Below are 72089 nucleotides of genomic sequence, written 5' to 3' on the forward strand. Positions count from 1 at the left end.
GAGCTTGCTGTCATTCTGGTATCTGATGTCGATCCAAGTGTACCATGCATGATCACGATGTTGTCTATGTTAACAGGATGAGTTAACAACTTAAATATATTGACATGATTGAGTAAGCATAATGATTTACTGATATATTTGGATTGATATATCAACCTGTTGCCAAAATATATTAGTCCAAGTATCAAAATTTTGTTGTCGTGTTGAGACAGTTGTGTCAGCTCATTGTGATCGGTAACTGGTTGACATGAAAGTTGTCATGATCATGCATGTTTACAAAAAAAATCTCGTCATGACAATGGCAGCTTAATATTTCCATAAAAGGTAATTCAAGATTTGAGTATGACTGCAATTTCTGCTGTAGAAATAGAAGCTTTTTCCGGTAGCTGACTGGAACAGCAACCTAGTCTCCATCTTTTAAACTGTCTGTGTATATGAACATATGGCTTTGGGGGGGGGGGGGGAGGTGGGCTGTTTTCATTCAATTAATGTTTATAATATTTTACATCCTAAATTAACATAAGTCCTTGAAAACTTGTTTTATAAATTTGGTATGCAGGTTTTTATCTTTAGGCCAAGTTCAGTGCCAAATTTTGGGGTAAACAATATTTTGCTAGCTTTTTTGCATTACTGCTTGTGAACAGTCAGGAGATAATTTAATTTTCAAAGTTAACAAGGTAAATTTTGTCATAATCTCTTCACAGATAGGCATCTTCTTTGGAAATTGTTTTTTTACTGTACTAACATATCTTTCTCAAAAGCCAAAGTCATTCGTAAGTTAAATGTTATTATTAAGCCATGTAGTTTGTGACTTTATTAAACTTATTTTGCTAAAAATTTATCTTGGCATACATTATTACATGTTTTGCTCAAAGGTCGATATTACAGCATGCTCTGACTTTTCCATGTGTACTCTGTGACATTGAAAGATTTTAAGAAACAGTTACCAAGGCACAGATTATTAGAAGATGGTGTATTGGATACCACATTTGGGTGCTCCAATGTCAAGGTCACAATAACCATATATATATATATATATATATATATATATATATATATATATATATATATATATATATATATATACCTATTTCATATTGAATCTAGGTTACTTTACAGTATATAAGATATAATTGTGCTCATATATGTCATCACCGTGTGTATGGCATACCACATGCAAAGAAATTAAGTACATTTCCATACATATGCTGTCCAGAGAGGTTAAGTACATTACATATGCTGTCCAAAGAGGTTAAATACGTTACATATGCTGTCCAAAGAGGTTAAGTACATTACATATGCTGTCCAAAGAGGTTAAATATGTTACATATGCTGTCCAGAGTTCAAGATTTGAGTATGGCTGCAAAGTATGCTGTCCAGAGAGGTTAAATACATTACATATGCTGTCCAAAGAGGTTAAATACGCTACATATGCTGCCCAAAGAGGTTAAATACGTTACATATGCTGTCCAAAGAGGTTAAATATGCTACATATGCTGCCCAAAGAGGTTAAATACATTACATATGCTGTCCAAAGAGGTTAAGTACGTTACATATGCTGTCCAAAGAGGTTAAATATGTTACATATGCTGTCCAAAGAGGTTAAGTACATTACTGTACATATGTCCAAAGAGGTTAAATATGTTACATATGCTGTCCAAAAAGGTTAAATGTTACATATGCTGTCCAAAGTAGTTAAGTACGTTACCATACATATGCTGTCCAAAGAGGTTAAATACTTTGCATATGCTGTCCAGAGAGGTTAAATACTTTACATATGCTGTCCAAAGAGGTTAAATACGTTACATATGCTCTCTGTCCAGAGCAAACTTGGATCAGTAACATAGTGTTAATTATGTCTGTCTTATATATGTCCAGCTGAGCGTTGCATTTATTTTCCAAAGTTGGACATTTGTGTTCCATGAACACATTATTGGTCATCTTTTTCTTTCTTGCTTATTTTCATCTGCATTTATATCATGACAACTCTATCATGTACACAGGTGAGGATGTTGACAGAGTTATGCCCCTTTTACAAGCAATATCGTAAGGGTATTTATATGTAAGAAGATAAGCTTCACATACATTTAATGCAGTCCTTTGCATTGAGGTGTTTCAAGCTTGAACTCACAATGGCACAACAGATGCAATTGATAGATATCTTTGTTTTTTCTTGCTTGTCACCTTTTATACTTGGACAGCTGTGCAGTGACCGAAATCTGTTTATGATAGTTAATATGAAGACACTATGATAGAGCTGGGACTTGGCTTTTGACCAATTTTAGGAGAGGTCTTTCGACTTGTTATGCCATGAAATGGCATGCATTGAAGAACTCAGTATTTCTTAGTATCAGGCTCTGTGTGTGTGTGTGTGTGAGAGAGAGAGAGAGATAGAGAGAGAGAATTAGATGTCATGATTTGCAAATCTATTTTTTCTATTGTCGGTGTGAAAGCTATTTCTTGTCACTTCATAATCAAACTTTCCTATAACTTCCTCAATCTACCACAAAGCTTTATGACTCCATATTTTCTAATTTCTGGATCTTTTTTTAAAAAAAAACAATGGGAATTCATGTCTAATTCCGTGCGCTGGAGAGGGGAGGAGTACATGGCAGAACAGTGCTATATATATTTAGAGATGCATTGTCCTCATAACTGTAGATATAAACTAAAATCACTTTTATTAGAGACCCTTTGTCAATTTGGATGCAAGTATTGGGTTTATACAGAATCTTCATGTCTGGGGACTAATACGTTTTTCGGATAACTGATAATCTTTATTAACAAGGAATGGATAAACAAGGTGCCACTGTAAATCAGTGGGTTGAGAGGTATGTGGGCGGGGGTAAGGGAGGCAAAATTTGTTTACACCTCTAAAATTAGCTATTTAGCATTTATTTATACACACATTCTACTAATGTATACTAAAGATAGACACTTTAGTGATCTAGCTAAAAATAATGAGTTCTTTACTACATTCTAATATGTGGCGTGGGGTGCTATGATAGTTGTCTCCCTTGTTCTATTTTACTGCTGTTAGTGTATATAAAGATAAGAATGGGTTACAGTTCGTTGACAAAATTTATTGTACAAGCCTGAGTAAGAAAATGAGAATCAAGCACGGTCGACCATAGAAAGAGAGAAGTGAAGCTTATAGACACCGATCTAAACCAACAACGAACAACGATTGCGTTACAAATAATGATTTACATCTTGAAAAAGAATATAAATATACACAAAAAGATATGACAGTAGGCTAGAAATAAAACTGTAATTAAATAAAAGCAGGACTGTGAGGTTGTTTGAACGTTTCTTGATGTTGATTATGCAATGGAATATAGCTTTGACCAAATTTGCTATATCAAATCGTTTTCTTTTGTTAATTATCTGCAGATTTTTTTTTTAAATTGATGACATTGTAAATTATGACGTCACTTTTTGAAATTTTTCGATATTTATTGATTCCAATTTTATATTGCAAATTTCAGGTTCGAAATAGTTTTGTATTTTCTATCTACACATAAATGCCAGTCATAAAACAACTCAAGTGTAGATGATGACGTCATAATCAAAGTTTTAGATGTTGACATTCCGTATTTGAAGTTTCAGATGTCAACTTCGAGAAATGTATAAAGTTCTGCACATAATAAATCCAGTATTATGAGTAAGTGGCATTGTAAATGATGACGTCACATGATTCCTTGCGCAGGTGACGAAGTTTATTCTCTGTCGATAAACTTGCTGATCTCTCCAGTATAAGCTGGCATAACATTCTTGGAATTTGCCTGAAGAGAAAGACAAGAAACAAAATATTCGAGATTATTTCCTAAAAAATTTAAGAAAATTGACCTCCGAATAACTTCAAATAATACTGTCCACAAATGCCCTCTAAAGCATCTTGGCAGATAGGAGAAACAACATGAAGAAACATGGAAGACTTGTTCACATTTTATAAGCGTCCTTATTTTGCCGGCAAAATACATTCTCGCTACTCGTTAAACTTAACGCCATTTGTAGCAAATGCAAGAAAGATGTGACGCCAAATGTTCCCTTGAACACTTGCGACAAATCACTCGTTGTCAAGCAGTTTCTTTATTTCCCCTTCGTACTTCGGTGTCAGGTGTTTGCCATTAGCCTGTGGAGGAGAAGAATATAGAAAACCGCGGTTATTAAGCAGTTTTGATTTCACTTAAGTTTTCTCCTTTTTGACCTCTTTCGCATTTTTCATTGATTCCTTCAGAACAATGCCGTCTAAATTGTGTTTTTTATGTTGGATTGCTTCAACTGAGAAGAGTTTCACGGTCGAAACTGTTAAATCAACATAATAAATGTCTTGTGTGTAAGTAAGCTGCCAGCACAGTTTTGGAACATGGACCACGCAAGTGCGTACATGTACAATCAAACTTGTGTACAACGATCACTCGTGCCACTATGTAGAACGTGTAGAAGTGACCTTGGTGAAGAAACAGGCGGTCTTTATATACAGGTTAGATGTGTCGAAAATTGGTTTTTAAATACAGATGGATCTTGTACAGTGATTGAAAAGTGCATGATTTTTCTTCTCACTGAAGCTATCAATAGTTACTTTTATAGCGTTTCTATCAGTTGTTAAAAAAATAATATTGTGTACGATTTGTTTAAAAAATTACGAGCTCCGTGCAGAAACGAAATCCACGCAGACCATCTACGTGCAATCTGTAACTACATTTCTTTTCTACAAGGGTACGAAGTATGCATAATTTGTACATTTTAATGGATGTAAAATGATGCGTAAGTTAACATCTTTTTAATGGTGGTGCGTTGTAATGTTGAGATATAGACAAAGTCTTCAACTATACTTTAACTACACTTTTACACAAACTCCCTTTCTTTTTAAAATGTTAAAAATTGCAAAATAAAAGATATGTTATACCATAATCGTGACCCATGCGATCCGTTTCGCTGGTAAAGGTGAGATAAAACTGACAAAAACAACAAATAAAACAGTTTGTAATTAATGAATCAATTAATGTTGTTAAAATTTTGGGCGAGACTACAGAACATGACAATGTATAATGCAAGACCACTCTCAACTTTATATAACCTCTTTCTTTATAGTTATGTTTCTGATGCAATCTAAGCGTGGCAGTTAATGAGACTACACTCGCCTATATATGGCCTCCATCACTGTTAGGCATGTTGGTTAACTTTACACAACTTTATGATTATTGAATTAATTAGCATGTTATAGTGGGGTTGTGCATAGGGGAGCGCAAGCCAACAGGCCGTGAGTGTTATTGAAAACCACTCTAACCTTCATATGACCTTTATCGTTAGGCAATTAGATTAACATCGTATAACTTTATAATTATGAATTAACGCGCGCGTGCGTGCGTGTACACGCGCAAGCCTACAGACCGCGACAGTTATGAGACAAATCTCAGCTTCATAAGACCACTCCATAAAGCTAGGTAACTTTTAAAAAAACAAACTTGTATAACCTTTTAATTATTCTATTAATTACAATGTTAAATAAATTTTTGTGCACGTACACAGGCCGTGACATTAAAGAAGAGACCACTTTCACCTTCATTATGTCCTGTCCCTCATTTTTAGGTAATTTAGTTAACTGCCTATAATAACGCTGGTTTTTAAATAAAATATATTTTTATTTTTCTTCAAAAAATATATAATGATTTTTCAGTACTTCGCAGTTTACTTTTCTTGTTGATACGTCCAAGTCATTTCCTACAAAATAGTAACTATCTCTATTGAAGCAATCACAACTATAGCCTTTTTCAAAGGCCCCTGCATTTTAGTTTAACCGGTCAAAAATCTACAATTGTACATGGAACACACATCACACGAATGCAGGTCAGACTAGATTACAAAACAGGAATTTAGGAATAGACGGAACTAAGTATCTTATTTACTCGTGAAGAAAAATGTAAACCTATTTGAGAACAGCGTAGACTCCGCTCTTCCATTGCATCGTGCAACTGCAGATCAGGATCACAGCTGATCCTTTGATTTTATAAGTGGAACAGTGTAGGCCCTGATCTGACTGCACATTATGTGTCGAAGCTGTTTTCAATTGAATGAGGATTATATATGAGCACACACGGTATGGTGTTTGTCAGATGGTGAAAAGGAGAAAACACGAAAGAAAAAAAAACATGCATAACATACACAAAATGGTCTACAATATACATTAAATTAATGGATAAATCATACAGAAACTACATCCTTTAGTTGTTTGTTGTTTATTAGTAGATAGGTTTAGACAGTTCTAAAACAATAAACTGGTTAAAACCGGTTTAAAGATGTATACATGGCTCTCTTTATAACATTTGTGAACTTAAAACGCATAAAAAGAATTCCAGTAATTTGAATACCAGCATCATTAATGTATTTACTATTCTGTAAGACATATTTTTCAAAAAAACAAAACATACTCGAAACTGGATGCAATTCTAATCTATTTATTGTGCACTGAATTAAACTGGGACAATAATAATAATAATAATATAAAGCCTGACAGAAATACAAAAAACATCGTGGAACTTTTTTGTTGTGTTTCGATTTCACACAAACTCCAACAAAAGCATTATAACAGAAATATAAACCTACATTCCTTCAATGTTAAACGTGTAAAGCAAGAGCTAACATGTGACATTTATTTAATTTATTTTGTGTGTAGTATAAAGTGGCAAATTTTAGATACTGAAATGGGTCATAATTTATATGTGCAATCATTTAGGCGGAACCAAGCAAGATTTTTAAATCTAGATTTCTCGTTCTTCAAGACAATGCTTAAACCGTCTCTGCCGTAGAAGTCTGTTACTAACACTGTAATTTCTATTAAAATACGAATGTGACCTTACCAGTCATTTATTGATTTTTGTCAGCATGTGTTGTAGAGTTTCTACTTTAAAACTTACATCAATTGATAACAGGATGATATAAATGCATTGTAAGGTTGTCATGCAACAACAGTGTGTAAAGACAGTTGTTTAATTAATTTTTCATGATATTTTACCACACACAAAAAATGAAATAAATACCACTGTTTGTTTTTGCGTATACATTTTACACTGCAGAAATGTACATTTCTGTTTGTGTTATAACAAATAACAGAACATGAAAATCACAAATAATGCATTCTGTTCGAGTTTTGCACTGCCTTGGAACAAAATCAAAACTTCTGGAACATTTACTGATTTTCCATTATGCGTTATGTATTAGACTGCTTCCTATCTATTCAATGTGCACAAAATAGATTAGAGTGTGGTCCAGCACTCTCGAGTGTTGGTTTGGATATATACAAGTTGGTTGTGATGTAGAAATTTACAATTGTTCAAGAAATAACCTCATACGGGTGCGGGAATGTCAAGCCAGATCTTAATATCGCTTGTTTTGATAACTCGAAAATTCCTGAAGTGTAAAATGGAAAAGAGTTCTAACTCTGTCCATATCTATCTACCATTTTTGTAATAGACTCAATGTTATGCAGAACTTATACTAAAACAGACTATCGAATCTATGAACCTAATGGATAATTCTACGGGAGGAACTTTCTCTCATTTGAATAACTGGCTCTACATTATCGGGACCATTGCATCTATGAAGGGAAGGTCGGACATTTCACTCATCAACTGACCATTGCATCTATGAAGGGAAGGTCGGACAGATCACTCATCAATTGACCATGCATCATGACATTCCTAGAGTGTTACCATGTGATTCGACACTATTTTACCAAAAACAATCTTGATTTTTTATAACTTTTTGAATTTTTTCATATGGTATAAAATGCATCGCAGTGAAAATCACTTTTATAAAATTCTTCATTCACTCACAGAGGGCACCAAACTCATTCGACTGTAATGTTATACTGGAAAAAAAAATCAAGCCTTTATATACAATATTCCGCCCCTAAAAATGCAGACCTTTGACTTATTTGTGAACAAAATCCTGCTAGCATGACATTTTTGTTTTAGAAGTTCTAATTAGGTGGTTTAACAAGACTGACTTTGAGAAATTCCTTAATGATGGAAGTTGAGAGTTTTGGGGCACTCTAAAGGGTAAGACCCGAGTAAACTAAGTGATTTGCCTTATGGCAGTCGAGAGAACCCGTATAGCAAAACTATGTCATCCTTTTACAAGCATGAGGCAATGGTTTGCTCCTTAATAGAATTTCATTAAAAGATAAAAACTAGGTTTAAAATCATTCAAATCATCAATTCATTTTTAAAAGTTGTTTAAATTTCTTATGTTGAGACTTCTTGGCAAATTTTCAATTTGTGATTCCTAAATTTGCAGAAGCATGTAACGTAATTGAAAATTAATTATACATGCAATAAAAAAAACTATTAAAGTGAAGGATTTTATTGAAAATATTTTATTTCATGAAGTTAGTGGAGATATAAAAGTTGTGCCTTCCAAATACGTTAGAGATACTTGCTCGATAACTCTGAACTAATGATTAGCAAACAGTGCAAAAGGAAATCTCATTAAAATTCATGTCATCATTTTGCAACATTAAAGCTATTTGATCTCGGCACCATACAACTTTTGAGCTTGAATTTTAGAAGGAAATTTTGCCATCGTCAATCAAAAAAGACTTTAATTTTGAAAAGCCATTTTTAATTGAATATGATTTTAAGCTTTAATATCTCAGTTCCAACAGACCAAAAACCTCTTGGGTGTTTGCTTCATTCTCATCCAATCAAAATGAATTTACAAAGGTAGTCTCTACCATTAAATGAATTCAAAATTTTCATGCTAAACTCAAGTTCAGTAGGTAGATGATCGCCAGGTCTTATAGTCAGTGAAAATTTACAAACGTTATGGATGCGACAAATATAATTCTGCGCGGCCTCTCTTGAGCGGTATGTATGCAAGTGTTATTTTTAAAAGTTAGATCGTGTTATTCCAGCAAGCAACCAAAGAGGGTATGTATACTTTACCACAAATCCTAGACTGTGTAGGCAGTTTATGACGTTGAGGAAAGGACCCTTTCTGACCTCCCACAAATCTCCGGTCTGGAAGAGGAATTCTTTCGCTACTCCGTAAGATTCGCAACCTTTATTAAAGTTCTCAACGTTTGTCATGGCCACGAAAGGTGATGCCACCTTCTTCTGGAAGGTAACAGGAGACTTGCCATCAGCCTTCAGAAGCTTGTTGATCAATCTGAAAACAGGCAGATGCTATTATTAAACAGATTACATAATACCCGACCCAACGTTTTCTCTGGACTTTATATCGTATTTATGAACCACTTGACAATACACTGCACGGCCATCTGACCAAAAAGAAGAAAGTATTTTGATAACATATTTTTTCAATTGTTTAATAAATCAGTTTCTGCACTTTCCGTACCACAACATCAACGGTAAATAATTTCACAAGAAGCAACTCATTTTAGCAAGATATATATACATATATATATATATATATATATATATATATATATATATATATATATATATATATATATATATATATAGAATACATATCATATGGCGAAGGACAATCATTTCAAGTGCACTGGATCCAGCAAGGGATCACGTGTGTCAGTGATTAATTAAGATAAACGCAATAAACTGACAACGAACAGTGCGAAACAAGTATCTAGCTAGCCTGAGCGCTTTCGACTCTTTAATGAGCCTCTTTCAAAGGCAAATACAAAACATAGACAAGACAAACAAAGAAAAGAGAAAAACGGTTATGTTTGCTAAACGTTACATTGCTGTTTCTACAGGAATTCAACCTTTCAACTTTATTATGTTTCAACTAATTTATTTCAGCTTGTTGCTGATACTGGAAAATATTTGTATTGACCTAGAAATTGATGAGCCATAACGATATTCGTTATTTTATGTAAATTTATCTAAGCGCAAATTATACACCGGATATTTCGTTGTTATAATAGTCATAGGCTATTTAGCAAATTTAGAGAATTATTTAAAAGAAAATGTGTCGGCTGCAAAAGATAGTTTTATTTGTGCATGGTGCACCGTCACTTAATTGTCTACTTGCTTCACTGATATAGTCCTTCCTATTCATAATGACCACAGCGGAACCCTTATCTGCAGGCTTAATTACGAAGTCTGTTCTTCCAAAACTAGACTATGATCCAACACTGGAATATGCAAAATCCATCACTAATATTATTGACCAGGCTTACCAAATCGGGCACTTAGACCAGAAAACGAGAAACTACTTAAGCCCAGAAAACCCAAGGGCAGGTAGATTTTATATTTTACCTAAAATCCACAAACAAGGAAACCCGTGCATAACCTATAATCTCCGGTAACGGGCATCCCACAGAAAGGTTATCAGAATATTTGGATCATTTTATGAGACCACATGTCCACAAATTACCATCCTATCTTCAGGACGCGACAGATTACCTCATAAAAAGCAAAGCAAGCGAACCATTACTGCCAGATACATTGCTTGTTTCCTTAGACGTCACATCTTTGTATACTAACATACCGCACAATGAAGGGATACAGGCGTGTAGAGAAGCATTGGAAACTAGAACTATAGATAATCCACCCACACACTTTCTAGTCCAACTCCTGCAGCTTATCCTAAAACTCAGTAACTTTGAATTTAATGAAGAAAACTACCTCAAAATTAACGGAACCGCAATGTTAACGGAACCGCAATGGGTACAAAAATGGCCCTTTCGCATGCTAATATTTTTATGGGAAAACTGGAGCGTCAACTTTTAGCATCGGTTGAAGTTACACCATACCAGTGGGTACGCTTTATCGATGATATAAAAATGAAGTGGCAACATGGGAGAGAAAGTTTGGATGATTTCATATCAAAGGCAAACAACTTCCATCCCTCAATAAAATTCACGGCAGAAGTCTCCAACTCAAACCACGTCTTCCTGGATACAACAACCAGACTGGTAGAAAACAAACTCCATACAGACATCTACTCTAAACCAACCGACAAACATCAGTATCTCCTCCCAAGGAGCTGTCATCCAAACACTGCATTAGGAACATCACATATAGCCACGCACTGAGGATACGCAGAATTTGCTCCGACGACGATGAAACATTCCTAAAAAGGTCTGAAGAGCTATCTAAACATTTAATTTACCGAGGCTACGACAAAGACCTGATTACGGAGGTAACCCAAAGGGAAAAACAAACAAAGCGCGATGACCTACTAAAATATGGAAAAAAAGAAAAGGCTGATAGAAAACCATTTATCCTGACCTACCATCCAGACAACCCCAAAGTATGTCAAATCATCGGGAAACACTGGCCCATCGTGGAATCGTCGGACGCACTAAAGTTAATCCTCCCTAACAAGCCTGTAGTCGCCAACCGGAGACCAAAAAACCTCAAGGACATCCTAGTCAGGGCGAAGCTAACGCCAATCACTAATCAAGACCACCCTAGTCAATCTCGCCCCTGTGGCGATAAAAGGTGCAAGACCTGTCAACATATGATAGAGACCAGGACATTTTCTAGCACAGTGACTAGAGAAAAATTAAACATACATGGTCCAAACAAAACGTGCAAAACAGAGAATGTCATTTATCTCATCACATGTAAGATCTGTAGCCTTCAGTATGTCGGAGAAACTGAAAAGCTACACAAAAGAATCAACCTTCATAGATCTGATTGGATGACAAAGAAGCTGTAAAGAAGCCCGTTCGCAGAACACTTCTCCTCCCTTGGTCACACTTTCAGTGATATAACACTTATTTCAATTGCATCTTTTCACCTAATGGTTTGATACTTTGGGACCAACCATAACTTTCTTGGGGACATATATATAAATATATGTCCCAACGAAACTCGATAGGTGATGTAGGTCGATCTACTGCTTTAATGCGTATTTGCGTATTGTTGCTGATACTGGACAATATATCATTGACTTAGAAATTGCAGAACCATATATATATATATATATATATATATATATATATATATATATATATATATATATATATATATATATATATATATATATATATGTGTGTGTGTGTGTGTGTGTGTGTGTGTGTGTGTGTGTGTCCCCAAGAAAGTTATGGTTGGTCCCAAAGTATCCAACCATTAGGTGATCAGATGATTGAACCATACAAAGAAAATAACTTAAACTAAGAAAACCAAATTGGTCTGTAATAGTTCACCTAGCATGCAATGGTTTCAAACTCGGAAGTAAAGTCAACTGAGCAACTGTTCAAGGTTGAAAAGCTGTCCTGGCCATTCTCTAAACGTGTAGTTAAAATTGAGCAGTTGATTAAGTGTTATTCTATTTATATAGTGATACAGATTGATGATCTACCTCTTTTACATAAAAGCATCTCAATAATCTCTATTAAATTTGTACAAAACTGTTCATACAGTTTGGAAGAAATTTTGTTCAACATATTCAGTAAATAATCATATTTCATGGTGAATCAGCATCAAGTTTCATATTTGAAATTTCTCGAAGCGAATTATATTTTAAAATGTAACGGATCCTAATTATATAAGAACGGACGACGGGCGACGCAAGATGGTGCACCCGCAAGGTCATAACACAAGGTCAGTTAGCCTTACAACTAGAGGAGACACAATCATTGAAGCAATAAGAATGGTTCTGAGCTTCTTGGAACTCTAACATGGAGTGACTTTCAACTAATTCCTAGTACATATATATTAGTACTGATGCCAGCTTAGTATGTGATACAGAAGCTGTCTGACTAGTGACGCAAGATTAGTATGTGATACGGAAAGCTGTCTGACTACTGACGCAAGCTTAGTATGTGATACGGAATCTGACTACTGACGCAAGCTTAGTATGTGATACGGAATCTGTCTGACTACTGACGCAAGCTTAGTATGTGATACGGATAAGTATCTGACTACTTAAGCAAGCTTAGTATGTGATACGGAAAGCTGTATGACTACTGACGCAAGGTTTGTATGTGATACGGAATGTTATCTGACCACTGACGCATGCTTAGTACGTGATACGGAAAGCTATCTGACCAGCCAAGTCAAGTTTAAAGCAGCGATTTAATATTGCAACTTGGATTGACTTTGGCTAGGTAAAATACAGGTTTTATATTAAACAAACAAAAAATATGTAGCTAGAAGCAAACACACATTATCTTGCTTCCAACTACCGACAACACACACACACACACACACACACACACCCATATATATATATATATATATACATATATAAGAATATCTATAATTTCAAAGTCACGCATATTCAGAATTCTGAAGCTATCTGACCAGCCAAATCAAGTTTAAAGCAGCGATTTAATATTGCAACTTTGATTGACTTTGGCTAGATAAAATACAGGTTTTATATTAAAGAAACAAAAAATATGTAGCTAGAACCAAACACACATTATCTTGCTTCCAACTACCGACAACACACACACACACACACACACATACACACACACACGCACACATATATACATATATAAGAATATCTATAATTTCAAAGTCACGCATATTCAGAATTCTGAAGTTGACCGACATCATATTATGGTACAAATTTTAACCATTTGAATTAAGAAAAACATTGGCAAACCAATTAATTTGTCATTTTAAAACAATACTGACTGTTTAAACTGAAATGTCTTTGTTAGTAACACTAACGTTAGAAATGGGTTGGAGTAGCTTGGGAGATGTTAGTACTATTGTCCTTAGACGAAGAGGAGAGGCGTAATTAAGTCCATTGTGGGATTGTGTTTCAGATATTTAATCCTTAAGTGTAAGACCAAATTCTATGCGTTTGTGTTGTGGGACTGATAAGCACGTGCATATTTGTTCAGGCATAATAATAATAATAATAATAATGATGATGATGATGATGATGATGATGAAGTGCCTATTCTTTAGACCGATAAATCAGTCCCACATGTATCGTCCATCAGTATCAACTCAGATTATTTTTTTTAGTGGGGGGGGGGCTGATTTATCGGACTACCTAATCTTTGGAAACTCTAAGCATTTTACAATGTTAGATAACACATATAAACATTTACAACGACAAGATTACAAAAACAAAGCCATGAAATTACAAAACAAGAACATGCAGACAATAATTAAGAAAAAGTAAACGTCTTTAAGTCTGTTCTTGCAATCTAAAAATGTGAGCTTTAAGAGCGCTCCTAAATGAGATCACAGTGTCTTTGTGTGTAAGATCAATGGGCAATTCGTTCATGTATATGGGCTCTGGAACGCAAAAAAAAAAAAAAAAAAAAAAATTTAAAAAAATTCTCAGTATGACTTTTGTTTTAACAGTGGAATAAAGAAATTACGACTGTCAGAAGAATAGAGTAAGTTTCTAGATGGGGTATACACATGGGTGAGATCAGATAGGTAATAAGACTGGAGCCATTCAACAAAATGTAGCATATTGACAATAGTCTATGTTTGATGAACAGGTAGCCAGTGGAGGTTACAGAGCAGAGGGAGATGTGCTCAGTTCTTCGTATATATATATATATATATATATATATATATATATATATATATATATATATATATATATATATATATATATATATATATATATATATCTGCATCTATTACCGTACTGACGTACCGCTGAAACATACATGATTTAATACGTCCACTGCTATTTTTAAACACCACTAGTACACAGATTAATACGCATGAGAGCAAACTAGATCAGCCAAAGCGGATTTTATTACCAACTTAAAACATGTGGCAAAGCAGAACATCCCCACGCTTTTCTTAGCTATTCAGTCCTCCTCCCCATCTTTATCACCTACCCACCCGTCCATTTACCCTTAAATAGATCAAACTTACTGAACAATTGTTCACTTGTACAAACCATCCAGAATTATATTCTGAAAAATCTGTATCTTACAAAATGTAGAAGACACGTAATACACCGTGCGTGCGAACGCACGGACAGGATCTCACAGTCCCAATTTTTTCTAAGAAGAGCGCGGAGACTAACAACACCGAGCCAGCTACATGCGTCGTGCAAGAAAGGGTGTACTTACTTGCACAACACTACACCGTCTCGCAAGTAATTGCAAATTGTTTTCCAATCATCTCCTGGCTAAAAGGGAAAGGTAAGGATAAAACAGGTGAAAATTGGTTACATGATCAATTGATAAAATCTGATGCATGGCCAATCTTTAGTTATAAATTACCAAAATCATATGACAAATATACATTTACATACATAACATGTGTAGCCATCTTACTCCATTTTGCTACGTACTAACACTTTTCTCGGTGCAGACGTTACTTGAGCGAATAGGGAGAACACTGCTGTATGAATATTATATAGGCTTAAACGCCATTCGTGATTATTTTATTTTTTTTAAATAAAACCGCTATTCGAGTTTTCATTCACAAAACCTTTCTCTTTCTAGGGGCCCCGAGTGGTCCAGTGGCCTAAAGCGCTCACAGTTACCGAGCAATGACATCTCACCTCTGTTGGTTCGAGTCTCGGGCTCGGGCAATGTGGGTATGTGAGAAAGCTTGCCAGTAGCTTCTCGTGGGTCGGTGGTTCTTTGCGGGGTTTTCCCGGGTTCTTCCTCCATCATTTATACTGGCCGCCATGTATAGCCTATCTTGTGCTGAAAAATGGCGTTAAACACTATAACAACAACAACAACAACAAATTTCTCCTTCTGAGGTCTATATCATTTACGTTATGGACCATTACTGCCATTTCTGCGAGACAAAAATATGCCTCAGAAATATAATCTAGAAGACTGGCCAGTCTGGCTTCGAAGTTGCGAATGGTGTTAATCATTCGTAACTTCTCGTACGTATCATACCTCTAAGATATAGTGATATAGTCCTCGCTAGACAGTCTTCGCGCGTTACTCTTGTCTTAGGGTGATGCTGCCTTCTACGAATGCGCCAGCAATTTAAAAACAGGTCAACAGACCACAAGGGTTCGTTACAACGAAAATTTGGAGTGTCCATGAATCAAAGGATGGGTGGGTGGGTTCTAACCTGTAACAACATAACACAAGGGAAGACACCAGTCCGCATCCCTCGGTAGTTCCAACACTGCTAGTTTATCTTAAAATTGCGTCTGCTAATTTCCAATATAAGCCAGTCGTAATCAAGAATAGTTCTATTTTCAAAACAATTCGACACACTTAGTTCAGTTTGTGACATAATGGTGAAAATGCAATAATAGCTCGCCGATTTTAACGTCTGGACCACAGGGGTTCGTTACAAAGAAAATTTGGAGTATCCGTCCATGAATCAAGGAATGGGGTTCTAACCTGAACAATACTGTTACAGGTTAGAACCTCCACCCCTTGATTCATGGACGGATACTCCAAATTTTCTTTGTAACGAATCCCTGTGAACAGACGATGGATAAACCGGTGTTCTGTATCCTGACAGGGATTACTAATAATAATATAAAAACGAGTTTTCTTGAGGATTTAATGCTATGGGTCAAAAGAAGAGAGATTTTACTTACCACCCGCAAACAAGGGTCGGTGAAAATACATTTATTAATTACCAGAGAGCAGCTGATAGTCTGCAAATATTTCTGCGGAAAGATTCTTTATGAAATACTGACTCGATCGGGTGGTCTTCGTTGCTAGTAATATCAGAAAAGAAAAGGCAGATCTACTTGTTGGTCGATGTGTGAGAGGTGCTATATTTTGAATACAAGTTTGATTGGTTGTGTTTTACCGGTATTTAACATTAAGTTCAGCATTTTATAATGAACCGATTTTGTCATGGAGCATATTTAGAGTTTACTTTTTTGTCTGACGCACACACACGCACACACGTACATACACATACACACACACGAGCGCGCGCAAACATCACGACTATACGTTTTCGTAATCTGGCACTGTACCCCTCGGCACTTTACTGCCAGAGCATTTTGGTACGACTTCCGCCATCATGAATTTCTCCTCCAGTATGTCATTGGATGGTGCATGTCTGGCTTTGTGTACGGAACATAAAGGGAGGCCAGAGTAACAGGCAAATAATCGTACTGAAAAAGTAGAGATTCAGTACTACCAATAAGATGAAGGAAGTGTGGAGCAGTTGTCAGCGAATCAATCCTACAGTCAGTCCAAACATAGAAGAATGGTTTTATGTAGACTGCGCTTTCTTGTTTTGCGGAGAAAAAAAATCCGGCAAAGAAAATGTCTGATTTTTTTTCTTCTGCAACGTACTACGCCGAGATACATTTGAGGCTTATGTTTGTTTCGCAGAAATGGTTGAGGTGGTCCGAATGAACATATATAATTTTGAAAATTAATTGGCCATACGTTCAGATAAGGGAAGAGAGTCTATGGGTGAGCTATTGATTATAATGATCACATAGGTACTGAATTTAAGATTTCAACTTAAAGAAACATTCATCTGAAAATAATGTTTGAATGCAATGCAGTATAATTATCAATAATAACTTCGTTTTCACTGTCCCCCACGTCAATCATAACATCTCGGGCTTTTCTGATAATGACAAAATCCAGGAATGTAAGACAGTCATCGACATAGTAAAATATTTATATCACATGGTTAAAACATCACTACCCCCACTCTCAAGGAAAATGTCTTATTGTTCATATCAGTTGGCAGGAGAAACCCGATATGTTTAGAATGTGACTAACTGATGGAGTCAGTGGTAATACTTTCGACAAATGTACACAATTATTGACGCATTACGTTCGATGTTTTGTTTCTTTTTGTTTTTTTTCTTGAGGGTTGGAGGGTTGGCGGAGGTGGTGCGTGCAATGGTACTATCGGTGTCCAACCCTTTTAAAATGTACCTGGTTCTGTAACTGATAAATGCATTCGACTTTATTGTTCAGCATTTTGACAAGTTTATCCTTGAACCCAATAAAATGAGCATGTGAACAATTAAATCTGGTCCAGTTATTTATCACACAGCTTCCATTGACTTTTTATAGTTAACTTTATGTAAAGTTTTCGTACCTTTCTCAATACTTGTATGACCCAATTTAATATTCAAAATAGACACTAAATATTAATTAAATTAATAACGACTTAAGTAGCTATCGATGTCACTTGAATTGCGATTGTTAACTGATGTGGCCTTTTATGGCGTCCGACAACACTGTTGTATTTAGTACATTATCTCAACAAAGAAAATGCTAATTTTTCAAATGATCAAAGATTATGATTAACATCTTAGATTTTAATAAATGTATTTTAGAGGAGAATTTGAGTATTGTTGTACATTTTAATACATGTATTTTAGAGGACAATTTGAGTATTGTTGTACATTAATATTAATTATGTAAAGAAAAAGGCATTTTAATATTGCACGTACTATTCGTTTATATGGAGAGAGAGAGAGAGAGAGAGAGAGAGAGAGAAAGAGAGAGAGAGAGACAGACAGAAAGAGAGAGAGAGAGAGATTTTACTTACGCATGGGTCATGTTCGCCTTGAATATGAGCATTTAACCAGTTAACGATGTGTTTTGGTGTACCGGCTTGCTCCTCCCGGTCATAATTCTAAAATAAGTCAATTAATTTAAAAAAAATTAAATGTCAATCAAAAATAAAATTTACTGATTTCCATGAATTATTCCAACAAAGACTTCTTGATCAAAGATTATTAGAATTGAATCTAAGCACACAATCTCATTTTGTTTCCTTTGATAACTTAATCACTATAGTCAATATAAGTAAAATTATATTAAATCGTGTATTTGAAATTTAATTTATCAATTTTAAGACGTTCTCGTGAATTTAAAACGTAGAAATTATTTTTGCAACATTTATTTCTAACAATGTCAAGAAAGTTGAATTTTTTACATCTAGAATGGTTAGTGAGATTCATACTCCATCAGTGTAAGTATTAATTATACAGTATACTCAGTCAAGTATTATCACTTCTACACCAATGACTATTCTGAGTTTTAAGTAAATATTTTTCAATATTCGACTCGTGCGCAAAGTACTAGTAACCATTGTACATAAGATACAATATTTTGGACAATTTTTCACCTTTTGATGACATATCAATACACATCAATCTGTTTACTCAAGAAGGTAATTTTATTTTTCTTGGACTTTATTTCCGTCAGTTTAATAGATGTCCACTGAATTCAAGCCAGCAAAAAAAGGATGCAAAGAGGATATCTACGGGTTTTTGTTTAGTAGCTATAAGCAAATATTGTTAAAAACAGTCGAATTTCATAGAGTCTCCCCCTCCACCCCACACTCTCGCCTTCTGCATTAATACGTTAATAAAAGGTTCCGATATTTACAATAATTAAGGACAATGACAAGGGATTATATGTTCTTGAACAATGGGTCTATATTCTTGTGCGGATTAATGCATTGAACATTGGGTCTATATTCTTGTGCAGATTAATGCATTGAACATTGGGTCTATATTCTTGTGCGGATTAATGCATTGAACATTGGGTCTATATTCTTGTGATGATTAATGTATTGAACATTGTTGGGTATTATGCAGTAGAATAATCTTAGATCTGACGTATTGTACGGGTGATAATGACTATCGATTTAGAAGTATATCATGTAAGTTCAGTCACTTATAATTCGTGATTCATGTGGAAGAGAGAGAGAGAGAGAGAGAGAGAGAGAGAGAGAGAGAGAGAGAGAGAGAAGAAAAAACAGAAGAAGAAGACTAAATATGCCGAGATATGGATATACGTTTCAATAACATGCATTAGGTCCAAAAGTAAGTCGATAATAGTGTTGTTGAACAGTGTTGATATAACTTGTTACCCACTGATACTTTTCAATATCTCATTATGAAATACACAATAAAAATTGTTACACATGACAATAATCCAGAATGATCTCTAGCAGCAATATTGTGATACATGTATAACTTTTATATATCATAAAAATTCAAAACTTCGACAACATTTAACCAGTTTCCGCTTTCCCTAAATGTTGAAACACGAGCTTCCACTTTTCTCTACATGTTTATAAACATGAAATTTAGATTTTAAAAAAGGGGACACTTAGTAACTTTTCTGCAAATAGAATAGAAATGATAATAGTTTCCATATTTTCTCTATGCAAACATGATCAAAAATTTTAATTGCAGGTATTTCTTTGCTTCATTCTTAACTATTAATGTCTTGCTCTTTTGAACAAAATACCCGGACTAGAGAAAATACCTTGAATATTCTAAAACGTAGTTAATTGTTTGTTAACTTAAACCAAAAGTGTGAATAATGTGCCCCTTTAATTAATTAATTAATTAATTAATTAATTAATTAATTAATTAATTAATTAATAATGACGACTTTATCTTAACTATATAACGTATTTAGCATAAAATCTAATATTAAAATATAATATTACTTATTGTCGTCATAACGATTTCAACATAATATATCAGTTCAAATTCATAACTCCATATAAATCTGGTGAAAATGACATGTGAAATTGTAGACGATGATATCATTCATTTAAAAGTGATAAAAGAAGAGCAAAATGTATGCATACAATAAAACTTGAATGTAAGTCTGGATATCTTTACGGGTGAGCAAAGGTCAGTGGTTATGTTAGAATTCGAATTTAAAGCAAGAATTTTCTGATTTCAATAGAAATAGATTTCAATAGAAATAGATATCATAGCTCCATAATTTTGGCTCGATACGATACATCACATCGATGCGTTAATTTTTTCATAGATGACTAAAACTGTAAATGACTGTATACTAATTTATTTGTCAAGTATTACGTGTAATGACTGTATACTAATTTATTAGTCAAGTATTACGTGTAATGACTGTATACTAATTTATTTGTCAAGTATTAAGTGTAATGACTGTATATTGATTATTTTTACAATATTACGTGCAATGACTATATTAATTTATTAGTCAAGTATTACGTGTAATGACTGTATATTAATTTATTTGTCAAGTATTACGTGTAATGACTGTATACTAATTTATTTGTTAAGTATTACGTGTAATGACTGTATATTAATTATTTTTACAATATTACGTGTAATGACTATATTAATTTATTAGTCAAGTATTACGTGCATTGGCTGTATATTAATTTATTTGTACAGTATTACGTGTAATGACTATATTAATTTATTTGTTTCAGTATTACATTTAATGAGTGTATATTAATTTATTTGTACAGTATTACGTGTAATGACTGTATAATCATTTATTTGAACAGTATTACATGTAAATGACTATTATTTTATTTATACAATATTACATGTAAATGACTATATTATTTTATTTGTACAGTATTACGTGTAATGACTGTATATTAATTTATTTGTACAGTATTACGTGTAATGACTGTATAATCATTTATTTGAACAGTATTACATGTAAATGACTATTATTTTATTTATACAATATTACATGTAAATGACTATATTATTTTATTTGTACAGTATTACGTGTAATGACTGTATATTAATTTATTTGTACAGTATTACGTGTAATGACTGTATATTAATTTATATGTACAGTATTACGTGTATATCAAACAGTGGCTCCAGAAATCATTATAAGAGTTCTTACTTCTTGCATTTTCTTGTCAATGTCATATCCTATGCCAGACTTGGTCGCCCGGAACGACATCTCTCTATACAAATCGCTATGTTAGTCGTCAATTTTTACAACTCTGTGGAAAGACAAACACAACCAACACATTTACGAGCAGCAAAACGGGTAAAGGGAAGCAAACCTTTGCATATCGATCAGGGTTGGTATGATTTCAGCAGAAATTATCAAATTCACTGAAAAGAGGTGTGGAAGCAAATAATTTTAAAAAGTAACAGGGGCGTTTAATCTACAGGAGACCAACTGGCTCAGATGAGTTTTCCAAGTTTTGGTTGATACATGGCTCATATTCCGGCTGTGGTTGATGTCCACCTGTTTAGATTCATAATTCTGCTTATGAAACTGTTTTGTTGAAAATTAATAGTAATATTAGCACAATTTCAAGTGCTCTCATGCATACTCCAACTTTCTGATATCAAAATACGTCAGGAGAACAATTATTTATTCAGAATAGTTCATTCTTATTTTGAGAATCACACTTTGAAGTGTGGGTGGCAAATGGGAGCTGCCTTCCAATCTAAATGGCGGATTTTTTTACTTAGTCCAAAAAAAGCAATTTTATTCAGTTTAATATTTTTGCACCATACAAATGTGGATAATAAATTGCAGTGAACTATATTCGCAAAGCTTAGAAATCATAATTTCATGTATTCACTATATTCCAACAAGGAGTCAGCTTTTAAATTGGATGCAACAAAAGCATCATAATAACAATACGATTTCTATTTAATTTTCTCTGTGCTTACAATGATAATCACAACTTTGAGAATTTTTTGGGGAGTATGGAAAACATTCTGGAACGAGGAATTTCTGCTGAAACACATTCCAGAGGTAAATGCTTAATGACACAGTTGCAAAACTTCCATATCAAAACAGGTCAGTGAGTATGATGATGAACGCATCCCATCAAAACAACTTTTTTTAAAAAATATTATATTTAAATGCTTATTCTAAATACATTTGCGCTGATAATTTTATCAATCTGATAAAATTGCGCTGATGTTTACTTTAAATTTCAGCCGATATAGATGAACGTAATTCTTTCAAACGCGCAAGGCTGGGATGCTTTCATCATTTGTTATTGTTATACACAAAACTTTCAGGCAAGTAACAACTTCATTCTGAGCTGAAAAAGAGTTCTGAAAATAGAGCGTATATTAGCAATGAAGCCATGCAATACCTACGGTAAAAATAAGACAGAAAATCTCAAAGACACTTATTCCTGATCACAACGATTTCGTGTTTGCCCCAATTACATGGTCATTAAATAGAGATAGCACTGCATGTTGATAATGAATTAGTTTTAGATTCTTCTTCTGTGTTAATTTTATGCCAAACGAAATTATTCTAATTAAGACTGAAAACTAAGAGAAACGGTCACTCTTTTTGCGAAAAATACACAGTGCACTGAAAGATTAACTTTTCTGTAAACCTCAATATTACTTCAAAAAATATGTTTCCCTAATGTTTCTCCAACATGCAAAAGAGATCATTTACCGTGAAATCAGACAAATCTTTCTTGAATTTTAATGATTGTTATTACCAATTATTTTACACATCGCTGATAGTAACGAAGTACCTCAGATCTAGTGCTTTCGATAATGAGATCAAATGAATTAACAAGGGATTCAAAACTTTTAGTATTACTAGGAAATCGAGAAAAGCTAAAACAAACGAGGTAATAACCAGCAAACATCAGACATAACTGATCAAGACGATTTATTATTCTTCCTGTGTATAATTAAAAGCTGCCCTTTAGAATGTTAGAGACGGCCGACCGATTTAAGAAGTTTATTGCAAGGAGAATGACAATAAAGCACAATAATCTAACGTTATTTTTTCATTATATTAACCACATACTTTATCATTATTAAAAGTATTTTGTTTGTTTGTTTGTTTGTTTATATTTTAATTGAACCCTACAGATGTTGAGTATAAATTACTTGTACAAATATTTAGGAATCTAAACTGTGGCACAAAGCACCATGCAAGAAAAGCGAAGAACTTGTTTTTCATAAGTTAACGGAGAAAAAAAAAAACTTCAAACCGTTTCTGGTAAATTAGCGTGTAGCGTCATTAGAACAGACAATTAATTATTACATCCGGACAAATGCCAACATTTGGTTGCGTGAAAAAATAATTTAAGCTATCAATAACTACTGGGGTTCTTTAGAATCTGCATCTGATCTAATAATGCGGGTGTTGCCATAATGCCGAGCTTACATCTTCCATTTTTTTCTCGACCGCATACCCAATCCCGGATTTGGACGCTCTTGTCTTGTCGGACATCTTGCAACTTAGGTAGATAAACTCTGTAGAGAAAACACACACACATATGAGACAGGTAAGGACATAAATTCTGCAAACTCAGCTCAGCAACCAACATTTGTCTTACTTGCTCCAGTTTCTTTATAACTTCAAATCCTAAACCCGATTTGCCTGCACGAGTGTCGGTGGAAGTCATCTTGAAGGCGAGTCTCACTCTATAAACTTGTGCAAAAGAGAAATTTGTTTAAAAGTCAGTCCGGTCCAGGTTATGTATTATTACCTTTACAGATCTGCAACGGGAAACAAAGAGATGGTTTAAGTATACGTTATGTCTGATGTTCTTATATTAGGGATTTGTTTTCCAATACAAATCGCAACATACGTTTCAGAAAGAGCGAAACATTAATGGTGACACTGATCCAACAAACCCTTTTCTAAATCTTAATTGAATTTAGTAGATAATTTGTGTAAGTTTTTGTAACCTTATCCGTTATCTTTAAATGTTTTTCTTATGTTAACGTACAGTACAGTCTTGACAGTGTAAAACATACAGTATGATGCTTAAATGTATGCTTTGTAAAAGTATTGTTCATGATTATAAAAGTATATGGGTGTGACTTTGATTTTTAACGTAGCTTTAATAATCTTTCAAAAGTATGGATCATATTTGTAAAATATTAGCTCATAGTCATAAAAACGTATTTCGTAGTCGTAAAAACGTGGTTCATAGTCGTAAAAACGTGGTTCATAGTCGTAAAAATGTAGTGCATAGTCGTAAAAGTAGAGCTCCTAGTTCTGCATAATATAGGAACCTGGAGACGGCAGAATTCGAGACACCACGCAGTTTATTTAGCAGCGACAAGTTGACGAAACTAAGAAAAGAAGAAACGGTGAGTTCTTTAAAAGTACCGTATATTCTCGCTTATAAGCCCCTTGTCCAACTGCAAACTGCTCAGACCCAGACCTGCGGTTGCATAACCCGCCGGCAGATCTCGGTCTGTGCAGTTTATAAGAGTAATCAGTAGAACAACCAACACAGACCCTGATCTGCATGAGCATTATGCTACGGCAGATCAGGATCATTGTTGTTTACAATTTGACTCGACTTATAAGCGTGTAACGGTGGTACTTACTACATATGTCTCTCTCTCTCTCTCTCTCTCTCTCTCTCTCTCTCTCTCTCTCTCTCTCTATCTATCTATCTATCTATCTATCTCTCTCTCATCCTTCTAGACAAATATTAAATCCGAAAGTGTTCAGTGCTGACAAAAAAAGCCCTAGAAAAATACACTTTCTTTTTTGTTTTCTGGTACTAATAAGCCCATCACAAGCTGAGCCAACACCAAAGGAATCCCAGAAATGCAGTGCCTAAGTCATTATCCCGTTATCTCGAAGGAGTACATTTATTCTCTCTTCCTAGATACAGCAACATCCAACTCCCGAATAAGCGATTTCTAAATATAGCTTAGCAAGCAAACACGGCCTCGTTTTCAGATTCACCTTGTAATCTATCGCCGAGTCTTCCTGAACAGAGATTAAGAGATTTGTAGAGAAAAACAACACTCCACCTAATGACAAAATTGTTAAGTGAACATAGCATTTACCACCCTCTTGCTTTACACAAAGATAAATTGCGTTATCTGGATTTTTAAAAAAAAGCGAATTCTTTACTTTGCAACAAAAAATGTTGATGTTCGTAAAGGTTCCATTCACTCAATCGCAATAATTTACCTTATGAATATTAGTGTGTATGCATGAGTTTAAAAGTATTTTGGATTTTGCATATTAGGAATAAATCTACCATGACCTTATAATTAGACTTGAGGCAGACTTATGGTCTTTTGGCCAATAAGGGGTACCGAGATGACAACGGTAGTATTTAATTGAAGTTAAAATGTATTTTCATGATAACCTTTATTTCCTTTTAATTCTATGATAATGTCTCAGTGTAAAATATGCTGTTCAAACATACGCAGAATGTGAACGGGATGGGGGGGATTTCTAAAAGTAGTGCAACTTAATGCTTTTCACGTATCACCATACAAAAGCATTATCGACTTCGTTTTCTACTTTCTAAAGGCTCGCATAAAGTGCGTAGAATAGTATTCTTTGTTAATGCGATTTATCTGGTTTTCACGATAATTTTTGCTACTCATCACCATCTTTCTCTTTATAGATTATCATTATCATCTCCCTCAATAGTTCATCGTTGTCATCTCCCTTTTTATAATTCATCGTTGTCATCTCCCTCTTTATAACTCATCATTATTGTCTCCCTCTTTATAGCTTATCATTATCATCTCCCTCAATAGTTCATCGTTGTCGTCTCTCTTTTTATAACTCATCATTGTCATCTCCCTCTCAATAACTCATCATAAACCTTTTTAACACAAAATGTATCCCTGTTTGTACTGTCGTAGCAACTCATTAGTGAAACATTCTTTCAAGAAAACGCAACTGCAAGTCTACACCTACATTGGCGCCAACTAAAAAAAAAGAAATTCAGCTTGTAAGCAAAAGTTCAGAATGTTGTAGCAATGCTTTCATATAGTCCTATGCATCTGAGATTTCACAAGCATGGCACGAAGCCATCGACTTGAGGTTGTGAGGTTGTGATTCAACGCTATACTAGCTACTTGCCATTTTTAAATGCTGCCATGTCTGAATTTCTTCTTAGGTCTGACATTGAAATATAGTGTTAGAGCGTTAGAAAACCGCATTTGATTCTTGCAGCAAATGTGAGTGTGTTTTGGAATTAAACAATTAGTTGGTAATGTGTTACGGAAGGTATATTATAAATTCAGGATTACATAATAAAGAATTTAAAAGAATTCTGGTGTCCAGGAGGATATCGATCAAAACAATTGGTTTACGAGTATTACCTTAGTGGCAATTCCTTGTCGTTAATTAGACAATATTTATTTGTAATAAACCACGTATTTTGAATTGAACGTATCGAAGATTGTTATTCTGACGATGGGATGCTAATTCGTGAATAATAGAATTCCATCGTCACAATAACAATCTTCAATGTGTTCTATTCAAAATAGATTCCATGACAACAACCCACCCCCACCCCCGACATAAATCCCATGACAGGGGTTAGACAAAAGCCCCCTAGGACAGTAACCCAATGACAGGGGTAGGACAAAAGCTCCCTAGGACAGTAACCCAATGACAGAGGTAGGACAAAAGCCCCTTAGGACAGAAACCCCATGACAGGGGTAGGACAAAGCCCTTGTTATTTGATGTTTACAGTATTTTAATTTTTATAGATCTTTTTATGTATTTCATTGAGATTTTATTTATTTATTTATTTATTTATTTGTTTCTTTGTTAGTTTATTTTTTTAAATATTTATTGTAACTATTTACTAATTTATACAATGGTCTCTCTTAAACCCTTTAGTACATTTCTGTAGTGTGTAATGCAATGTTAATCTTGTGTAATGACCACAAAACAAATTAATAAAAGTACTTTATATATTTTTCCATACAATACAGATATATTTTCGTAAATATCAGCAAATTAATAAAATTTATTAAACACATCTGTGTACCTCACACTAGGCTACGAAATCATTTCTATGCAGATTCCCTGTATTTTTATATGGAAATAACTTCCCATTGTTGTTATTGTTACATTCTTTTGATAAAAACACAGCTTTTAAAGCGCGTGTCATTAATATCAAAACTATATGATTTGTGAGCAGATTCCCCGTCATTTTATAAGGAAATAAATTCTTATTGCTGTGATTGTTGCCTTGTTCCATATATAAAAAGATGGTTTCAACAAATGTAGGTAACGTGTTATTGGAACATTGAATTTCAGTTCATTGTGCAGTTCTGGTTATTATACCTTTTTCTCAAAGATAGATAGATAGATAGATAGATAGATAGATAGATAGATAGATAGATAGATACATGCATACATGCATACACCAGTACATACATACATACATACATACATACATACATACATACGACGGACGTATAGATGCATTACTTTATGTTACTGATAATGAATCAAATAGAAATATAAGATAATTATCTAAACGTTTAGAATAACGGATATTAGTGTATACTTCAGTACGTTCGTAGATGATTTCTTCTCTCCATGCAAGTGTATGTTAATCGATTGTGTCAGTCTAATATAATACTCCTTTCCCCACACAAACGTATGTAAATCGACTGTGTCAGACCAAGACAATGTTTATTTCCCCCATGCAAATTTATGTAAATCGATTGGGTCGGCACAAGACAATATCACGTTCCCATAAAAGCGTGTCACTCGATTGGGTCGGTCCAAAACAGTATTCCTTTCTCCATTAAAAGTGTATGTAAATCGACTAGGACGGTTATACAAGTGTGTAAATCGACTGGGTCGGCCTAGTACAAAATTCATGCAAATGAATGTATATCAATTGGGTTGGCCCGAGGCAATGTTGGTTTCTCAATAAAAGTGTGTGTAAATCGATTGGGTTGGCACATGACAATATTCCTTTGCCCATGATAGTGTGTGTAAATCGATTGAGTCGACAGAAGACATTATTTCTTTCGCCAAGCAAATGTATTGATATCAGTTGATTCGGTCAAATATAATATTCCTTTCCGATGCAGCTGTACGTAAACCGATTGGGTCGACTCAAGAAAGTATATCGAGTGCACGAGCAAACGATGAAGAATTTGACCATTGCCAGATCATATGGCTTCAGATTTACGAGAAAATAAACAGTGGCGTAGCCAGGATATTTGGAGCCAATATGTGCCCCTATGCAAAGCTTACCGATGGGCCCTTGTCTATCAGCTATGTGTATCTCGTGTGGCTTCTTTTATTGGGCTTGGGATCTGATTACGCTGGCATTGATAATGCTGTGTTCACCTGTATGCATCCATCCACTATGAAATTAATTATATGCAACAAAGAGATTTGTAAGTCCTCATGTTTTCACGAGTATATAGTCTTGAAGAATCGTGCAAATACACGTAGATTTGTACAAATTGTAATTCTGGTCACATACGAAAAGCGTCCACCCACCCCATTCCTTTCAGAAATGGATCATACAAATTTGTTAAGTGATATCCAGGACCGCGGACAGAGTAGGACAAATTCCTCTGGACCACAACGGTTAGGGGGTCCACCGTTGTTTCAATTTGTGATTCGTTGGGGCCTATTTGATAATTTTTCTTAGGGCCCACAAATCTTGTCCGTTGCCTTGGTCCTCTCTGATGCTTTCTGCGCTCGTATCTACTTTTCTGTTTTAGGCAGGTTGCTGAACTATTTACTCATTATTTTTAAACACACTATTTCTGTGAAAGGTGTACATATGTCAAGCCTTAAAAAATTTGTTTGAAACTTTCTTCACGAACATACACTATGAAAGTTGCCCTACGTTGATTGCGCATGCGTTCAATATTGGTGTGGAAAATCCCAGATTCGACTTTCTGAAAAAAGATCTATACAATTACTATAATTGCAATACATTTCTATGCAAGTACCAGTCTGGTCTTGGCCTTTCAACCACTTATAAGTTAATAGATGCCAAGCTCTATTTAATCACGAATATTCCTCTGTTATTTTTATAATATATCTAAGGCGTTTAACCGGGTTTTGGCGCAAGGACCTCATACGTAAATTTGAAAAATATGGCGTCACTGATAACTTCTTAATTTAAAGATCACACATGTAACGGAAAGCAATAGGTTGTCGATGGCAACAGCTTTTTCAAGAATTACAACTCTTTATCAGTAATCTGTTTGGGCCCATTCTTATTTTTAGCATATGTAGATGACATTGCTGATGAACTCAGATCATTGTCGAGAGTTTTTGCTGATGGCTTCTATTTCCAATTTTCTTTCCGTTATCTTTTTCAGACCAATTCTATTATATGACGATTCAGAGAAGTTTAAATACTGAGAAATAAATGGCTCGTTAACTTTAATCCAAGGAAAATGGAGTGTGTGCATTTTAGTAATTATAATCTGCCAATTTTTCAAAGTTTAGCATTCTTCAATAGAAAGCTTATCTTCGTGAACTTGCACAACAACTTGGGAGTAACGCTATCTTCGAATGGATCATTGATAATATTATTCACTTGACCTCGAACGGAATTGGAAACATCGAAAAAAAAAAACAACTAAATACCTCTTGTCAAATTCAACTTCAAACTAATTCTACTTCATTTTTATTGGACTAATACTTGAGTATGCATATAAAGTCTTGCCATTATACAGTCAAGAAGACAGTGAAAGACGTTCAAAACTTAAATTACTTGCGGCCCGGTTAGTAACCGGCTTAAAACTGGTAAACAAAAATCACTTTACGTTGAAACCGGTTGGGCCACACTGGCAGACAGGAGGTCGGCCCAAAATTCTCTGTACGTGTTACAAATCATCAATAACACAGCACCAACATATCAGTTTCCCCATGCTGTTAGAAGAACTTCACTACAGTTTAAGACATACCGATCATTTGGGAGATTATGCTACAAGGAATCTTGAAAATGATCGGTACGTCTTGAATTTATGTAAACAAACAGTGGTAGAAATACTATATTTGGACCAAAGTTGGCAAATTTGCCCAAAGTCTGCATTAATATGACAAATGAATTATGAACTTTATGGTGATTATATCAGTTATGAAATGTACAGTTTATAGCTGTGTTTATGTTGTTCTTTTTCGTGTTTTTTTTTTATCACCATATCACGAAGACCGTAATTTTGCACACAGTTTTGAAGTACATATATTTTCTTTCCAACACACAGATAAGACAGTCGCATCTGAAACACAATCATTTTTTATTCTATAACGCCGTGGACCAAATCCGATACACAAAAGGTCCAAATGTACAGCATGCAGGACGTAATATTGTATTGCATATATTATATCTAAAAGGAAGCGCAATAAACACAAGTATACAGCACAATAAACCCTACCTTTCGTGTCGTAATTTTTTTTTTACTTGCATGTCGTAAATAACCCATTATTTGCATGTTGTAAATAAACCACTACCTACATGTTGTAAATAAATCCTTACTTGCATATACTAAATGAACTTTTGCTTGTATATCCAATAAGTATTATGGAACGTGTTTATGGAACAAAATTAAATGATGTTGTCAGAGAAGAAACCAGGACAGAAACCTTATTACATTTTTGTCAGCATAACTATGTTGGTCCTGTAACTTTACAAAGCACTGTTTCCAACATCATAGAATAGAGAAAGATATTTCTGCAAATTGTGCTCGGACATCTCGAAGAGTTTTCGTTTCCTCAGAAAATACAGACTTTGGAACGGTCTACTTGTTTAAAAATAAATGTATACATATTTTTATAGTGAGTCACTCCTATCGCAATTCTGACTGAAATACGATATCAGCATTTCCAATCCTCTCTTCCATCAGTAGAAATCTGGCAGCAAAGTAAAGTTCATCTGCTGTGGTGTTCACGAAGTGGTCTATACAATGCAGAAATATGCAGATCTGGGAAACCTGTCAGTTCTACCTTGCCATTTACCTCTAGTCTAATCATCAAACGCAGACAGCTCTATGCAAAAGCACCCTGCCGTATAGCTATAGACATTGTCTGACAATCTGCCAGACACTGAAGCTGGGTGGCGCTTAAGAACGCTAAACGTACAAAACTTATTTCAATATGAATTCCATTTAAAAACAAAAAATAAAATCATTATGACATGTAAAAAAAAGTATTCATTTTTAAAAAGCTGGCTATGCGTCAAATTTATGTTTTATGAATTTTCTGGAGTTGTACTATATCTGACTTTGGCGTATATCCTACTGTAACAAGTACAACGTTACCAGTGACCATCTTACTTAAAATACAGTGACTATGGTAGTGCAACAAAGTTATTTGTATAGATACATATACAGCACTGCACTTGACGACCTAATGCGGGTCTCTTTGAACGTAACTCAAATCATGTCCATCTGAATTAATGCAACTTATAGGCAAGATAATCATAATCCGATCATGAGAGATTGTCAGTGCACTATAGTCCATTCTACTAACCAGACACGCACTATGTGGAAGATTTGAAACCCTTCCAACAATCAGACCAGGAGCTGTTTACTTTTCATAGACGTGGAAACGTTTCAATTCGTTTGTATAACAATATGTATGAACTTAGTATCAATATGAAATGCGACATAGATATGGTATTTTGCCAGAAGTCAAATCGTAATAAGTATTTTATCAACATCCTTTTAGAACGAGACTCTAATCAGACTTGTTGTTAAATGCCGAGAATCTTTCTCAAACAAGAAACTAACAGTGAATGACGTCATCAGGCATATGGATAATGTTTCACTGGATTAAACCGATTTAATCACTTTTTTATATAAAAAGTTCATGGAAGTGGAAGGGAGTATTAGAATATATTCTCCATCAAGCATTAGCAAGTATATTCCAATTACTGAATGTTAATCTAAGTATAATTTAAGTTGCAAAAGAATTTATACAGTTTTATACAAACAAATTAGATGTATGGATCCCATTTTAAAAGATGGGTTCCATATCAGCAACACAGCTTCTTGTAGTCTTGGAAGTTAGTCTTGGAAGTTAACTCAGTTGACTAATATGAGGCATAAAGGTCCTTAAGACAATAAATGCTTCCCGATGAAGTCAATAGCAGACGATATTTTGCCCATTCTAACTGAACGATGGGCGACCTGGCAGTTTCTGCTATGTGCGACAACAAAAATTTACCAATTTGAACAGGGCACACTGACGTAAAATCAACTTATAAAGTATAAATATAGATACTAAGAGAAAGCCTGGTTTGCGTTCTGTTTATGTATCTATGTTTTGTAACAGTATCTTGAGATTCATTGAATTTATTTCAACTTCCAAACAGCATATAAAATCAACCGTAAATCTGCCAGCTTACCACAAATATGGTTACGGATGACGTCATTCTATCTCTATATGTCTTGTCCTTGTATCCTCATCCGTAGTAAGCAATCAATGTATTGTAACTAAAACGCCAGATCGCTCATACAAATACAGCAAATGTGTTATGAATCCAATAATTTCTTGTCTCACTATAACAAAGTAAGGTTCCCCATTTCAGCATTATATAAGCGTGTTTGCTATTATCAACATTCCACTAACGTCGCTATGCTAATTGTCTTTCGTTGCGGATGAATGCTAAAACTCTCATTTACATCAACAAATCGCATGGTCATGTGACCACCAGTTGGCGAGTAGATTAACTTCGCACGATATTTTTCTGTCGAGCATGGACGAACTAAAAAGGCCATTCTTGTATTCACGAATGGAAACGTGACCAAGCCATTATTTTTGCAGGGGTACCAGATTAGGGACCTGACATTATTGATAAACTGAACTCTGAAACCAGCTCCAAGACCCGGAATAGAATAAGAGATTTGGATTGAAATGTTAAAGAACTCCCCGTGTACTTTTGAACATGCAAGTTCATATAACATTATGACGTCTTTTTGAATATTTTTTAGCTAAGGCTTAATTTAAAATATGATATATAAACACCGAGTTAGAGTTTAAAATTGCGTTTTGTTTCTCTAATAGTACATGTATTCGATGTCCAGGTCTAGGCATGAATTTTAACCGAAGAAAACCGTCTAAGCTGCCGGTTCAAGAAGAAGAAAAGAACAAAGAAGGACATCTCATCCGAGTCACAGACAGTTAATGTTTTCATGAATTAAAGACAATCTATCAGGTATCTGTCGTATGGTTGTTGTTATTGTTGTTGATGATGATTTGGATCTATCAGGTATCTGTCGTATGGTTGTTGTTATTGTTGTTGATGATGATTTGGATCTATCAGGTATCTGTGGTATGGTTGTTGTAATTGTTGTTGATGATGATTTGGATCTATCAGGTATCTGTCGTATGGTTGTTGTTATTGTTGTTGATGATGATTTGGATTTAATGCCAGTGTTCGTTCAAGATAGGCTATATATAGCCCAACATGGCGGCTAGTATAACTGCTGGATGAACAAACCGGAAAAATCCCGGTAAGAACCACCAACCCACGGGAAGCTACTGGCAAGCTTTCACACATACCCACATTGGCAGAGCCCGAGACTCGAACCCACGCAGACAGAGGTGAGATGGTAGTGATCTTACCGACCTAAGGCCACTCGGCCAAAAGGGGCCAGCAAGAAACCATGGATGTGAGTAACTGCTTTTGGTACTTATATATGTACTCCCTTTATTACGTCTTAACACGCAATGACTATATTCCAGGAACTTACATATGAGCAATGTTTGACAGTTTATTTTTTCTATTTAAGAAATCGTAATTCTTGGCGTGATAAATCTAAGGAAACTTTTGAAGTACTTAATTAGATAGCGGAAGCAAAGCAGGAATGTCCGACTGAATCATTACCTTAGACTATGTTGCTATTAAAGCATGATAATGTGTGAAAGACATAAAAAGCGTATAACTTCCGCATTAACTTATTTGCTTTCAAAACGCGCACTCAGAAATACTGGTTAAATAATAATAATAATAATAATAATAGTAATAACAACTACAACGTCATCTCTCTGTTCCTCCTTACGGGAAGCCCGAACAAAGTGTAGTGATACTCAGCAATTTACTCGCCGAAGGGTACGTACATATTAAAACATGTGCACTGGAATGATCCACAAATAATGCATATCATCTAGGATGTTTATAGAATATCTAAGGAGATTACCATCTCGCTTATCTGCAGCGCTTGCACTTTTCAACTATGTTGCCTACATCACTGTCAAATATTGTAAATAAGGATGAAAATAAAATGAAAGAGACCACACACACACACACACACACGGCGCTCACTCTCTCTCTCTCTCTCTCTCTCTCTCTCTCTCTCTCTCTCTATATATATATATATATATATATATATATATATATATATATATATATATGCCAATGATTTCGTTTTGCTTTTCAAACTTTGTTCATTAATTTCACTTGTTTAAAGCAAGTTTCTCATGTTCATACATACAAGCTTGAAAAAATATTTCAGATATTAAAATATGTGGTCTTTGATAGAACATTTCATACATAATTGTATTAATTATTTTAATGCACTGATAACTTCTCAAGAGTATAAATTCTATATTGATAATGCAGGGAAAATACATTATGTCTAACTGGTATATAGTAAACACAGCCTATTTTGTACATGATTCCATCAACTGCGCTCAGCTTCAGTGACCTTGATACTATCTATATACATTGGACACATGCCTAGTCTACTTCAAATGTTTTTGCCAGCAACACTCTGTGGTACGTAAACAAAAACCAGCTGGCGTAGCTCACGCACGCGAAGAGACTTATGTTCTTACATGTTTCGAGGAGGGGGGGGGGGATACATACTTCCGCATGATGAAAAATCAAGCAAAGAAAGATACAATTTCAATGACAGCTTAACAAATCGGGGTTCATATTAAAAATAATTAATTGGATAGATTTTTTTTAATGAAACTGTTCGAAATGTGACTGATATTATTGTAATTATGTATATTGAAAAGCGTTATGGGTCACGCAAGAAACTGACTCTAGACACAACGCAAACTGACAGTGATACAGATGATTTTTGTTTGTTTGTTTTTTTAAATAGAACTTCCCCGGAAAGAGAAATAAAAATTGACAATAAAAAATTATAAACAAATCTCACACAAAAAAGTTGCGCGATTAACGGTCTTACTTTAAAGCCATTTTCACCAATTCTGCTGATTTTCGTTTAAAAAAATAAAATGTAATATATTACAATGGACTTGTTTCAGTCTGAAAGTTTAATTTTCACAATAATTCCATGCTATTGCATTTTTAAAATTTGAAGCTGTGGAATTGTAATTTTAATAAAAGTAAAACTATATTATTTATATGATCTAGATTTTCTTCCATGGAAAGCACCTGTAATATAATAAAGGTATGTCATGGAAATTGCACTGGAAAACACCTGTAATATAATAAAGGTATGTCATGGAAATTGCATTGGAAAACACCTGTAATATAATAAAGTATGTAATGGAAACTGCGTTGTTAGTAGGGTCAATCATAACAACTAATCAAATATCACGCAATGAGCTTGAATAAGTTTCGAGCACAATTGCACATGCACAACAAAGTCAATATTATGCTGAAAGATGGAAGAGCCAGAAACAATAAAAAATGATATAACACGCATGTTCACCATGACTTCTCAGGGGCTCACCTATTCATAGCAATCGCAATAATCTAGAAACAAAAGCTATAAAATATATTTGCGAACATATTTGTTTCAAAACAGGATAATTTTTATTAATTTCTGGAGAAAAAAAAAATACAAACAATGATCACATTCATACTTCATCTTTAAAATGCGATCATGAACACTGAATACATCATTTAGTCTATGTATTTTAGGTATGTATTCTAATTTAGATATTTGTAAGTGGACAATTTGAAGTATTTTATTCGTAATTAGAAATCACAATTCTTTAGACGAAAAAAAAAACTTTCGTTCTTAGAAGAATTTTAAAATGTTATAATCTTCAGAAGGTTCTAAATTTTGATCTCTACTGATGATATTCGTGTAAAACGTGTTAATACAGTCCTAAGCGTAAAACGTGTTAATACAGTCCTAAGTGTAAAACGTGTTAATACAGTCCTAAGTGTAAAACATGTTAATACAGTCCTAAGTGTAAAACGTGTTAATACAGTCCTAAGCGTAAAAAGTGTTAATACAGTCCTAAGTGTAAAACGTGTTGATACAGTCCTAAGTGTAAAACGTGTTAATACAGTCCTAAGCGTAAAAAGTGTTAATACAGTTCTAAGTGTAAAACGTGTTAATACAGTTCTAAGTGTAAAACGTGTTAATACAGTCCTAAGCGTAAAACGTGTTAATACAGTCCTAAGTGTAAAACGTGTTAATACAGTCCTAAGTGTAAAACATGTTAATACAGTCCTAAGTGTAAAACGTGTTAATACAGTCCTAAGTGTAAAACGTGTTAATACAGTCCTAAGTGTAAAACATGTTAATACAGTCCTAAGTGTAAAACGTGTTAATACAGTCCTAAGCGTAAAAAGTGTTAATACAGTCCTAAGTGTAAAACGTGTTGATACAGTCCTAAGTGTAAAACGTGTTAATACAGTCCTAAGCGTAAAAAGTGTTAATACAGTTCTAAGTGTAAAACGTGTTAATACAGTTCTAAGTGTAAAACGTGTTAATACAGTCCTAAGCGTAAAACGTGTTAATACAGTCCTAAGTGTAAAACGTGTTAATACAGTCCTAAGTGTAAAACATGTTAATACAGTCCTAAGTGTAAAACGTGTTAATACAGTCCTAAGCGTAAAAAGTGTTAATACAGTCCTAAGTGTAAAACGTGTTGATACAGTCCTAAGTGTAAAACGTGTTAATACAGTCCTAAGTGTAAAACGTGTTAATACAGTTCTAAGTGTAAAACGTGTTAATACAGTCCTAAGTGTAAAACGTGTTAATACAGTTCTAAGTGTAAAACGTGTTAATACAGTTCTAAGTGTAAGTGTGAAACGTGTTAATACAGTCCTAAGTGTAAAACGTGTTAATACAATCCAAAGTCATAATCTACAGGAAAAGAAGTTTCATGGCTCAATTTTACATTTACAATGCGGAATAGATAATGCTTGATCTTGAATACGAACAGATAACACACATATATTAAATATCAGCAAAGTTAAAGATAAATACAATAAAGTACATTATTTGTAATAAAGTACATTATTTGTAATAAAGTACATTATTTATTATTAAATTGTAATATTTTGAATGTACTTACGCCTTATTCACACAATTCCTCTTCCTCTTATTCCTTCCTGTTTCCTACCTGTAAACTCGTCTGCCTTCCGACTAAGATCCTTCTATGAAAACCTGTGGTGGCAACCAAATGCCTTTTATAGACAAGTCCGCCGTCAGTTTGGTACGTTGGTGCTGTAACCCGAGATCGCTGCTCGTTTCGCTTAGGAATATGTACGTAGGGAAAAGTTTATGGCCTCGTACCTGTTCCTGAGTTAGTAGCATCCCCAGTAGCACACGTGACTCACGGAGAAGGGGGAGGGGGGCTAAATTTAGTAACAGGTCTGACTCATTAGATGCCGAGGTTGAACTCGCTTCTGAGTTTAGCCGTAGAAAAATTCTATCTTAATTGGAGAACAGTCGGACCAACATGTGATGGGAATTTGAAATCAGTATCTCTATCAACACTGACTTAGGTTTTGCCTAGTAGATGTTTTCTTTCGGTGAAAAGAAATCAACTCCATCTTGAATGAGATGCGGTGATTTGATTTATTGCATGCAAACAATATATATTTCATCCAAAGTGTTAATATATACTCTCTGACTCACTGAAATCTAGCTGAGATGCATGTAACCCATCATTGTAAAGAAAACTGCATTAGAACAGGTTTTTAATGCGGAAATGCAAGCTCTATTGAATGTTGGCGGAAATGCAAGCTCTATTTAACGTTGGCGGAAATGAGTATATATATATATATATATATATATATATATATATATATATATATATATATATATGCATTTGTGATCGTTTTTAAAAATCGTTATCACTAAAACAAATCTTTTGTACAAAAGTTTAGCTTTGTCCGGATTCTTCTTGATTTCGCTATAACTTTGTTGAAAAAATTATTTGAAGTTAAATCAAATTCACTTTGTACGTCAGTACGCGACTATAGACCCAACCCAAATCTATTTGTACAACAAACTGTTTACATATAGTCTGTAATGTATAACTTTCATGTATTTTGCTATATACTGAACATAAAATAATTATTTCTTAATCTATTCTGTAAAACACCAAGGTATAGAGAAAATGTAAAACTCCGTTAAAGGAAAGGTGCACATTTAATTAAAGTGTGTGTGTGTGTGTGTGTGTGTGTGTGTGTGTGTGATTTTAAAAAAAATGTTCATTGGATTAGTTTACATTCTTTGAAAGTTTGACCACTGATTCACAGTAACATTCTTGTACCGAGGTCAAAGGTGAACGGTTTTGTTTTCCCACCAAGGATCCAAGTCCATACACTACGAGTGATAAAGCTTGTGATATCGCAGATGTAGCAAGAAACACGTAATGTGGAGCAGTTAGGTAGATTTTACCATTGTCTTCAAAAGTGTTCGAGCATGAACTCCATGTCGGATATTTGCCACTTTTCTCACTTACGCACTGAAGTACCATGTTCTCTTACACCCTTGAAAGCTTATTCAGTGTGTGTGTGTGTGTGACTTGAATTTTTAACGTAGCTTTTCAGTCATATCGCTACGATGTCTGCAGTGTGGCAGTTATAGTGAAGTGTAGCACCGGGCATCATACCGCAGACATGTAGCATCATGTCCCACCCAGTCACATTATCCTGACACCAGTCTAAGCGCCTGCGAGGCAGCTGCTAGTACCATTTTTGTAACTCTTTGGTATTGCGTTGGCCAGGGTTCGAACCCACGAACTGGGCGGACGCTCCAACCATTTAGACCACCGGAGCGGTCAGAAAACGAACATAATTTTAGATTGGATAACACTCGTCGGCCTTGGAATACTTTGAAAATAAATGATTTTGAAACGAATTGTCCAAGCTGACAACTACAGATGTGCACATTGTATGTGTCCCCCACCCTTAACCCCACATAAGATTTTAGTATTTAGAAATAAGAACATTATTCAGCATACAGATATCAAATTAGAACTATAACGAGAATTATTTTTATATTTAATCAACTCATAAATAATTTTATACTGACATTTTCTTGATATATTAATAACCAAGGCGTTGACAATGCCTGCGTACCGGGACTTCTTAAGTTTCATGTATTGTTTATTGATGTAATCTATTGCGCATTCTCAATCATAATTAACCGTCTCTCCCCACACACGTACAAGATACAAGGATCTATTTTGAGTTTACTAATGGTGACTAATAAAGTCTTATGTGAATTAGTAATTTTGTGTCTTAAAGGACCATATTATACACGTGATGACGAGAGGCAAGAGTCAAGAATTGTTTTGAGGTCTGTGATTCAAATATCAACAAAACTGTCAAAACACAAATTGTTGCATTTTGTAAATAATGGGTACCAAAGGGCTCACACATTTTCTATGTTAATGATACCGACCCCCCCCCATTTCCATTCCCATCATAAAAGGTAGCAAGACGATAGGACTTAGACCGTTTTATATTGGGTTGGTGGGCGTGGATTTACAGATGAAATTCAGAAGTTCATATAAACAAAATCAGCAAAAGACAGAAGTATACTTCACTATAATAGTGCATCCTTTTCCCGCCCCTTCGAATATGATATAGTTAATACAATAACATCGTGTTGTGTACGGTAAGCCAGTGCAGGTCTTGGATACCTTAACGTCACGTGACTAGGAAGCAGTTTAGACTAGATGAATCCAGATATGCAGTAGTTTGAGGAATTAATTATGCATGTGGTTATTGCTAAAAGCGATAATCCCTGTATTTTATGATGCATGTGTTCTGGTTTATTGTAAATGGGTACCTCAGTTCACATTGAAATATTTTTCCAGCATTTAATCTCAAACATGTTCGAACAACTTGTATGTTGAACTTGTTAAAACATTCCATCAGGTACAGCAGGAGTTACATTTTAATTTGTCTTTTATTATCAATGAGTGTATTTCCTTGCGTGCCTTTCCTTTATATTTAGCTCATTAGTTTGAAAAAAGCTTTTGAGGGTTATTCGTCAGCAAAATCAAAGGCAAAAAAGTCGTCATTAGATTTATTTTTAAACACTTTCTCAACAACATGCACTATCTAAGAAGTATAATCGCCCTGCTTAAATAAAATCACTTCGTAGGTAATTAATAGGTAGGCAGGTAAATAGGTGAACATACCAACAAACTTTACCATGCAAATAATACAGGAGACTTTTTCTGTTAAATCTGAATTCTAATTGTGATGCAATGCTCATATTTGTTGCCATAGAAGTATCAACCATAATTCTGGTGTGAAATTGAGAGAAGTATTTTTAAAAAAATATATAAATTATGATTAAAACATTTTTTTTTTTAAATAGTCGTGACGATTGGCCTTTGAACACATGCGTGCATATCTAAAAATGACGTGTTCCTCTCAAAGAAAACTACCCAAGGGCAAACGAATATACATACATAAACAAAGTCTGATAGATAAACAGAAGTGGATGTTGTAGCCGCTCGTAAGCTAGTAACAGTTTTGTGTTCTGCCCTGACCTTTGTTCCACTCGTGCCTCGTTCTAAGCGTGGTACACTGACATTTGTTCACTCGTACCTCGTCCCAAGCATGATACCGTGGCTTTTGTTCCTCTCGTACATTGTTCTAAGTCTGGTACTCTTACATTTGTTTCGCTCGTACGTCTTTCCGTGTTTGGAACCTACGCTTTTGTTCCACTCGTACCTCGTCCCAAGTCTGGCATCTTGACCTTTGTTTCGCTGGTACCTCGTTCCAAGTCTGGTATCCTGGCCTTTGTCACTCTCGTATCTCGTTCCACTGAATGGGAATAAAGTAGAATAAGGGTCAAGTTACCACACCCCAGTTCTAAAAAACATCTCAAATTTTAATTCTGAAATTGAGATTTTGAATATCCTTCTTATTGGTTATAAACACTGATAATGATTTATTCACAAAATATATATTGGGCATAATATATTAAAATACACAATATCTTTAATTCTTCTTAAATTATTTTCGCCATATCTCAAAGGAAATTTGTAGGACATCTTCAAATTTGGGTAACTGCTCAACTCTTTTTTCATGAATAATTTTTTTCCTGTGTAAATATTTTAAAACTATCATGTCAGTTTGCATCCTTCCCATTATTTCTACCTATGAGAAAATTTGGTAAAGTGTGTGCATATGTGTGTGTGTGTGTGTGTGTGTTATATGTTTTATTACAGAAGTACTTTTTGGAATAAAATCTAACAGCTATGGCTGACGTCTCCGTTATAACATTTGCTTTGGAGAGGTTTTGCCAACGTTACACGTTTAAGATACGTTTTTCTAAGAATCACTTTCCCTACTGGGAAGTTTTATTCTTTCTGGGAAGCGAGCATCGTTAGCCTCCTGTCACTTTAAGAGCGCTACAAAAAGAAATTAAAAACTCAATTAGCATCGACCAAACTTAAAATTAACGCCATAAATGTACAAATTAGCAATAGTTGTATCCCCACCCCCAGTGTGGAATTGGCATATACTGTTATCTTCGTCTGAACATACATACATACATACATACATACATACATACATACATACATACATACATACGTGCTAATGTGTGCTTCTTCATGATGGTCATAATGTGTACCAAGTTTAATGGTGATACATTGAAAACCGCGAGACTATTTGCCTTCACTGTGCCCTTTTATGGTGTCCGGGTGGACAAATGACCGAAAGTGCTCGCTTGTACCGATCACTACCATCTAGCCCCTGCCCGGTGGGTTTCAGTCTCGGGCTCGGCTAATGTGGGTATGAAAAAAGCTTGCTAGTAGCTCTCTGAAGCTCGGTGATTCTTACTGGGGTTTTCCTGTGTTCTGTCTCCATCAGTTAAACTGGCCGCCATGTATATAGCCAATCATGCTCAGAAAGAATGGCCTTAAATCCAAAACAATAACACCAACTGCCATGTCAATACACTACACTACTCCCAGCTCCAAGTGATCAGGCAATAACTAACAAAAATAACAGAAGCATAGTAACTCTTTGATGTTATGTTCCCAGCTCTTCTAGATCTTTTGTCGGCATTATTTTTTCTTTCTTCTAACTGTTCTCGGTAGGACTGTCTTTGACAGGCCAGTTGAGTGTGATACTTGGCGGTACCATCTTAGTTTGCGTTTATTTTCGGTGGTGAGCAGATCTTCACAAGGTCCAATTGCATCTTGGATTCTGTTGCGCACTTCCTCATTAGAGACGTGGTCTAAGTATGAGATTTTCAGGCTTTTCGAAAACATCTCATCCCTGTCGTTTGGATTCTTCACTCCAGTTCTGCTGTTAGGCTTAATATCTCACAAGCATACATGAGTATGGACATGACAGAGCGCATAAGCTTGACCTTGGACCCAAGCGTAATGTTGCTGTCTTTCCAAATAGGCTTCAGCCTAGCCAGAGTAGTTGTTGTCTGCACAATCCTCAGACCTCTCCAGTGGCCTAGTGGTTAGAGTATCCGCCTCGGATGCGGGACGTCGCTGGTTCGAACTCCGGCCGAGTCGTACCAAAGACATATAAAAATGGTATTCACAGCTGCCTCGCTAGGCTCTCAGCATTAAGGGCTTAGTGTTAGGACTTGTCGGCATGGTGTCAGGATAATGTGGCTGGGTGGGACCTGATGCTACTTGTCTACGGCTTGATGCCCAATGCTAGACATCACTATAAACTACCACACGGCAGATCTTAGCGATATGACTGAATTTTTAAAAAAAAAGCTGCGTTAAAAATCCAAATCACACGCACTCACACTCAGATTTTGAACCTTCATCTGAGGCGATAGCACCTAGGCAACTCAATTTTGTAACTTTGCATAGCTTCTGTCCATTCACTCTTATTTCCTTTTGGATGCCACTCGGTTTGTTTGTCATTGGCTTGGTCTTTTCAGCGCTGATCTCTATGCCATACCTAAGCGATGATTGTTTTAGACGGTTTCCAGATCTTGGTTCTTCTCGTGATAAGCCATCGATATCATCAGCGAAGTGCAGGATGGTGATTGTTCTGCCTCCAATACCGACACTACCCGCATATCGATATCATCAGCGAAGTGCAGGATGGTGATTGTTCTTCCTCCAATACTGACACTACCTTCATGGTCTTTCAACTAAAGTTAAAGTTAGAAAGATGTTAAAACAAACTGGATTACAAGCAACAAAAAAAAAAAAAAGAATTAGGGAACAGAAACCCTTTTAAATAAATTTAAAATATGTACTTCAATAAAATGAAAACTAAAATGTTACAAGTCTGTATAATGTATAGAAAATAAAATATTCGGGTAATAGATGACAATAGCATGTTCAAAATTTCATGGCAATCTATTGAAAACCGTGGGACTAGTTGCGTTCACATAATTCTCTTATGTACTGCATTATGCGCCAGGCCATAAGGGACAATAACTCCCGCAAATAGTGCACGAACAGTATGATTTGTCGCTACGATCAACTTCAGATGATGATCATAACAATTCCCAAGTTGAAGTTATTAGTACCGACTGAGTTATATAATATGTCTCATTTCTTACAGTTATCCATCAGAAATTGCTAGACTAGTTGCGTTCACAAGATTCTGTCATACATCCAGCTGCACGCCGAAAAGAATTATAAATCCAATAATAATCGCAGGAGCACAGTGATTAGTTGATATGCTTATCTTTTGATTATCACTATAAAACGTATCAAGCATTGCAGTATTCCATCGTTTTCTCTCAGATTTCTTCAGCTCATAAGATTCTGTCATACTTTGCGTTTGGTTGATGGACAAAAAAGGGCAATAACTCTAACAAAGCTTGTAGGAGTGTTATGATTTCTCAATGTGCGTATTTTCAGATGATGAATAACATTCACAGTTTCATGGAATTCCACAAAAGTGTGGACTAGTTGTGTCTATAATATTGTGCGATGGACGGAAACGAGGATTCCTATATATGCCCGCTTCTGCAGAGACGGCAGAGATATAAAAAGGACCGTGATGGATTCGAGATCGATCCCTCTGGCATATAATCTATTCTTTATATCCACAATCTATAATGCGCAAAAGCTGGTAAATGATCACGCGAGCATTTGTTAGTGTAAAATTGCATATTTTATTTTGTTCAAAAAGTAACTTCCATATTGACCAAAGTCTTCTATCTCCTTAAATATTTCCTGCGCCTTCTTGAAGAAAAGGTAAGGATTACCAGACTGGACATCAGTTAGTGCCTGTATTTGCGCGTGTGCGTATATATATATATATATATATATATATATATATATATATATATATATATATATATATATATATATGTGTGTGTGTGTGTGTGTGTGTGTGTGTGTGTGTGTGTGTGTAAAATATTGAGCTTTCAAACCTTGTGATATGTTGGTGATTGGTGGTGGTGGGCTGTAGTTATAACATTGGTTGAAACTTTTTAAATATCTCCTAAGGGTGGGGTTGAAAAGTGGGGGTTGTTTTACATACATTCAACAAATACGTCTCAAATAATGAGCCTGACAAGTCTGAGAATCGGTGTGTGTAATTATCAACCCATGTGACAACATATGGGGGTTTAAATGGGAACCCTTGATCATGACCCGAGCATATATAGTTTGTGACCCGTTGATCACAGTTTAGAAAATGTTGAGATCGCGTAAAGACAAACTTAGAAAGCAAATAAATAATGGCTATGGGTGCATATTCATTCCTTTCAGGCGTCTAGCATTGGCAATAACTTAAAAAATATTGTGATTCCATCCCTATGGAAATATTTATACTTATTTAGCATGAAAGTCAAATTTATACATGGAAATGGCAAGGGCCGCACCGTCCATCCCTACCCCGTGAGCTGAGCCCCTGAGTAATAACTTGTAAACAATTGGGATTACTACGCATAATCATGTGTAGACGTACTGGGCATGATAAGACAAATTCAAATATACAAGTAAAGGTGTACCTTCAGTTTATTCTTATCCCATGGGACATGATCATTGGGTCACAAATTTCGGGTGTTGAAGGGATAAAGCTGGCAAACACGTGGTATGTACTAAAAATATAAGATATTCACAGCGATACTTATGAAGGTCCTCACTTGCGCTCTTTGGTTGGGATACTAACTTAAACTCTTTGGTAGAGGTACTTGTTTATACTCTTAGGTAGAGGTACTCGCTTACAATGTTTGGCAGAGGTACTCCCTTAAACTCTTTGGTAGAGGTACTCACTTAAACTCTTTGGTAGAGGTACTTGTTTATACTCTTAGGTAGAGGTACTCGCTTACAATGTTTGCCGGAGGTACTCACTTAAACTCTTTGGTAGTACTCATACTCTTCATTAGAGGTACTCACTTAAACTCTTTCGTAGAGGTACTCATTTAAACTCTTTGATAGTACTCATTTACACTCTTTATTAGAGGTACTCACTTACATTGTTTATTAGAGGTACTCACTTAAACTCTTTGGTAGAGGTATTCACTTAAACTCTCTGGTAGTACTCACTTACACTCTTTATTAGAGTATTCACTTACACTCTTTGGTAGAGGTACTCACTTAAACTCTTTGGTAGAGGTACTCACTTAAACTCTTTGGTAGTGCTCACTTAAACTCTTTGGTAGTATTCACTTAAACTCTTTATTAGAGGTACTCACTCTTTTGTAGAGGTACCCACTTAAACTCTTTGGTTGTACTCACTTGCACACTTTGGTAGTACTCACTTACATTCTTTATTAGAGTTACTTACCGTCTTTGGTAAAGGTACTCACTTAAACTCTTTGGTAGTACTCACTTACACTCTTTATTAGAGGTACTCACTTACACTCTTTGGTTGAGGTACTCACTTAAACTCTTTGGTAGTACTCACAGTCTTTGGTAGAGGTACTCGCTTACACTCTGTAATAGAGGTACTAACTTACACTCTTTGGTAGAGGTATTCGCTTAAACTCTTTGGTAGTAATCACTTACACTATATGGTAGAGGTACTCGCTTACACTCTTTAGTAATATTGTTTGAAAGTCGGAAAAATACACTTTAAAACATAATCAAACAGGATGACTTCTAATGGCTTGTTAAACTGACACGTAAAATCTCACCTTCTTAACTTATTTCAAGAATCGTAAAACAGTTTACTCAAACTTTCAAAAAAGACTGTACATTTTCGAAAACGAAAATTGGAGTTTTAAATGGCAATCTCTATGGGGGGAAAAAAACAATTTTTCTTTTGCTCTTTGGTCACTTTCTAGTTCACTTTTTTCGTCAGGATCATTAAACCCTATGTGTGTACGCCCTGTCTTGAATGTAACTCCTTAAGAAGGTCATTTAGTGTGGCCTATAATTTTACAATAGTTTCATTAGCGATAAAAAATAATTTTGTCTTTTAACAATGGAATTACACGAAATGAAGTGGCCGGATATTGATATATTGCACACACAAAATTAAGAAAATGGTGGTGGGGGGTATCGTTTGTGTTGTGTTCTATGAATAAACTTTCAGTTCCTGAAAGCAGTCGTAAGATAGCTTGCTATTCGTGGCATGCATACCAGTGCGGAATTTGCAGACGATAGATTTTTGAGCTATTAACATAGTTATGGCTAAATAGTATGTTTGCGCATAATACACACTTGTTTTTTCGATATGCTACAATGAGTTATTATTATCATATTATTATTATTATTATTATTATTATTATTATTATTATTAATTAATTAATTAATTAATTAATTAATTAATTAATTAATTAATATTTTGTATCACTATTATTAATGTCGGATTATATGGATCTGAATTTTTTCGTGCTTATGATCAAGCTTTATGTTCAATTCTGGAAAAAGTCGAAGACCCCACCCCCGTCAACTGTATTAGAAAACAGCATCTTATACGGGTGCTCGTTTTAGAAAAAAAATGTATGAAGTGAGGTGAATAATTTGTATCATTTTAAAGCTTTGCCGATTTTATAAACATCATTTGTAATGAACTCCGATATAAGATTACATTATCATATGACAAGCATTATTGATTTTAAATCACCAAACTGCAGAGAAGTGTAGGGAAAATGACCTTGATATTGATCATCGGGCCCCTTTTTTGTGGCCGATTGGTCTAAGGCGCTGACCTTTACAGACAATCACACATCTCACCTCTGTTCGTCTGAGTTCGAATCTCAGACTAGGCCAGTTCGACTCGGGTCTGTGAAAATCCCGTGGGTAAGTGGTTCTTCTCGGAGTCATCCTCCACCAAATACACCGGCCGACGTGTACCAAGTGCTGAAAATGGCGTTAAAACCCACAAACCAAACCGAAAATCTTACACGATCAGACCTATTTTGGCAGGTTTTACCTTGTGCGCTTTTGTAACGTCAGTTGTAATCTAGGAATTTTCGTGGTGTGTTAGTTTTTGTTTTCCCTAAGCCAAATGAGTGACAGTCTAATGTGGCAGGATCCAGTTTCGTAAATTGGCCCCTGGTAAATTTCTTAACTTAAGGCTATGGTGTGACTTTTTCAGCTATTATTGTTTACTATTTAAAGAATATGATATATTTGTGAACTAGGTGTTTCGGGCTTGTGTTGTTCTTTGAAAGTGATGTCAGGCATATACACCTTCCACAGTTACTCTACAGTACGCTGATAATAGTGAAATACCAATAGTCGGCTAGGAGGAAGAGCTAGCCTCCCATAGCAGTAAACACATGGGTTTGGGGCAAGTAGAATATCTCAAAAATGGCTTGGATGACAAATATTTTCAATTGCATCAGACTGTTTAGTATACACTGTATTGCAGAATTGTCATCCAGGAAAAGGGCTTGTGATTGCACAGTGAGCATCACATGGTGTCATAAATGACCTTCGGGCATGAAAATTCGAGGTATAAATTTGAGATTGGAGTGCATAAACTTCTGCTATGAACTGCCATTGACTTCTTTGGTGAAGTGGATAATATTATTATGCTTTGTTTTAATATAGGTATCCACAGTTATGAACCTTTTTGAAATCACTTGTGTATTTGGTTTTTTATGATTTTTTATACTAGGTTGCTGATTGCGGCATTAAATTTGTACATAAAAACTGGCCGCTGTCCCCTGACGCGAGTTGTATATACGGTAGGTAATTGTGTACGTGTGAGTAATCTGAAAGTCGGCGACTGTGTTGTTTCGTCAGCAGTTTGGCGTGTGAGATTCACATTTTACAGTGGTCGTCGTTGTTGTCGTTAAAATATGTCTCGAGATTATTCATCATGTAAGAGCAGCGACCATACACGGCTTGCTTCGTGCCTTCGTTAAGCGCTCGACAAAGGTTTTAAACATCCGCCTTAAAAAGTCTTGTGTCAAACTTTTTGCCCCTTGCAGATTGTTGACATTAAGTAGATAAAGCTTTGATCCCATCCCTGTAGTTAACACTAGCACCGTTCATCTGAATATTTAATCTTTTCTTGCCAAAATGACACAAAACGAGACTGACCCTGTAATTAAACCGATTGTGCAGACACTGGTATTGTTTACCGACTTCACTGGAGAACAATTTTCCAACTAGCCTAAACGAGACTATCCATATTTCTCTCTCACAGACGGAGACTCTCGGGGTCGTCGGGCTAAATTAAAAAATAAAATATTAAAAAAATTCCTTTCAAATAAATTCTGTCAAGATTTTTGCTCCCAGTTGGGCACCTTTCTAATAAAAGAATTACATTCGTAGTTAAAATTAAATTGCTACTAAAATTTTTGTTTTATATGTAGTGAACGAATGTGCGTTCTTGATTTGGTTAAACTTTGAATATATTGAGAAAACGTAATCCCTTTAACTACAAGTCGACCACTGTTTTTTCTGTTGCTATGCTTTTCTCCATCTACTTAAAGCACAGGGTCGTATATAAAAGCATTATGACGTCACAAGTATAAAAAAATGCATGTATATAATGAGAGCAACAGTTTCATGGAAATATAATGGACGAATCGGTCTGCCAAGTTAATCTTAGACTGTAAGTCTCTCATTCTTACAGTTTCAAGGATTCTTTTACATTCATTCCGCCATATTGATGTTTTTATATTATATCAAAAAGCATGCCTTTCTTATTGAAAAACAGCTTGCTATCATAATTAATGTTATATTTTTCCGAAGGCTATATTTCGATTTAAATTAAATTTAAATATAGTGATGTAATGTGTTTCCTTTCAAATTAATTTAACATCAGCTATAGTAAAAGTCAGACAGGTCATGTTGGCATTCAACACTGACTATTTCAGTAACGGGTGTCATTTTGCAGAATTTGAGTCTACATACCTTTAAGTAGCAAGTATTCACTTCATCTGGATTATTATACATCCACATTCCCCTGGAAGGCCATTATTTAGACGCCCCGAGAAGTGCATACGACAAAATCAATGTTAAATTACGAATACATTTTTGGACGAAATGAACCTAAAGTGTGATCCAGTACAATCCGGATTGAATGTCGCGCGATGTGATGTCGCATTTTGATAAATAAACGAGGCTTGCCGAGTTTCCTTTCAATGAAAATGTATACAACGAGTGGTATATCATTGATACAGCGTACATATTATACACATATTTTATTTATATGACATACAAATACACATATTTGCACTTTAAACGGAGTTACACTACGCAGTGATATGGGCATGTCTCACGATCATCAGGACTTGCCAAGACAATCCTACAAGGCACTGTACAAGGAAGAAGAAAGAGAGGCAGACAAAGAAAGAGGTGGGAAGATAACACTTGAGAGTGGACAGGCTTGACACTGAGCAACTCACTGAGAAAGACGGAAAATCGAGAGGAATGGAGAAAGCTGGTTGTTTGGTCTTGTGCGGTGCCCCAACGGTCTTCCAGACTACGGGACTGATGATGATGATGATGATGATGATGATGACGACGACGATATGCTCCGGGCAACTGTGTATTGACTGAGTGAATGAACTCCTCATATCCCTGCGAGTGTGTCTGCTACAAAATGTAGTTCTACGATTTTTCTTGTTGTTCACAATCACATATGCAAATTGATAAGTTGATTGTTTTCTTTTCGAGTTTCTATTTTTATTCACGTTTATTAAATAATATAAGACACACTCATGATTTAAAGATGAGATATGATTTTATGAAGAAAATAGTGCTCTACAAACACCGTTAGTTTCTTGTACACTGAACCTGAACTGTTAGACACTCACGTACTAGCGTATTGAAATTAGTGTGGAATAGAAACGATGCGAAAAGACGAACCAACAAGAGGTAATTAAAATATTTTAATATACTGACAGTTTATCTAAGTCATTATTCAGCTTTAATTAACATTTCTAAAGATTATAAAATTCTCTCTCTCTCTCTCTCTCTCTCTCTCTCTCTCTCTCTCTCACTCCTTTGGACGGTTTGACCAAATTTTACTATCATTCATAGGTCCAAAGACATCGCCGATGACACAAGCAAAAATCTCCGAATCTCGTATTTTCATGGATTTTCACCCGTATCTAGCTACGATAATCCAGAAGGGATATATATATATATATATATATATATATATATATATATATATATATATATATATATATATATATATATATATATATATATCTGTGTGTGTGTGCGTGCGTAGGTGTGGAGAGAGAGAGAGAGAGTTACCTTATGACACATCATACATGTAACGTATACTGCATTATGACCTTAGAGTCACTTTCTCCGGATGGGGGCACTTCGGATTGAACATGCAATAAAATAAAGAAATGGGTTTGCAATGGCAAATCATTTCAGCTGCTCTGGTTTTGTCTCGGCTTTCTTTACTGAAAAGCATTAATATGAAAATGAATAACTTGAAGGAAAGAGAACTTAGTTTAATAATTTTTATAGTTTTGTTAGCCAAAACGTAATTTTGACATTGTTGGTACAACTGTTATTCTGCACTAAAGTCGTCCCGTTGTACAGACATGTGTCAATAACGAGGCAGAAACAGAGATAAACCATGTATGTCTCCTCGGTTAAAAAAAAAATACTTCATGGCCAAGGATACTAAACATAGGTGCTACCCTGACAGGTTTTGAAACATATCACTGTCTTCAGTTTTCATGTCTTAAGAGAGTTATGTGTTTTCTAAGAACTCTAGAACACGCTTTTTTCCCTGATTAGTACTGGATCGGTTATTAACTATTTTGATTGGGAACACATAATTCTCCTTTAATAGTTATCATTATTAATAAAAGAAGAGAGATGTATATTAGCATGCACTGATCGGCCTTACTTGCTAATTGCTGCAGACGACTGAAAGCTAAATGGCGGGAAAGTGCCAAACCGCGTTAACGTCGAGCGTAACAGACAGGTATACTTTACTTGCCTCACAGATGTAACTGTAGTCATTCCGTCTCCTCTACACGGCAAGAGGTCATGGCTGTCAAAAGCGATAGTCGTTTATCTCTGTGCCAATTGAAAGTATTATAAATATGTAGCATGCACGTGCTTCTTACAATGAAAGCAGACGTTACTGGAGTACCGAACGAAATAATTGTGAGTAAAATATATGATTTAATCTATGATTCTCAAAATTATATGACAACATCTGCTGTGAACTATCGGATGTTTAAAAGCAATTGACGAGGTCTCTAGCGCATCTGTTTTCCTGCATAGCGAAATTGCCATTTCATCAACAGTTTAGATCGTTTAATCCTGAAAGTTTCTATATAGTGCCTAATTAAAGCCCGTCTATTTTATGCAAAACATTTGTGGTTATATAAGGTTCTTACGTAAATATTCATTCTATGTTGTGCATTCTCTCACTTAACGCTGGATTCTCTCAGCTATTCAGAACGAAAATGAAAACTGATACAATATTTTGAACGAATAAAGTAAAAAATAAATTCTATAACAAGATATTGCCGGGTATGATTTGCCCCTGAAATGGGTTTGATTTTGTTCATAACATGACAAATAACAAAAACATTCAGGGCAAAGCAATATACTTTCAAAAGGTGCTGATGTAACTCAGAGATTTTTCAAAATCTAAATGGATCACCTTAACCGATCACCCGCGTTCGACGTCTATCCGCGTGAGTTCGAGTCTCGGGATCAACCAATGTTTGTATGTGAGAAAGCTTGCTAGTGGCTTTCGTGGATAGGTGGTTCTTAGCAGGGTTTTCCTGGGTTCTTCCTCCGCCAGTTATACCGGCTGTCATGTATAGCAGCATATCGTTAAACACACAACAATGTATGTATGTGCACGCGCGCGTGTGTGTGTGTGTGTGCTAAGCAAATTAACAATACACAGTGTCAAAATTAGTATAAACTCGCATTCTGTTAACTCTTTCAGGATCTACGGGTCCATTTGTAAACTGCAAACACTCACCAAAGCAAAAAGAAAACAGCAACTATCTATACAAATACATAAAGAAACACATACACCACGGTAAAAACACAAACCTCCACACAAACATTTGGTCCTTCAGTTCAGTCACAATGAATAAACTGCCTCAAGCTTTTAAAATATTTGAGAGAATTATGTATGGTCTCATTTAATGGTAATTCCCATCATCCTCGCCTTGCAGTTTTAATAACAGCTGATTTGTGACATGATTATTGTTGATATGACCACACCTAACAACAGAGCTACCAAAGCTTCATGACAATGACAGTATATTTGTAATCTGATAGGAAAGTGCCAATATCAAACTCTGTAAACTTCATCCAGCACGTTATTACTGTGCATCCGTGTTTAGCTCGTGATTCAAGTTTAATGATTGAACTTTTGATAGATTATTTCATGTTTCAAATGATAGAGTGTGGAATTTGTGTAAGAAATTAATTTATCCCTACATGGACACGAACACAAATAGCTAATAGTATGGGTAGGAAAAGCTCGATTATGAAGACAAAATACAACGATCGAGAGTTCGATGAGCCAAACCCAACCGTATATATGTTCCTAGACGGCAGTATATCACAGTATTGGTCCAATGAGCCAGTGTATGCCGGTAAATAACGATAGATGGGCCAATAATGCACATATTAGACGGGTAGACGAACATATGTTTGAAATACCTGATAGTGATACTGGTTACATATCAGCTGTACGTGCTGAACTCGCAACCCAATGGATATTGGTTCAAATCCAACCATCTATCAGACCGGGTCGGCTACTGAGATGTGTCCCTGGACATAGCACTTTACTCCGATTGTCTCCATACTAAATTACCTACTGCTGTTACTGTGCCGTAAAACACCAACCCAACTCAAAACTGGGAGAATCAAATATATGATTCGTTAATGTTACACTGGCTGTAATGTAGACAAATCTCTCTCCCCCTTCCTCAGATAATCATGAAAGAAAACATCTCCATTTTTATTGGTCATTTACCGATTGCGCGCTTGATTCTGAAGTAATCGCATCGTACTGCAAACAAAAATTTTCGAATTTGTAGTCTTGGTCACTACTTGTAACACTTCAGCTACTTTTGCAAATGAAATGTTAAATCTGAAATCCCGAGGAAATAAAAACCTGTTTACATAAAAAATGATTTGTTTGCATCTGGAAGTCAGCTGGTATAACCCTACTAATCGCCATTCCCATGCTCCATAAACTGTAAGACTCTGGTAGCAGTACTTTGCGTATTTCCTCTCCCTGTCATAACATTTATAGTTCATCATGCCCTGTTATATCCTGCTACAATCAATACAAGTGTAACCACGAACATTTGCATGTCCTGAAAATATTATAGACATTGAACTTCAAAAGAATATAGCTTCAGTAAGATATGGTAATTTATTATCTTTCATTGTGAGATATTAAATATATCAGCGGGAAAAAAATGATATCGCCACTGTGGTGATGTTACTTTTGAAACATTGTTCCCCATTTTGAAAATTGATCTACTCTTATGTAAGTTATTCAAAACTATATATATATATATATATATATATATATATATATATATATATATATATATATATATATATATATATATATATGCCTATTTCTCCCCCCCCCCCCGTCAAAATGATCAGATCTTACAATTTGTCAAAACTTTAGACACTCAGTAGTAGAGTAGGTACGACGAAACATTTTGTTCCGCAATATACCCAGGGGACTGACACTTTTTTTTTTTTCATTTTCTGTCTGTTAATAGTTGGAAGAATATTTTCCTCTGCTTTATAGCAAAATAATGTAAAAATATGGAGTATGCGCATTTGGTTATATCGCTCCATTTTAAGGAATTCTTAGATTTGTGTGACTACTTGTGTGCTTATTGAATTCGGCGCAACTGAAATATTCCTAGCCCGAAATATTTAGCCAGTTATTAGGAGCAAACGTCACGGAATGAAGTGTTAGTGAGTTTCCATGATGCCATGGTTCACTAATAGTGAATTCAGGCCAAAACCGAATGAATGTCCTTGGAAGTAAGATAGTCCATATTAAAATCTAGTGGTGTACATTGGTGGTGTGACTGCAAGGGCAGTATTTACGGTAGGAAACCGGTAAATTACACAAAGGAATAAATAAGAAGGGACTTGGTAGATACCGTTTATTCGCCATGTGGGCAAATGTGGTACAGTTATATTGGCTAAATGTGCCTGGAAAGCATACACTGACTGGCCTAAGGTAGCGGAGTTAAAATAGTTCCCAGTGTTAGGGGATACTCGTATATTTTCTAAGGCGTGAACGGTTAGCGGCAAGGAAACGTGATGAAGATAAAACATTCAGATGTGCGGTTGATAGATATTTGGCAGTTTGTTTTATCTGTGGTCTTGCATTAATTGGAGTAAAATTTAGGAATAGAATGGACACGTCACGCTTTCTAATTTACAACTGAAGCTGTATGGAAGTCTTTGGAAACTTGGGGTTAACTTAGGACTTCTAGCGAGAATCGCGCCAGGGTTTGACAACCGCTCGGTCAAGTAAATACCCACTGCGCGTAACAATAACACTATAATATATCCATGATAATATTTGAGAAAAAATATTAATTATCTTAAGATAAAAGAAAAGAAAGTATTTCACCTAAGAAAATAACGGTCCCACTCACCACCCCACCCTACCCCCAAAATAAATGGCCAACACCTCATAGTAGATGAATCTGCTATGTGTATGTTAACTGTTGTATAAGCTGTAACTAAATTGGAATGATTAAGTTTGTACTATTGTTGATACTGTCAAAGACATCATGATGACATTCGAAAGCCTATTGATACAAATCAAGAGTTAATATTGAAGCCAGAATTTTCCAAGCAACACTATTGGTATAATACGGAGAAAAACGTAAACACAAAACGGACTTATTCAACAAACGATAAAATGTCTAGCGGACTCGTAAAGTTCAGACAAGAAACAAAACCGCTCCTGAATATCGTAGGATGTTTCACAGCCTAGCAAAGGAATATGTGTACTTAGCACACTTACATATGCTAGCAAATAACTAAAACATAACACTTTTTTTATCGAATTTTTTCCGAAAGTTGGTTTGGCTTTAATGTTTTACAACATTACAGTTGACCACCGTGTTGGCATACGTGACACGTGGCAAACATGTGATTAAAGGTTCATAAATATATAGACGAAACTACGTATGTGTTTTGTTCCGAGTGGGCGGAAAGAACGAGTTTGATGCAGCACAGGAATATGTCGAGATCTTCAGGCCGAAACGTATGTTCCTAAGTATGCTGTATTAAACGAGTTCTTTCCCAAACTCGGGACAAAATATATACAGTCTTATATTTAATGCATATCCCCTTTCTTCGCAACTTTTGCAATGTAGGCTATACCTTTACAAATATGTATTAGGTATTTAGCGTGTTATGAAAAATAGTGTACAACCTCTGAAGAATCCCCACGTGACATACGTAACCGGGTATTGGTCTAGATATACACTGTGCGGTTCTGTCATCCGCAATAGTCTGTCTGCATTGTTGAGATTTACTTTTTAGCTTGGCTCGAATGTTTCAATAATGTTGTATGTGATGTATGAATACATTCAAGCCACAATCCTAGGCAAGTGGATTTTTTCTTGCTTTTCTAACGAACACGGGTTTGGAACCAGTAAGTAACCATTTGTTTATATACCATACTTACTGAACACACACACACACACACACACACACACACACACACACTACTTCCAAGCAAGTTTCAGGCAAATAGAAAGCTCATTGTTTACAATGCTTTTAAACTTTCTGTTTTTATGTTTTCATTACAAACAAAATATTGATTCATTGAACTTAAAGTGATAAAATTAGCGTATATTATTAACACAACGAAAATTCGGTTTCTTTCTAATTTGCGGACTAGATTTTTTAAAAACCATTCGGATATTTTGAACAGTTAAATTCTAAACAGTACATACACTTGTTCTGTTTTCGTCTCTTTATTTTCTTCTTGATTAATAGCAAGAATTTAGAATGTAAAGAAACATACAATTTCCAGCGTGTGGCCCAGTAATGAAAAGTCTCAACAACAGTATTGTAACAAGATATTATTCATCTAAAATTTGCGTCACAATCGATACAACTGCATCTCCCTGTGATACGTTCACGTTTATGCTATAAATGTTAGTAAGTTTTACCCTCAGATTTACCAAACAAAATTCGATTCCTCGGGAATTGTAACAAAGTCGCTCCACTTAAACTTGCCCATAAAATTTAGTTGCGTAGACCTTAGTTTTGAAACTGATGCTGAAGTGGAGTTTTGCTACGGTATTTAAGATGATTAACAGTGTGGAATGTCTCTTGGGAATTAAACACAGGGTACAATTTTCTCCAAAACGAGCGGGGGTGGGTGGGTGGGTATTTGTAACAATGACATGAACAATGTCATGACTCCATGAGTCTGTCTTACTTTGTCTGGATGTTTAAAAATGTAAATACAAGATTTAAATAGCAAAGTACTCTCTCTCTCTCTCTCTCTCAAATTTGATGTTACTGTGCACACCAGCTTCAAATGAGAACTCATTGTCAAATTTCTGTCCAAGATCGTGTTGTCCACCTCAACGAACTTTAATTTCTTGATATAGATACCGTGAAAGGCACATAAACTGGTCGACGTTGCTAACGGTACTCACCCATTATCCCCAGCAACAAGAGCGGATATTTTCACCAAATATGACTGCATTCATTAAAATTACACACATGTGTTGGCATTTTTTTAATAATTTAAAATGTATAGCAATAAATCATTCCGGATATTTTATAAATGGACAATTATTTGATGTTTCAAGTTGTAAAAGTAGTTCCAGACTGGGTGTGCGAAAAAGAAATTTGAGGTGTTCCGTACAAAATCACGGATTGGAAAATTGGAAGAGAATTATTCATGGAACACGGAGGGATGGATCCTTTGAAAGAAGCATGCACCATCGCCAAAGCGTGTTCCTTAGTTTATCGCCAGCGATTCATGCCTGAAAACACCCCACGGATGTCATCCAAAACTGAGTAAACTCCTACGGATTTCACACTACCCTCATCGAAATGAACCTTTGATAGACGAATATTCGTTCCCTGTGCATTTGCCTGAATACTGTGACTTTGAAACTCGATTCCAAACCTTCCATGGAAAATGGCCTAAATATCTGGGAGGACCTACCCCTGAAGAATTAGCCAGAGCCGGATATATCTACTTGGGCAAAGGGGATAAAGTCAAGTGCTACAATTGCTGTGTGTCACTTCACGAGTAGCAGCAGAAAAATTCGGCTTACCTGGAACATGTTCGATGGTCTCCAGATAGTCACTACCTACCTTTAGTGGGACTTACTCATTAAAGCGGCATACCATTTCGTTTAAGAAACTAACTTGGCTAGGAGTCAAACATTGGACAACACCGAGACAAGTTTTTAAACCCCATTTAAAAATGATATTCAAGGATTACCAAACGAATTGCGAGAGAAGATCTACAAGGAAGTTTGGCAGGCACTTGCCAGAGCAAAATCTCAATTGGTGACTGTAGAACTTTTGTGTCGAGAAATTCACAAGAGGAAAGTTAAAAAAAAGTCAACAAACCCGTCTGATATCTCTGGATCAAGTCTGCTTTCATCCGATTATTCCGCTTTAGACTGTTTACATCAGAAGATTTTAGTGACATTCTTGACCGTTATCCTGAATGGCAGTGGTCAGACATTATTCACTATGTCCATTACTTTCGCTCTAGGAGAAGATTTTAAATAAAATAAGGACAATTAGAAGTGACAACTAACGTGGGTATAAATACTGACTGACATGATCATGGATACTTTGCTAGAGAACATTCGTGGTTTGTCTGTGGAGTTGAGAGAACGCATTTACCGAGAGCTGGTCAAAATACAAGTGAAACGCAAAAAACAATTGCATGCATCACGTCACCGATGTTTAAACCACTGGTACCTGAATGCTTTAAAAGGAATGATTCATTTGAAAACGTTCCAATGGTCAGACATTGTTCAACTGGACGAGGACCAGAAGACTTTGGTGTCTACTCATCCTAATTGTTACATGTTAGCCACACTACAACGAGTACCACAGCAAGAGTTCGTGGATTACCAAAATCTTTTACGCTATCAAATTATGTCTTTAGAGGAAAATTCTGTGCGATGTGTGGTGTGTCAACTAGTGACTAAACAATTTGGTTTCGCTACTGGAGTATGGTGAGTTTTGTGCAAAAAGTACACCTATTACATCCGAGAAAAGAGGGTATAAAAACGGGCTACCATGCCACATCCTTTATCACTCGTGATACAACAAATTCCATGGAAGGAAATCAATAAAACTATTCAGACAGTGGATGATTACCAATACTTATTACGAGAACTGTGTCCATTGAATTGGGGTCGACGTGTGGTGTGTGTCTTAGTGACTTCCTTTCTGGGATTTCGTTTACCAGCTGATTCCTTGTGGACTCTTTACTAACTGTACTTGCCACCAAATAAAACATGAAAGTGGTCCCTTTAAATATCCACGAGAGACCCATTTTGTTAAAAGCCTTGTTTTCATCTGGATACTTCTCGACCTCTACGGGAAATAAATTCGTCAACTTTTAGGTACCGAAGATGTGTAGGACGATATGTGTGTAGCTTGTGACTTACACCCTCATTGGACAGATGTACGTGACTGGAAAAATTGGAGTTTTGAGGCTTGGACCAAAGACGTGGCCATTTATGCCCAAGAGTTGTGATCCTCAATTCAAACGTCCACAGAAAAAAATCTCTTTTAAACCTTTGTTAGTGACAGTGCCAGAAGAACCCGTCACCGAGGACAACCACTCCCTTCTGGACAGGACTGTCATAGACATTCCTGAAAGACCATTCCGGGAGGACACATGTGTGACTGTACCCAATGTAGAGACTGTAAGAACATTACACACTGTCCCTAGGACACCTTGGTTACCAAAAACATGTTGTACAGTGACTTGTTTATATGCCACTTTGATCATTTTGATGTGTTTCTTATTTGCTGTCCTTAACCATTTGGCTTTTATGATCTTTTGTCTTTCGTGTTGTTCCATTTAAAAACAACGTGTCCTGAAAAAGTATAAAAACTATTGTATTGTCTGTCTTCGTGTCAGAAGTGACATTCCCTACACTATGACTACATTTACTATCTCTGCTCCCTTTTCCTCCACTTTCAAAGTCATCGACGAACACTTAGGTCTTGCCATCTGGGAGGCCTTGTATCTTCGCCATCAAATTAACATGCTAATTGCTGGACATAGTGGTTCAGGAAAATCGGATTTGTCAAACGTTTGATCGAACATAAACATCATTTGATCGATCGTCCACCTCAACGGATCGTGTGGTATTACAAAGAGTGGCAATCGGTGTACAGCCTCCTTCGCGAAAGTCAAGGTTTTTCCATCGTGTTTGTGGAAGACATTTCTAGCAAGGACGACGGAATCGTGTCTGGCCCCAGTCAAATCCATCTAGTCATTTCGACGACATGTTAGGAGAAGACGAAGAAGAAATTAAACTGTGGTTTACGCGCAAAGGGCATCATCGTAATGGCAGTGTCATTTACATTACTCAAAATTTGTTTCAACAGAGTAAAGCCCATTGCACCATCAGTCTCAATGCTCATTACGTAGTCTTGTTTAAAAGCCCTAGAGATAAATCGAAAGTAAAAGTCTTAGCCATACAGTTAGAAACACCTTGGCTAACTCATGCGTACGACGATGCCACTCAAATCCCACACGCCTATCTACTCGTGAATTTGAAACCCACCACTCTCGATTATTTGCGATTTCGTACCCATTTGTTTGACCACTGGTGTTAAGACAGAAGGCCTGTTTTGTTCATGTCTCCGTCGTCGACTTTAAAAAAATCTAACCCCAAAGGAAGGAAAAGGAAAGGACTTCCTCCTCGTTTAGTCAAACATGGGGACATGTTGTTCGTCCTGTCCAAAGCTTCTCCACCCCTGCGAGAAAAAAAACTCATTTCGACCGCCTCCAAAGACGTCATCGTTACCGTGTGCTAACGTTGTCTGCATGTCTTGAAAGACACGATACCTTTGTCTAAACACCAGAAAAAAATGTTTATCCAAACATTGTCACGTGGTTCAAAGGAAAATACCCATTCGTCAAAAGAAGATGTTGTTACAACGCGGAGGAATTTTGCCCCTGTTCTTAGGACACTTGCTGAAAGGAGTATTGGGAACAATGCTGGGAGGACTCATGGGGGCAAGATAAAAAGGGACCAAGAAGATAAAAGGGGCCTCTGGAGTCCAAAGATCTCATACGTGACCATTGAGATAGAACGGGTGGACGAAAACTTGCTTTAGTGCCTTGCAATGGAATACCATCGTTGGCAGGAACAACAGACCCCGCATTTGCTTCCCAATCCGAATTTGACTGAGACGTCCAGTTACACACGTATTGCAGTCGTTGATGGATCGCAACGATTTGACCGAAACAGAAAAATCGCAAAAGTACGGACAACTCTTTGAGCAGAAAGCTTTAGACGAAACAGCTCTGCCTACTCTGAAAGATTTTAAGGCCCTGATGAAATGCCCATCACCATCACCACCACCACCACCACTAGAGGTCAAGATAGACGAAGCCACACGAATGCCTGAGGAAGAAGAGGTACGAGAAGTCTTTCAATTACCGTCAGCAGCTCCCATTCCTTGCAAAATTGCAGCGTCCTTGTTGACTCCTTCCCCCAACGAGAAGAACTGAAAGCTTGGGTTAAAAAGATGATGTCCACTCCTCCTTCGACAAAAGTGAAAAGGAAAAAAGGGAAACCAGAAGTGAAAAAAGAAAAGAAGACCAAAGCCATTCCATTACCACCTCCACTACCACCACTACCTTAGACTTTTACTCCTGTGGCACATCGGACACGTAAAGCCGTTTCCAAACCACCATTTCTCCCGATCCAAAGTAGCATCAGCGAAGAGTGGGTGACTTATTAAAAATGAAGAATGAGTTAGCCAGCATTTACTACGATCCATCCCATCCTGCAGGCTACGGAGGAGTTCAAAAATTGTATCGTGCTGCCAAAACGCGACTGAAAAGTCTCCGTTTATCTCAAGTGCAACGACGGTTACAAGAACAAAACAGGTACACTTTACACAAACCCATTCGACGAAAAATTGTCAGAAATCGCACCCAAGTAGAGGGCATCGATCATCAATGGCAAGCCGATTTAGCCGATTTCTCTCTATTGGCTACCTACAGTCGTGGCTACAAATATTTGTTTTGTGTCATCGACGACGTCGTTTCCAAATTTGTCTGAGTCCTGCCCATGACTTCCAAATCGATCAGTGAAATAGTGAAAGCCCTCCAACTGGTGTTCAAACAAAGTGGTCGTCACCCTCTCTTCAATGGCAAACCGACAAAGGCACCGAATTTCTGAACCAAGCTTTCCAAAAAGAATTAAAAGATCGTGACATTCATTTTTTCACCACCGAGAATCCCGAAACCAAATCCAGCATCGTGGAACGTTTTCAACGCGCTTGAAAGAACGCATGTAGAAATATTTAACGCATCACCACACTCTCAAGTACCTTTACATCTTCCCGCACTTGGTCCAAGCGTACAACCAATCTTACTAACGAAGAATCGGACGTGCTCCCACCCACCCCCAAGAAGTGACTCCCGACAACGAAGTGCTCGTTTTTGAGCGCCTATTTGTTACGTCCCCGACAGTGGCTGTCTCCAAGAAAAGTGGAGTGTTGGCAGTAGGAGATTGGCTGCGCATTGGCAAAACCAGATGCACTTTTGACAAAGGTAACTTACCCAACTGGACCACCGAACTGTTTCGTGTCACTGGACGAATGCGTAGTCGTCATCCAGTCGTCTATAAATTGGAAGACATGAACAAGGAATTATTAAAATGAACGTTTTACTTGCCCGAGTTACAACGCGTGACCAAAAATGAAGACATTGTACGATATCGAAAGCATTCTAGAACGAAGAACCCATAAAGTGGAAAAACGCCGTGTCAAAAGAGTCAAAGTGCGTTGGAAAGGATATCATCCCAGTTTTGATTCTTGGATCGACGCTTCGCAAGTCATCGACTATTAAACAAATGTGATCATCATGCCCTTCCCCATTACCTCAGCTACCGCTACCACCGCAGTGACTCCTTCACTGAGTTCTTCTCCTTAAGATCTACAAAAGCAAAACTTGTGTGTGTGGTGTGGAGAACGTGTGTCTAAAATGCAAATGGTCTTTTTTTGCCAAATCTTTGTGGTGTATTGTGTCTTCGGAGCGGACATTGCCAATTTGAGCTTGCAACAAGGAGACAAACAAGTGTGGACCATTTTACTGAGCAGTTGCATCGGCTACCTTCCTTCCCAATCCTCCCTTAAAATACTCATCGAACGGGAACAACGGGAGTCTTCTGCCCAAAGCCAGTCACCATTACCACAAAATAACAACATTTTGGGCGGAGACGCTCCTCTGACTTCGAGTGACCCCTCGGACAGCAGCAGAATTTTGAACAACAACAACAACCAATTTTACTTGACGTTGCCCAGTCACAGTTTTATGGCTGTGTTTCCCAACAATACTTTGTGTTGTTACATGGCCAAATTATCTTAGACCATCCAATTCCATCATGAAGCACACTGGGACGGGTCTCCGATGGAAATGATTCACCAGACACAAATAAAAAACATCACTAAAAGCAAAACACTTCTCACGTCGAAATCCTGAACGAGCAGTTGTAACAAGAGTTGATTGCCGAATATAAAAAGTTTTACAAAGACTAAAAACCATCACCAGCCAAAGCTACCTTAAGCATCTATAAAATGGAAAGTCCAGTAGGCTACTATTTTAATGGTCAACATTTGGTGGACAAGATTGCAAGTATTTTCAACGCTCAGCTTAGCAATGCCTTAAACAAATTATAAAAAGTGTCACCATTGAGTAATGTAAAGTAGCTCGTCGCCTGCTGATGAAATTTCAGGATGCCAAAACGTTGTCCATTACATTTTGTCCTGAACTCCTTGACATTTTGGGAGGAGACCTCATATGGGCCCCCAATTCCATAGACATTAACAACAACCATCGATTTTATAAGTATTTAAAATCCCCTGTAGAACTGAACCGAGGACTAAATTTGATCTTTGGGTATTCCAATGTTGTGGAGTACAACGTGCTGGAACACACCTCCGTACCGTTACTGCGTGTCATTCCTTTCAAAGTGGATTCTGTCACGACCAACGAACAGGAAGGTGGAAACACCTATAACGTTCACCGCGAATTTGTACATCCTCACTATTTACCCGTCAGTAAGTCGCATTTCGATACTGTCAACATTACTATAAATGGAGATCTGGGACAAAATATTCAATCCTCCAAAGGAAAAGTCATGGTGAGACTCCATTTTCGCAAACGATTCTCTAACGTGTTGTATGTCACGTATCCAGTGTACCGAGGAGTCCTTCGACAGTGAGCACATGGTTTAGGCGATATGGTGAAATCGGCCTTTCGTTCGGCGGCTCCTGTTTTGAAACCGATGGTGACACGAGGATTGCATGCCTTAAAAGATGCTGCATTGACGCAAGACAAAGAAGTTCTCCAAAATGTCATCATCGACAAAGAAAACCGCAAAGAAGCTTTCTTGAGAGCAGGCAAAAATGTCTTGCTGCAAACAAGCAAAGCCAGTTTTGGCCGACAAGAAATGCCTATAAATGCCCTGGACGCTACCTAGTCAGACAATTTTGCTTCCCTAGCGCCACAGCCAGGACAAGGCAGAAAGAGACGACAAAGAAAACACCCCTTCAGAAGCCTTCACACTCATAAAGCTAGAAAGACTAAGAAAAGAAGAACCGTCCGAGACTTAGACGTTTTTGATTATTAAATCACAGAGAGAATAAAACGATGAACCGAGAGTCTTGCGTCTGTTCCAAATCGGATCTGGATCTGTTTGCCATGCCACCCACTATGATGACGATGCAAGAATCCCAGTGGGTAGAATTTCATTCCGTTTCCTCTGTCTAGGACTCAGGATCAACCCCCATCTTGTTTGAAATCAAAGGACAGCCCAAAGATTACATCGATCTAAATATCAGTTACTTGAACCTGAAAGTCAAAATTCAAGATCCAAATAGAGATCTTATAGACACAGAGGCACTAGCTCCGTCAACAATTGTATGCATTCCTTGTTCAGCTCATTGGATTTGTACTTAAATAACAAACTGGTCAGTAGCAACATGGATACTTACCCTTACCGAGCGTACCTGAAAAATCTCTTGACGTACGGAAAAGAAGCCAAGAACACTCATATGGATGCTTGCGTGGTATGGAAACTTGACGCTCCAGGCTATTTTAACGAAACCGAAGCTGATAAAAACAAAAGACACAATCCGGGATATAGAACGACGAAACAAAATAAAAGATGGGAAGTGTTTATAACTGATGGCTTGTTTGCATTTCGACATGTGGTTACAATACAAGTATTTGTTAAACGGTGTGGATGTCAGTTACAATACAAGTATTTGTTAAACGGTGTGGATGTCAGCCCGAGACTGAATCGTAGCAGCACCGCTTTCCATTTTATGGATGGAACTGTTGCCGATTACAAAACCGAAATCGAGGACCCCAAACTCTACGTGCGACGCGTGGAAGTGTTACCTAAAGTGGGAAACTACATCAGTCACACTTTGAGCAGAACGACCGCCAAGTATCCGATACGACGTGTGGAAGTGAAAACTTTCACCATTCCCTCTAACCAGCGATTCATGATCGAAGATCATCTGTTCCAATGACAGTTACCCAAACGTTTAATCCTTGGTATGGTGAGCAATACAGCCTTCAACGGAGCCGGAAAACAAAATCCTTTCCACTTTTATCTCTAAAACGTATCCAAATTCGAAGTCAGTCGCTATGGCAAGACCTTGTGCACCAGACCCTTTGAACCTGCCTTTAAAGAGAAGAATTACTTGCCCCTGTACGCAGCCACGGAACAGCTAGGGGCCAACACCAGTCACGGTATTACGTACGAAGATTACGGATGGAGGCTACACTTTGTGGGCTTTTGATTTTACTCCAGACCAAGGCAGCGATGAGGGACATTTCCACCCTATAAAATCCGGTCAGATTCGTGTGGAACTTCAGTTTGCAGAAGCTTTACCCCACACGGTGAATGTCATCTTGTATGCCGAATTTGATAATACCATATAAATCAACAGTTTGAGAGGAGTCATTCTAGACTATTAGAAGCAATGGAAAACTGTTATCCCTCTTTGAATGGTGGATAATCTATGGAAATGGACTGTGAGGATACCGTGCAAATAGAACCCCAAGAAGAAGACGAAAAGGTCATAGAGATGAAGTCCACATGGCCAGAACAAGAACAACATTTAGTCTCCTGTTTTGCTGAATACCTGGCAGAAACAAATTACGGAATTGATCAAGAAAGATTGCTATGGATGTCAAAACGATCATCCCAGTCAAATTAAACACGATAAACATCTGATGCTGAGTCAAGAAGAAAAATTGGACGAGTATCTGGACGAAGCTTGGAGTCTCATCTCGCAAGAAGCCGTGTTACTTCAGTGGAGTAAAGACTGTGTGAACATTCTTCTCCTACACTGATGACTCTATAGATCCATCACATGGAAGCTCTCTTCGCTCAGAGTCCGGAGACGAAACGAAGAAACGGTTACTTGTCAGACATTTTCAAGCAATAAGTCAGGTTTGAATTGATAACTTATCATTACCTGTGAAGAAAAACAACAAGTAAAAAACAACAAAACAACACATAAATGGATACCTGGCAACTTTATTACTTTTTGAACCACATCTCGTACACTGATTCTTGGAATCCTGTCTTGTGTGCTAACGATGAACTGCCTCATCGCAAACCTGAAGACCATCAAGCTTGTCATCAACGCGGACGACAGTCATCTTCCAGGAACCCACTGGGTAGCCGTCTACTCTCCTAAAGAAGGTTGTATGGAGTATTTTGATTCTTATGGATCTCTACCTTAGGAACACGACAGCATCGACTTTATGAGAAGAAATGCCCCGACAACACGATTCACTCACTCTTCTAGAAACGATGACAGAGTAAATCGATGGTTTTTTGACCATCATGGTTATCTATTGTCTTTAGCTAGGGAACGTAGTGTACATCAATGGCCCAATGACTTCCATTCCTGGAAGTCTAGCTTGACTTCACAACGTTCTCAACTTTGTCAAAAATGTATTGTTATTTGAAAACGTTTCGTCTGTTTGTTTTATTGTTTCTTGTTAATTGCTAATTGTTAGTTATTTGAATAAAAATGTTATGCTTTGAAAAAATGCGTATGTCGTTTGTTTTCCATTTTTATCATAATACATGCTCATTGACTTTTCTCTATCCCTCACCCTAAAATCAAACTATCCTAGCGTTCCTACTCTAAACAGTGTAGGGATGTTTTCTATCGCGTCCGCGCTTGAACCATATTAAGCGAGTCAGTCTCCAGTCTGACCATCCATTGTTGACTCATCCTCCTATGAAGATGTGTTCAAGACTAGTCAAGTTGAACGAAGCATACGTGAATTTACATCGTGTCAGGCAAAAACCTGATACCTAAGCCTGAAGAGATAGAAAATATCAGAATGTTGAAAGTGACCGAAGACATGATAGAAGAGCTCTTCAGAGAGGAAATCAAGAAGGAGAAAGAAGAATAGACGGATAAATATAGACTTCAAAAGCAGAGAGAGCAGAGAGAACAGAAGCAACAGCAGCAGGAACCAGACAGGTTTTGTCGACTGTCGTGTGGACACGAAAGCGGTCTCCTTCTCTTTCCGAAAAGCAGACCTTACCCTGTGGGAAAACCTGCTGCATGACAGGTACGCAATCTTAGACGATAAAAGATTGCCATAGCTCACTTTCCCCCAAAACAGCCCTTTTCATGGCTACCCCAATACTCTAGAAAAGAGATACTAATTCAATTGCCAATGGTATATTAGTAATTTAAAAATAGAAGTGTGTCTATAAGCACTTCGTTTGTTTGACTTTGTCAGAAGTGTATATATAAGCACTTCGTTTCCGTAGCTTGTCAAAAAATAATCTGTATGTGTTTGTGTTTGTAATTAGTGTTTGTAAGTAAAAAGTGAGCGAGTGTTTTTTTTAGGTCCGCGATTCCATATTTTTGGTGGAATGATGTGGGCAATGAAAGTTTTGGTGACAGGGGATGTTTCCTTCACGTCCGTCCGTGCTTGACAAATATAAAGGGAAATGCTCGTCGGTCTGGTTATCCATCGTTGATTCATCAACTAAGGAAGATGAGCAACAGAATTGCTAAATTGCTTGAACTCCAAATGCACCTGGAGAATGCCAGGCGCATCCTGGATGAACTGGCTATGAAGGCCGTATCAGAAGAGGCCAGGATAGAGAAGGAGGAGAAGAAAAAGAAGGAAGAAATGATGGAAAGCATCCTTCATCACGTCATGATGAGGCCTGTGTGTGATGGGAAACCAGTGGTCAGTACAACTCCACAGGCAGTACCTGCACCACAGCCACGTCAACCACAGCCACAACCTCTCCCACCAGTATAAAGGACCGTGATTCCAGAGACGGAAAACTGAGAGGAGGAGTTGCGAGAGCAACCACGAGAACCACAGCATCCACGGGTCTGGCACATGAGTAGACAGAGGGAAGTCTTTATGGTCCCGGAAACTGAAGCTTGGAATGATGAGGCCAGACAAACTCCCTTCGCACTCCCAGCAACTTCAGTCCATTGGGACAATGACTGGAGCCGACGCTATGTCTGTGGTGCCTGGCCTGGGAGGTGTCATCATTAACCAGGTGCATCTGGAGTTCAAAGACAAATAGCAGCCCTTCTCAGGGCCACCCAAATCGCTAGAAAAGAGACTATTCAAGTTGCCAGTTTGAGTGAGTGTGGAGCAGTGTGATTATAAACACTCACTCCTTTACTGATGTGATTGTGTGTGTGTGTGTGTGTGTGTGTGTGTGTGAGAGAGAGAGAGAGAGAGAGCTAGAGCTCGCGTACGGTGTATAGTAGAGTGTGTGTTTGCGTAAGTGCGCATACGTTTGTGTGAATAGTAGATTTATGGGGTTTGTAAGCGTTTGCGTACGTTTTTGTGTATAGTAGATTTTGTGGTTTTTGATAGTATAATTTGGTGGATTTTTTTCTCCTTCTCGTGCGTGGATAATATATTTTGGTTTCTTTTTTCTCCTCTTCCCGTGTGTGGATATTATATTTGTGGTTTGCTTTTCTTCTTCCAATATGTGTGGATAGTATATATTGGGGTTTTTGATAGTATATTGTGGGTTTGTTTTTCCTCTTCTCGTGTGTGGATAGTATATTCGTGCTTTTTTTTTCTTCTTCTTCCTTTGTGTTGATAGTAGATATTGAGGTTTTTGATAGTATATTGTGGATTTAGTTTTCTTCTTCTCGTGTTTGGATAATATATAATATGTGAAGTGAGTGTAAGGGATGTTTTCCTTCACGTCCGTACTTGACAAATATAAAGTCAAAGCGTTCATTGTTCGCGCCACTCATTCATTCATCAGGCAGTTGACAGGAAGCAGGGCTTGCATACCAGGAGCGGTGACTGGGCGGGAAAAGCAGAAAAAAGTGCAGGAGAAACAGAACAACGAATGTGTCCACAGCACTAAATAATTGCCAAGATGAATAACATACAATTCTGCTTGAGTACGACCTTTCACCAAACGCTACTGATATAAAGAATTCACCGAAAGTGGCATAGAAAGACGGGAGGCAACAGTCTACACGTGGCAGCCCATAGAAAATGAGGGCAGCCTGTGAAAAACTCACCACCAGAATCATGTCTGCTAGCCGGTGAAGACCAATTTTAGCTATACCGACGAAAGACATGGCAACGCAGGAGTTTAACGGGACGGCGTATCACTAGGTCGACTTCTTAGAATATGAGACGTAAATCCAGGGACGCCACCTGAAAAACAAGATGTGGAAGCCCTCTTACACCTTGTGCAGCTAACCAATTATCAGACAGACTCCTGCACCACAAGAGAAGTCATTGAGAAGACCGATGGTTAAAAAGATTGCTACTATTGCCTTAATGTACACGGTTTTCATTTGGCTGAACATCGTTTTTGATAATATCTCTATTTTTCATATCCTAATTTTACTTGTTTCGTTACCCCCATCAAAATTTTTATTCTCTTATTTTCTCTATACGAGATACAAACTACTTTTAAATCATTTCGACTTTACCGATTGCTATTTAATTAGTATGTCGAATGTACACTCAACTAAATTTAAACTTTAGAATGAATCATTATAAAAAATATTTTTACTTAGTTGATTTGAACAATTGCACAGGTGGCTTAAACATTATTGGCATTTTATTGTCCATTTATAAAACTGGACTAGATCTGAAATAAGTACGAGCTGGTTTTTCTGAGAGTACACGACATCCATGGCTGGCTTAACGAGTTCCTTGCCTCACCTGCCTCTCTCGGACATCGTACATTGAAGGAGATGTGGAACCATTTCCACCCGTCCAGAGCTTGGTGTCCCAATGTGACGTCATCGCTGCGACCAATCACAGCGGACGTCATAGTGGTGACCAATCGATACTGTTGTCACATGCTGCCTTGGTTGACACCCTTGCAACCTTCCTCAGTTGTGGCAGACTGAAATTCATCTTAGAACATGAGTGCGTGTTGGGGTCATTCCCACTAATGACGGCCCTCCATTCAGGTTGTTAGGGATTTATTAGCCCAAGACCTGCCGACGTAACTAATCAGTGTTCTATGAAAACATACACGCCTGGTGGATGAGGCACTAACTCCTTCCCCCAGTATTAATTAAGCAGCCAGTTTTGCTGACATTAACTCGTCGTAATGCCCTGATGGGCGAAAACGACGTTAATCCAAATAGTCAGTCGGTTGTTAGACTAAATTCCATCTTCAGAATGAATCAATTTCAAACTTTCTGACGTAGTCGATTTGAACAATTACACAGGTGGCTTACACATTATTGGTATTTTTATTGTCCATATACATAACTGGACTAAATTTGAAATAGGTACGGGCTGGTTATTCTGGGAGTACACAACATCCATGGCTGGCTAGCTGAGTTGCTTGCCTGTTTGCCTCGCTCGGACATCGTACACTGACGAAGATGTGGAACCATTTCCACCCGTCTAAAACCAGGTGTCCCGATGTGACGTCATCGCTGACCCCAATCACAGCGGACGTTATATACTGCTTGGGTTGACACCTGGTGCGTTTAATCGCAGACTGAAATCCAACTCTTTACCATGAGTGTGTGTGTTGGGTCCATTCCCACTCATGACTGCCCTTCAATCAGATCGTTAAGGACTTATTAGTCCTACGACCTAACGGCCTAATTAAAGTGTTCTATATACATATAAATGACTGGGGATGAATAACTAATTCCTCCCCAGGAGCGATTAAATAGCCACCTGTGCTGGCATAAATCGTCGTAGATGCCCTAGCTAGCGAACACGACGTTAATTTAACTAACAACAACAACAACTTCTTCGCACCATTCACAGACTGGACGCCGAGCAGAACAAAGGTATTGGGTCTTCTTGTTCTTAAAAAGTGACAGATCCACAAGCCAATAGTTTGTCATCAAGTTGCACTAACCGCCAAATCAGCCATCAGCCATCAACCATCATCAACAACAACAACAACATCTGTGTTTTCCAGCCAGCCCAGCAGTTTCGACCTGCAGACGAGGCCTGGCAGCCCGCCAAGCAGATCGACCTGCAGACGCGGACCAGCAGCCAGCAGCGCGCTTACCAGCATGCCAAGCCGTTTCGACCTGTAGATGAGGCCTAGCTGCCGGCCTAGCAGAATCCAGTAATAAGATAGCACCACCATTTTCTAAAATTAATTCAGCGAGGAAATCAAAAGGTAAATGTATACATTTGGTATTAATCCTTCCGGTACGTATCTATTTGTGCGGTTTGGAAATTTAAACCCTCTACTTCTTACTTTTCCTTTTACTCAACAACTAACATGATTTACATCTAACGAAATAAGTAGTAAAAGTTTACATATAGAGAATACTAACCCCCAACACAACTCTATTATATACAGTTTTTGGCGCCTTTTTCAAAATGTCACGAGTTACTAGATCCCAAGTTAGGAAGAATACCAATAGGCATGCAGTCAGGAAAACCAACAACATCTTCAATATGACTAGCAAACTTAACAACTCCATTGGTAATCCCTCAGTAAACCCA

The 72089-nt window shown here is 36.6% G+C and overlaps 1 protein-coding gene across 3 annotated transcripts; it reads right to left on the minus strand.

Annotated features, from left to right (window-relative positions):
• Positions 1–3062: 3062 nt before the first annotated feature.
• LOC149784905 (transgelin-2-like) lies at positions 3063–37758 on the minus strand. 3 transcript variants are annotated; one of them, XM_089978500.1, is made up of 6 exons: positions 37601–37758; positions 23765–23853; positions 18387–18473; positions 14999–15057; positions 8949–9171; positions 3063–3785 (listed from the first exon to the last, which is right to left on the minus strand). In XM_089978500.1, exons 2-6 carry the CDS (start codon positions 23828–23830, stop codon positions 3720–3722), a joined length of 501 nt encoding a protein of 166 aa, XP_089834626.1. In that variant the 5' UTR covers positions 23831–23853; positions 37601–37758; the 3' UTR covers positions 3063–3719. The 3 variants fall into 3 exon arrangements, with proteins under 3 accessions (XP_089834626.1, XP_089834625.1, XP_089834627.1); XM_089978499.1 differs by having other exon boundaries at positions 3063–4135; XM_089978501.1 differs by lacking the exons at positions 23765–23853; positions 37601–37758 and adding an exon at positions 21500–21574 and having other exon boundaries at positions 3063–4135.
• Positions 37759–72089: the final 34331 nt, after the last annotated feature.

This window comes from Sinohyriopsis cumingii, chromosome 13 (assembly GCF_028554795.1).
Source record: "Sinohyriopsis cumingii isolate HCF-2022 chromosome 13, ASM2855479v2, whole genome shotgun sequence".
Classification (NCBI taxonomy): domain Eukaryota; kingdom Metazoa; phylum Mollusca; class Bivalvia; order Unionida; family Unionidae; genus Sinohyriopsis; species Sinohyriopsis cumingii.

Excerpts from the sequence above, each read along its gene's own strand:
- LOC149784905 (XM_089978500.1), bottom strand. The coding sequence starts at position 23,830 with ATGTCCGACAAGACAAGAGCGTCCAAATCCGGGATTGGGTATGCGGTC. Across the intron at positions 18,474-23,764 it reads TCGAGAAAAAAATGGAAGAT|AATTATGACCGGGAGGAGCA; the intron begins GTAAGCTCGGCA and ends GACTTATTTTAG. Across the intron at positions 15,058-18,386 it reads AAGGCGAACATGACCCATGC|CCAGGAGATGATTGGAAAAC; the intron begins GTAAGTAAAATC and ends TTTCCCTTTTAG.